The sequence below is a fragment of the Nothobranchius furzeri genome, chromosome 5 (assembly GCF_043380555.1).
Source record: "Nothobranchius furzeri strain GRZ-AD chromosome 5, NfurGRZ-RIMD1, whole genome shotgun sequence".
In the NCBI taxonomy this organism is placed as follows: Eukaryota; Metazoa; Chordata; class Actinopteri; order Cyprinodontiformes; family Nothobranchiidae; genus Nothobranchius; species Nothobranchius furzeri.
Window position 1 is genome coordinate 3,973,188 of NC_091745.1, and position 72,089 is coordinate 4,045,276.

At 41.1% G+C, this 72,089-nt stretch overlaps 4 protein-coding genes across 7 annotated transcripts; 1 reads left to right on the forward strand and 3 right to left on the reverse strand.

The window, feature by feature from the left end:
* The first annotated feature begins 6,296 nt into the window (after window positions 1–6,296).
* On the forward strand, window positions 6,297–8,654 carry igfals (insulin-like growth factor binding protein, acid labile subunit). Its single transcript, XM_015948587.3, has 2 exons — window positions 6,297–6,436; window positions 6,546–8,654. The coding sequence occupies exon 2, from the start codon at window positions 6,551–6,553 to the stop codon at window positions 8,294–8,296; it is 1,746 nt and encodes a 581-aa protein (XP_015804073.1). The 5' UTR covers window positions 6,297–6,436; window positions 6,546–6,550; the 3' UTR covers window positions 8,297–8,654.
* A 13,862-nt stretch (window positions 8,655–22,516) lies between these two features.
* Window positions 22,517–41,092, reverse strand: unkl (unk like zinc finger). Of its 3 annotated transcripts, none has more exons than XM_015948589.3 (16): window positions 40,798–41,092; window positions 39,968–40,177; window positions 36,388–36,564; window positions 36,057–36,190; window positions 35,816–35,951; window positions 35,621–35,738; window positions 32,463–32,547; window positions 32,207–32,373; window positions 31,832–32,020; window positions 30,543–30,593; window positions 29,414–29,591; window positions 29,250–29,330; window positions 28,903–29,139; window positions 28,542–28,729; window positions 28,180–28,437; window positions 22,517–28,010 (listed from the first exon to the last, which is right to left on the reverse strand). In XM_015948589.3, the coding sequence occupies exons 1-16, from the start codon at window positions 40,860–40,862 to the stop codon at window positions 27,855–27,857; spliced, it is 2,430 nt and encodes an 809-aa protein (XP_015804075.3). In that variant the 5' UTR covers window positions 40,863–41,092; the 3' UTR covers window positions 22,517–27,854. The 3 variants fall into 3 exon arrangements, with proteins under 3 accessions (XP_015804075.3, XP_015804074.3, XP_015804076.3); XM_015948588.3 differs by having other exon boundaries at window positions 29,241–29,330; XM_015948590.3 differs by lacking the exon at window positions 31,832–32,020 and having other exon boundaries at window positions 29,241–29,330.
* A 2,709-nt stretch (window positions 41,093–43,801) lies between these two features.
* Window positions 43,802–48,482, reverse strand: gper1 (G protein-coupled estrogen receptor 1). The gene is made up of 2 exons (XM_015948591.3): window positions 48,371–48,482; window positions 43,802–47,499 (listed from the first exon to the last, which is right to left on the reverse strand). The coding sequence occupies exon 2, from the start codon at window positions 47,208–47,210 to the stop codon at window positions 46,146–46,148; it is 1,065 nt and encodes a 354-aa protein (XP_015804077.3). The 5' UTR covers window positions 47,211–47,499; window positions 48,371–48,482; the 3' UTR covers window positions 43,802–46,145.
* Window positions 48,483–59,484: 11,002 nt separating this feature from the next.
* Window positions 59,485–71,796, reverse strand: gpr146 (G protein-coupled receptor 146). 2 transcript variants are annotated; one of them, XM_015948592.3, is made up of 2 exons: window positions 71,482–71,796; window positions 59,485–62,771 (listed from the first exon to the last, which is right to left on the reverse strand). In XM_015948592.3, exon 2 carries the CDS (start codon window positions 62,735–62,737, stop codon window positions 61,736–61,738), a length of 1,002 nt encoding a protein of 333 aa, XP_015804078.3. In that variant the 5' UTR covers window positions 62,738–62,771; window positions 71,482–71,796; the 3' UTR covers window positions 59,485–61,735. The 2 variants fall into 2 exon arrangements, with proteins under 2 accessions (XP_015804078.3, XP_070407802.1); XM_070551701.1 differs by lacking the exon at window positions 71,482–71,796 and adding an exon at window positions 62,992–64,044.
* Between the last annotated feature and the right edge of the window lie 293 nt (window positions 71,797–72,089).

Below are 72,089 nucleotides of genomic sequence, written 5' to 3' on the forward strand. Positions count from 1 at the left end.
CAAGGCACCTTTTTCACACAGGTTTTTGAAATTAATAATAACAGATAAGAGGATTCACCAGTGGATGGCAGCACCGACTGAGACCGAGGTAAGTCATCTCAAATAAGATGAAGCTCTTGTGAATGTTAAGGGGTTGTGTATTTTTCAAAAGGGGCAAATTAATCCACCTTATTCTTGCCTAGGCTCATGGAGAAACGATGATGAGAGCAACATCTGGTGGGATTCCGGAAGTAGCACAAATCCACTAGTTTGCATAGTGAGGTTTCATAGCTAGAGCAGACAAAAACATTTACCCTAGAAAAATGTACACGCGCAGCTCCGGAAGATGTTCAATTCAATTCAATTCAATTCAAGTTTATTTATAAAGCGCCAAATCACGAGAAGAGTTGTCTCAAGGCACTTCACATAATAAACATTCCAATTCAGGTCAGTTCATTAAGCCAATCAGTAAAAAGTTTCCTATGTAAGGAACCCAGCAAATTGCATCAAGTCACTGACTAGTGTCAGTGTCTTTACAGCAATCCTCACACTAAGCAAGCATTTGGCGACAGTGGAGAGGAAAACTCCCTTTTAACAGGAAGAAACCTCCAGAGGATCCTGGCTCAGTATAAGCAGCCATCCTCCACGACTCACTGGGGATCAAAAAGACAGAGCAAACACACACACACACACACACACACACACACACACGCTTGCACGCACGCACGCACGTACACACGCACGCACACACACACAAAACATCCAAGTATCCAAGTAGTGTTTCCATGGTTACATTGTGATTTGATAGTAAATATTCTATTTGGTGAAAGATAAACTTTATTGTATTTATCCTAATGAATCTATAATTAAACGGGTAAACTAGTAGTAGCACATTCAATGTCAAGGAAAGTAAAATGTTATTATCAGGAGAGGGAGAATGTTTAAGTGGTTAGCAGCAGTGTGCTAGCCAATGGCCCCCTCCATGAGGCCACCACAGCTCAGCAAAACATCATTGTAGCTTCTTCTGGGGAGAAAAACACTTAGAGAAAAAATAAAGTTAACAGCTGAAATAGCAGGAAATAATACAGTTAAAGAGCAGATTGTAGAAGAAAGTAGTCGAGTGTGGAAAGTGGTCAGTATGTCCTCCAGCAGTCTAAGCCTATAGAGCTCCGGGAGTTGACGTCACTTCTCCCGGCATGCAACAGTTCAAATCGAAACGGCGCCATATTGGCATGCAGAAGCCGGCAGCTGGACTATTTGTTATTGTCAGAAAACTCAATCAAACGAGAAATATGGTAGATTCCTGTTGTGCCCCAGGATGCAGAACAGACACGGACGACATAAGGAATGAGCCATCTGCAGGATTGCCCAAGATCCGGAGCGCCGCAAACGTTGGATCATTGTAATAAAACGAGCTAGTGACCGGGCGAAAATGAAGCTGTGGGATCCCGAGAGTAAAGGTTTTCACTTATGCTGCGACCGCTTCATATCAGGTACTTAAACCAACGTTTCCTCAACTGTGTGTGGTATTTATTTTAAATGTTTTTATTACGATTCTTAGTGGGCTTCCTAAACTTATTTTGGCGTGGCTTTTTCTGTCTCATTACTCATAGCAGCAAGGAAACATCATGTAAAACGTTGCCTCGTGAGTTCTGCGTGCTGCCGTTTACGTGTTTTATGATCACAGCAATTAACCGGCTAAGCTGTATTTAACTTTTAAGCAATGGTTGATCAATTGTCAGATCACACATAAAAAGCACTTTGGATTGCTATTATCTGTCTCACCGAGACGGATCTCAGACAGATCCTGAGACGCTCACATATTTATACATATTTGACATATTTATTTTATTCACGAAAAAAAAATCAAACTAGTGATTTCTCTTGGCGTTCAGTTTATACATTCAAACAGCACAGCACTCTATTTAAACTACTTACCTGTAAATCTGTTATTTGTCCATCCTTCCATCCATTTTCATCCGCTTATCCGGAGTCGGGTTACGGGGGCAGTAGCGTCGAGAGGCCCAGATTTCCCTCGCCCCAGCCACTTGGGCCAGCTCCTCCGGGGGAATCCCAAGGGGTTCCCCGGCCAGGTCCGGTAAGAAGTCCACTCCGACAGCTTCTGGCGTTTTTAAAAAGTATCCCAGGGGCACGGTAAGGGTCGGAGATGTTTAGTCTATTTAATTTCTGACTATATAAAACGATTACTTCAGTTTTAAAGTGTGAAGTAAACTCAGACGAAGTAAAATCCAAGCCGATCCTGTTCATGTTCATGTTTACGATCCGTATTTGTTTACCTTTTTTTCCTGCCAATATGGCGTCTACTAACTGAGAGTCACGTGGGGTCCGGAGCTCTATAGCAGCATAACTACAGAGATAACTCTGGATAACCTAGCCTTTTAGATGGAGGCATGTTGGAGGCAGGGCAAGGGAGAGCCGTCTTTACCGACTGTACACTCCATCTCCCTCTACTCCCCCACTTGTCCAGATTTAGGCTAACATCAGATTTTAACCATAGGCCCTATCAAATAAAAATGTTTTCAGCCTATTCTTAAAAGTAGACAAAGTGTCTGCCTCACGGACTAAAGCTGGGAGTTTGTTCCACAAGAGAGGAGCCTGATAGGTAAAAGATCTGCCTCCCATCCTATTTTTAGATATTCTGGGAACCACCAGTAAACCTGCAGTCTGAGAACAAAGTGCTCGGTTAGGAATGAATGGAACAATCAGGTCACTGATGTATGATGGAGCTTGATTATTAAGAGCTTTATATGTGAGAAGAAGGATCTTAAAATCTATTCTGAATTTAACAGGTAGCCAGTGTAGGGAAGCTAAGACAGGAGAGATATGAGCTCTCTTTTTAATTCTCATCAGAACTCTAGCTGCAGCATTTTGGACAAGCTGAAGACTTTTAACTACATTCTGTGGACTTCCTGAGAGTAATGAATTACAGTAATCCAGTCTTGATGTAATAAATGCATGAACTAGTTTTTCAGCATCACTCCTGGAAAGGATGCATCTAATCTTAGCAATATTCCGAAGGTGGAAAAAGGAAATCCTACAAACCTGTTTAAAGTGGGATTTGAATGGCATGTCCTGGTCAAAGATAATGCCAAGGTTCCTTACTTTGTTCTCGGAGACTAATGTAATGTCATTCAGGTCAGGTGATTGACTAAGCAGTTTCCTTTTCTGAATTTCAGGTCCAACGATGAGAACTTCAGTCTTGTCTTGTTATTTATTTATTAACATCTATAGATGTGGTAAATGACCTGTATTTGATATAGCGCCTTTCAGGGTTCTACAACCCCCCAAGGCGCTATCCAACAAAGCCTTTTACCCATACATACACACATTCCCACGCTGGTGTTGAGGAGCTACAATGAAGCCACAGCTGCCCTGGAGCATGCTGACGGGGGTGAGGATGCTGAACACTGGTGCCACTAATCCCTCTGACCACCACCATGTAATTCAATGAGGTGTAATAAAAATTGTTTGTGTCTTTCTGCTAAAATTGTAAACAAAACACTTTAGTCAGTAAAGTATTCTGAAACTAATTTCAAATTTACTAAAACTCCATTAATTAAATTCAGACAATGGTGTTTGAACTGAGTTTAACAGGCATTTAAAATCAAAGAAAGGAAACCAACCTGAAAAAGGTGATGCATCCTTCACTTGAAGGTAGACTTTTACATGAATATTTCAGTTCAATTTAAGATTTTATGCTGATCGGTTGTATACTTTGGAAAATTGTAGACCAGCAAATTCTTTTAAAATTGGTTTGTGAAACAGTTTGTTCCAACAGGAAATGGTTAATTGGTGGTAAAGGCCAATTATGTGCTAATTCCTCGATTCCTGCTTCATGAAAGAATTTGTGAGCATGCCTGTTAGTGTTTTATTTATAAAAGCCTTGGAGGTAATTATACAGAGTCTCAATGGGCTTCTCTGCAATGTTACCATTCCTAGTATATGTTATGGTGTAAAAGGGAGAGTACTCAGCTTTTCAGTTGTAATAAACAGGCATCCATCCAATTAAAATTGACATCATGCTTTTCAGTACTGCTTTCTGCTGCTGAGGAAGCATTACATTCATTCTGAATTTTGTAAAAAAAAATGTATTGTTTCTGAAGCAAGGCACAGACCGCTTAAAGCATGCAGCCTTGCCAGCGCAGCGGGGAATCCGGTGCAATACTCAGCCCTTGCTGAGGGAGCCTTCAGCCACCAACGAGCTGAACCCTTTGTTTATGATTGAGAGGCAGGAAATGAGCCAATTAGAGGTGTTTGAAAGAGGAGCAACAATCATGAAAGAGCTCACTATGGAGGCCATTTATCAAGTTCTGTTTTTCCATTTACAAGAAACACTGTTTAAAATACAGTCTTTCATTTATCTGCTAAAAATATAAAATTCAGTGCGTAAAACATGCATTTAGCAATATTTTTTCTTTTTAAATAGATGGGTTTAAAAGATTGATATTTACAAGAGAACCCTCTTTAAATAAAATAAAATAAAAACATATTGTTTTCAGTCTATGTTGAGATGTTAACATGCAGGAAAATAGCATGCAAGCATTTAAATAACATCATATTTTTTTCCCGGAACTGCGCTGCTCTGGGTGGCTGCATGTTGGAATAGCTCTGTTGACTATGTGTAAGTTTTGCCTTTTCTTGGGCATTTTTTTCTTCTAGTTTCTCAAGAAAAACTGTATTTTTTGGACACTTTACTTTCCTGTTTCTGGTGCTGTGAAGCTTGGAGATTTTTTACTGCTATTTTTTTTTAGCTTTTCTCACTTTTTGAGCATTTGTTGTGATGCGTAACCACGGCAACAAGCTGGTTTACAATCAGGAGCAGCTGATTAACATTGGAAAGGCTGAAATAATACCTCAACTGAAGCCACGAATCCCAAATCAGCTAAACTGCAAGAAACGTGGGTGCACAGCGGGAGCAAAACGGAGACAGGGAAAGAGGAAATTCAAACCATCTCTTCCATCGATCATAATGGGCAATGTGAGATCACTGGCTGACAAGATGGAGGAACTCCAAGCCCTTTCAAGGACTCAGCCAGAGTTTGGGAACCACTGGAGGAGATAATGCAAGGAAGGATTCTCCAGAGAATCAAGAAAATGATGGACAACCCTGAGCTTTCTCTTCACAAGACTGTCCGACAACGGAAGAGTGTCTTCAGTCAGAGGCTTCTTCAGTTTTGCTGCAACACTGACCGCTGCTGGAGATCCTTCCTGCCAACAGCCATTGTAATATACAACAACTCTATAATGACTTGATTATTATTAATATTATTCTGAGCTACTACAGCAATCAATTTCCCTCTGGTATTATTAAGTATTTTTGAATTTGAATCAGTGACACGTATGAATACCACAGGTTTAACCACATTTGTATGGATTTTAAACCAGTTTTTCACTCTAGTGTATTCTCATATTCAACAAAAAGCATTGCAAACATAGGGGAAAGTATTGGGAAAAAGCAACAATCAGACAAGAGTATCAGTAAATTTCCTCTGCGTAAGGCTGTGGTGTGAGTCACAAACCCTTCCTGCTTGTTAACATTTTGCTCACCTATTCACTCCAAACGCGGTTTAAATCAATAACATTCATCAGCAAGGACACCGTATTACCTAGATTTGCTTATTCGTCAGAGCACGACCAGTTCACGGCTGTCTAAAGAACCCTAATGCTAAGTCAAAGGTAAACAAAAAGTTAGTCATTACAGTCAATGAAGCGATTATGAAATTGACCTCTGGAACCTACATACCCCATCCTCTGAGCTCACGAGTAAACAAATCAATTCAGCATTCGGTTTTCTTCTCACACGTGATTGTTGTCATGCAGATAAGTGTGTTCTGCTTATTTAATTAAACTATGGATGGATGAACATCATCAGCATGTTAATACATAGATCTGCACTGCACTGAAAATTTGAGAAACTGCTTGAAATTAAAGATGTTTTCATGTAACATGCAGATAATTGTTGTTTTTTAAAATGAAAATGATAAATACATAATAATTTCTGCTGGGAGTTTTGATCACTAGGTTCATTTTATTTATTTAAAATGGTATATTGTTGCTACTCTTTGGCGAATGCACTCAGTGACAGGGCTCAGACTAAGTAAACACAGAGACCACGTAGGTAGAAACCTTCTCTGGTTTGATTAAATCAGAAAAAATGGAAACAACTAGGCTTCAAAGGTTTCTAATAATACTTCTTATTCTGTATAATTTTGAACTCATGCAAAGTTAATCAGAAACTATGAAGGGGAAAGTAAACACAAGATAAAGTGCAGCCAACTGGTGAGTCCAGTGATGAAGGGGTTAATGGTGCACATTCTGTGCAAGTGGCTTACAAAAGTTTGAGAGTTTGACGGCCTTTCCATTCCGCATTCGCGTTTTCACACGGATCAGAGGTTCACGGCGTGTCCATTTTAAATTAAGACCTGTTTGACTGAAGGTAGGAAATTAACTTTAGACATTTGAACAAGAACATTCAAAATTTGTTTAGAATTTGATATCCTGTAGAGATTCTCTTTTTAATTTTTTCATTGTTCTTCTACCGTTAGCTGGTATGCAAACCATTGCACTGGTGGTGGTGGTGGTACTGGGAGCATCACTGGTGTTGCCAGACCCAGACACAGGAGACAGGGTGGCTCCGGATCCCATTCCTTGCTCTAAGGGCTGCACATGTCTGCCTGATGACTTCACCTCAGAGCTCAACATGTACTGCAGTGTTCGAAACTTCACACGAATACCGACCGACATGCCGCCATCGACCCATTCCCTCTGGCTGGATGGAAACTTTTTCACCACCCTTCCACCTGCGTCTTTCAGAGAGCTTACCAATCTGGATTTTTTAAATCTCCAGAGCGGCCAGTTGACAACTCTTGACCCTCAGGCTTTCCGAAACCTCAGGTCATTGGCGCATATTCACCTTGAGCGGAATCGCATCAGAACGCTACCTGTTACACTCTTCCAGAACACGCCTAACCTCGCTTCACTCAGCCTGCACAATAATCTGATCAGCCGCATTGATGAAAGATTATTTTCTGGGCTCTCCCACATGTGGCTTCTTAATCTAGGGTGGAACTTGCTAACGGTCATACCACAAACAGCTTTTCAGGACCTCCAAGGTCTGCGGGAACTCATTCTTGCAGGAAACAGAATTGCTTACTTGCAGCCACAGCTCTTCCAAAACCTTGGTGAGCTTAAAGAACTGGACCTCAGTGGTAACTACCTCAAGGTGATTAAAGCCAACGTGTTTGTTAAACTCAGTAAGCTGCAAAAGCTGTACCTGGGCCAGAATCAGATTGTGACAGTGGTGCCCAGAGCATTTGTAGGCATGAAGTCACTCAGATGGTTGGATATTACAAACAACAAACTAAGTTCCCTCCATGAAGACACATTCATGGGTCTGCACAGTCTTCACGTCCTGCGTCTCTCCAACAACTCTCTCACCACCCTGGGGCCCAGGACTTTCCGTGATCTGCAGTACTTGGAAGAACTACGACTCAGTTACAACAAAATTCGAGCTCTCGGGGAAAGGGTCTTTGAGGGGCTTGGCCACCTGGAGGTCCTAGAGTTAGAACACAACCAGGTGCAGGAGGCACAGATGGGTAGTTTCACAGGTCTGTCTCATGTAGCTGTCATTAACCTGTCTGGAAGTTGCTTTCTGAGTCTGCCTGATCACATGTTCAAAGGTCTGTCCAAGCTTCACAGTCTCCACCTGGATAGAGGCTGCCTAACAAGGATCACAGCTCAAGCCTTCAGCGGCCTCTCTGGTTTACGGAGGCTTTTCCTTCAACACAACAACATATCCGTGGTGGAACATCAGAGCTTTGTGGATCTGGTTGGCCTTCTGGGACTGGACTTAAGCTTCAACAAGCTGGAGGTTCTTACAGCCAACACTTTCTCTGGCCTCAATAACTTGGAATATCTGCTGTTGTCCAACAATGAATGTCGACAGTTTTTGCAGAACGGGACAAAGCAGCTGCTTCCACATCTGCTTTATCTGGATTTGAGAGCTAATTTCTTCACAAGCATTGTGCCTAATTTCTCTGAGAGCACAGAGAAACTTCTGCTGTCTGGAAACCGTTGGAAATGTGACTGCAGCACGCTCCCCCTGAGAAACTACAGCCTAATGAAGCCACAGGTAGTACCTCGACAAGTAGAGACCCACGCAGAGGGTGAAGAACCTGACACTACGATCACCATTTATAACAACATCACATGCAGCAGCCCATCCCGTCTGGCTGGACAGGACCTCCGGGATGTGGACGCAGAACACTTCAGACATTGCAGAACAGACACAAACTGAATTACCAGAGAAACTGATATCAACCATCATCTTGAGCAGTTCAGAATTAAATGAGTTTGATTAAAACACAAAACATGATAGAAAAATTGGTTTAGCGTTTTATTTGTGGCTTTTGCATGCAGCTTTACTTAAAACATATATATCTGGGATTAAGAACTAGCTTCTTAAGTAAACGAGCAATATTTAATTTGGTTGAACTTTGAACTTGAACTTTGCTTGAAAAATTTTAATGTGCAATAAAATCCTTGCAGCAGTTTAGTTTTTGTTAATGTCAGAGAGTACGATGTAAAAACCTGTATTTATGTGCTCATTGGAATAAGTCTATTGGTGACGTGTAATTAAAATCTGTCCAATGGTTTGTGAGTTTGATTTCATAATATATCCGTTAAAGGTTATTAAATGTGTTGCAAAATGTTGCCATACTGCACAAGTAAGTGAAGTCATATATATATATATATATATATATATATATATATATATATATATATATATATATATATATATATATATATATATATATATATATATATATATATATATATATATATATATATATATGTATATATATATATATATATATATATGTATATATATATATATATGTATATATATATATATGTATGTATATATATATATATATATATATATATATACATATATATATATATGTATATATATATATATATGTATGTATATATATATATATATATATATATATATATATATATATATATATATATATATATATATATGTTACTCCTAGTTACATGTCCAGAGTGGGATCAAAAACATCATAGTCACGTTTCTCTACCTGATCTACATATGCTCATCCCCTCACATGCTCGCCTATCTGCAGCTGATGAAAATCAGGCAGAAAAAAGCTGATTCTTGTCTTCTCAGGCAACAAAGTCATACAAAACGTCATAAAAAACATAAAATAGCTCACAGGCTATTTTAAAGATTGTACACTATCTGATAAGAAAAGAGAAAGAAGGCATTAAAAAACAACACAAGTGAACTAGATGTTATTTCTGCTAGCACCTGAAGGCAACGCTTCAAAGCGATGCACACGAGCCTCAAAACCTAAGCATCTTGTTGCCTGGCAACCATTAACTCTTAGTAAGAGAGTGGCATCGTTAAAATACACTTGAAAACCATTAAAATGCTGGAAATGGATCTAAAGCTTCCTTGGTGAGCAGGTGAAACCTCACAGATCTTCCATGCTGGAGTAGGCTACCTTTCCGAACTGGTGAAACATTTAAGGTGAAGTTTACGATCACATGAATGTGATTTTTAATGTGTCCAATAAAAAATATATTGCCAGACCAGGTGGTTTTCTCTAAAGATTCCTGAAATTACTCTTAGGAGGAAGAGTTTAAACTAGACCTTTGTTATTTACAGCTTTAATCATTTTCATGGTATTTACTTGGTAAATACCGTTTACCAAGTGATGTGGACTACACCACATCTAGAGCTCCTCTTCTCTCCTTTCCAGTATGTTTGGAAAATATATTAGATAATTAGAGCAATTAAAACATAACTAAAATGTGTTCTAACACTTTTATACCATTATGGATTTCTATTCATAATTCTGAGACGGCCAATGGTGTATGGATGATGAGGACAAGCTGTACACGTTACAAAAAGCATCTTCAAAAACTGAGAAAATCCAATGCAAGTAAGTATTTCTAACTCATTTCAACACACATCCATCCTTTCCAGCCACTTATCTGAGGTCAAGTCACAGAGGCTCCAGCCTAAGCAGACAGTCCCTGACTTCCCTCTCCCCAGCCACTTGGACCAGCTCCTCCGGGGGAATCCCAAGGTCTTCTCTGGCCAGCTGAGAGACATAGTCCCTCCAGCATGTCCTGGGTCTTCCTTTAGGTGTCCCCTCGGTTGGACGTGCCTGGAAAACCTCACCACGGTGGCGTCCAGGAGGCATCCTAACTAGATGCCCGAGCCACCTCAACTGGCCCCTCTTGATGCAGAGGAGCAGCGGGTCTACTCCGAGCCCCTCCTAGATAACCAAGCTTCTCACCCTACCTCAAAGGGAGAGCCCAGCCAGCCCATGAAGATAACTAAATTTGGCTGCTTGTATTCGCAATCTCGTTCTTTCGGTCAAGCTTGTGACCATAGGTGAGGGTAGGAACGTAGATCAACCGGTAAATCGAGAGCTTCTAGTTCCAGCTCAGTTCTCTCTTCACCACAACAGACCATGCCGGCATGGCGCGTTTATAAGACACATCGTTGTGGTAATATTACGCTGATTGCCAGCACATGTGTGTCTTGTGAAGAGGGCTTTAAACCCCTCCACTTGAGGCAGGATCTCATAACTGACTTGGAGCAGGCCTTCTACCTTTTTCAACCTCAAGACCATAGTCTTGGATTTAGAGGAGCTGATTCTCAACCCAGCTGCTTCATACTCGGCAATGAATCACTCCGGCAAAAGCTGGAGATCAAGGTCTGAAGAAGCCAACAAGACCCCATCATCCGCAAAAAGCAGAGAGTCAATCCTGAGGCCACCAAAACAGATCCCTTCAACACCTTGGCTGCACCTAGAAATCCTGTCCATTAAAGTTATGAACAGAATCAGTGATTAAGGGCAGCATTGGTGGAGTCCAACTCTCACCGGAAACGAGCTCGACTTTTTGTCAGCAATGTGGGCCAAGCTCTTACACCAGTCATGCAGGGACCTAACAGCCTGTATCAATGGGCTTGATACCCCATGCTCTTGGACTACCCCCCACAGAGCCCCCCAAGGGACACGGTCAGATGCCTTCTCCAAATCCACAAAACACATGTAGATTGGTTGGGTGAACTCTAACACACCCTCTGGGATCCCCCCCAAGAGTATAGAGCTGGTCCAGTGTTCTACGGCCACCAACCTGGTCTGCCAGTCCAGTGGAACTTCCCCCGACGTCCACGCAATACTGCAGAGCCGTGCCAGCCAACACAACCCTACAACATCCAGAGCCTTTAGGAACTCCAGGAGGATCTCATCCACCAAGGAGCTTTTTGACCACCCCAGTGACCTAAGCACCAGAGATTGGAGAGCCCAACCCAAAGTCCCCAGACTCCACTTCTACACTGGAAAATGTGCCGTGGGATTGAGGGGCTCTTCAAAGTACTCTGCCCACCAATTCACAACATCCCCACTATAAACAATGTTGGTAGAGCACTGCTTTCCCCATGAGGCACTGGATAGTGGATCAGAATCTCCTCAAAGATGTATGAAAATCTTGCTCCATGGTCTCACCGAACTCCTCCCATGCCTGAATTTTTGCCTCCTCGACAGCCCGAGACTCATTCTGCTTGGCCTGCCGGCACCCATCAACTGCCTCTGGAGTAGGGTGATCATATTTCCATTTCCAAAAAAGAGGACAGGAGATCTGTACCTACCGATGCTGGGCGATATGGCCTAAAATCAATGTCACGATATATTGAAAATTTAACCTCAATAACAATAAATGGACGATAACTACAGATATGCACAGAAACAAAAGTTGTCCACTAGATGGGGCTGTTACATGTTTTACGTTGAGTCACATTTTTATGCGACTCAAGGTGGTACAGATTCTTAAAGGGACATGAATGTTGCCATCCTACACACATCTTTTCATTTTTTATTATCAAATTTATTGACATGGGGAAATTGATCTCAAGAGTCAGAAGTTTCGATAACGATGCATTTTCGCCTTATTGCCCAGCCCTAGACACACTATGGCAAAACCACTCAAACCACGATGGGATCCATTTTTTCCAAGTGAAGAGCTAAAATTATTATCAGATTCTGACAACAAAAAGGCTCTAAAACAATGTAAATATTTTGCATATTTATTGCTAAATCTCATTTTTCTGCTGCTTTAGTGCTGCGACAATGTTTTATTAATAAGAAATGATTATACCTTTTGTTTTTCTACAGCATCAGTAAGCTTCCTGTGTGCAGATTATTAAGGATGCTTGTTTCAGCTGTGAGATTAGACCAGGGGTGTCAAACATGCGGCCCACGGGCCGGATTCGGCCCGCAAGCGGGTTAAATCCGGCCCGCGAGATGGTTGTGTAAACTTTATTTTCATACTTTACAATGTAGAGTGAAAATAAACTTATCTTTGTGAGCAAGTTTTCTCTGTAATGAGTATAAATAAAACAAAGCTGCGCTCAAGACTCACACAAGAACTTGAATCACATCCTGAAGTTGGCCGTCACTCAGGATGTGACTTCTGATGTTGATGTGCTGGTGAAAGCTAAAAGATGTAAAGTAAAATGAGTCAAATATACTTTAAGTGAAACTGATCTTGCCATGTGATCTGTAAGCTCTTTGAATCACTAAGGAATGTTTTTTAATTTGTTGAGTTTTTTTTTTTTTTTTTCAAATTTTCAAGTACACTTCAGGTGTTGTACTTGTACTACTGTCCTCAGGCTCCAGCCTTGTTTTATATTGATTGTATTAAAACAAAGAAAACAATCTGAAGGTTTTTTTTTTTATTTACCGGTCCGGCCCACTTGGGACTAGATTTCCCTCAATGTGGCCCCTGAGCTAAAATGAGGTTGACACCCCTGGATTAGACGATAGGGTCAATGATAAAAAAAGTTTGTCATGGACTCCATGGAAACTTTCAGAGAATCCACAGATGTTGACTTTCAGATGGTTTTGTTTCTCACAGATGTTTGTGAGTTTAGAAAAGAAGCAGAATTCTTGCCATTTGTGAAAATTGTTCCCCTTCACAATTTGTAACTGGTAGCTGGCGTGTTGCAAGCTTTTCAAAAGTGTGAGGGATGTTGTCTGTGCCTAAAATAATTTCATGTTATTCATCTTGTTAGTGTAATTTCCATAATAGCTAAGCAGGTGCGAACTTTAGACGTGTCACGCATGTCTCCGTTTTAAACACGTTTAAAGTGTTCAGAATACAAATCCAGGCTCTGTCTCATTAGATTGGTGCGACTAAAGTTTGTACTCAGTGAAACTTTACATTAAACCATGTTGAAAAGATAAGAAAAGGATCCGATTAAATCGTTTCCCCTCATTTACAGTCAGTACAGCGCAGTGTGCATTGCTCTGGGGTTAATCAAGTTTAATTGTTTCTCTTTGCAACAATCTTCACAAGAAGGCAAAACAGTTAAATGGCAGGTTGCAGATATTTCCATTTGACTGTTTATTTTGACGGATGAACTCAAGGATGTTGGTTGTTTTGAAAGAATACCTCGGCCGACGCACACTGATGCGCACACAGATGAGCTGACATTTTAATCGTTACGCACATCGCGGAGGTAACTAAATAAATCAAGAAAAGATTCCCATCAGAACACCAGAGCTTTATACTGGACACTGTGCTCAGCGCAGCTCGCAGCGCACACGGGGGACAGTGGGCTGAAGAGCTGTAAAGGGGTTCGCAGCGCAGCGCAGAACCACAGTGATGCGGTAAGATTTCCTCCCACTGAAGCGGTCTGGAAACCCTGTCTCTCTGAGGGATCTGTCACTTGGAAAAATGTTCTCTGATGCTGAATAGCGCTTGTTCCCGTCTCCAATATGGAAACGCATGACGCACCCAGTCTGTCTGAGGCAGAATAGCCTCTTCAGCTCAGAAAGCACCTGTAGAGACATTTGATCACGCACGTTTATGTGGAGCAGAAGCGGTCGGGCCACGGCAGGTGAAATGTTCCTAGCCTACATGAAGTGAAACTGTTTAATTGTAACATTAATATGTTACTGGACACGCTCGTCTGGTTGGTTAGACCAGTGTTTGAAGTGGAAAACACACACACACACACACACACACACACACACACAAACGCACCAATTAAAATAATGGTGATAGCGTGGGATGGTTTGTGTATTTAAATGATGATCAGGCTGCTGTAAAATGTAATCTCCATCCACATCCAGACAGAATTATCCTCTATTCTTTCTCTATTTGCTCTGCTCTTGTCTGGGCTGACATAGCTGATGGTGCGGTACCCTTATGAATGGTGAGAGGTACATATAAGACGTGCAGGTAGAGTTAGAAAAATCCGCAGGGCCACAAGATGGACTGTAGACTATTTTTTAGCCCGAAAACGATCATGGTTCTATTTAGAGCTCTGATGTTCGTGCGCTCCAGACAGATGCGTCCTGAGAACGGCCATAGTAACATTCTCAAAGTGTCGCCACCTCAAAAACAACTGTAACACGCCATCGTTTATGTTGGCTCATATCCTTTTATGTTTTCTGTCTTTTATTTGTGCCTGATGTGTTTTACTGCTGCAGAGCGGATACGCTGTTTCGTCCTCCGGTGACTTCACCTCACCGGTGCCTGGTGCGCACTCCGCTATTTTTGCGGTCGGTAGATCTTTTTTAACTGCAGTTCAAAGGTAACTCATAAGGTGAATATAAATGAAGCCATGTAGCAGTTTTTCTTTAGGATTGAGAGGAGATGCAGGAAGATAATAAACAGACAGGACAGAAAAAATTGTCAAATAAAAACAAGTTAGTTTTTGTACCTGGTGGTTGCAACAAACAGACACCATTGAAGGTAATCAGAAGTGAGCAACAGAAAATTAAATGATTCTTTCAATGTTTAGAGCAGCAGGAACTCTGAGAGGCTGCAGGCGCATCAGTGAGTTTGCAGCGACTGCACAGGGGGAGGGGGGAGAGGGCTGAAGCAGGCAATAAAGATGCAAAAACCACTGTTGTTAAAAGAAATGTGTGTTGACTTAGAAAATGTGGGCACAATTTTAATTACTTCTCAACATTTTTCTCCAACATTAAGACTGCGGCACAAAAAAAATGAAAAAAGACTGCTGCTTGCGTGGGCCCCCTTGTGGCTGTGGGCCCCTGGGCCTGTGCCCAGTTTGCCCATCTGGCCTTGCCTGCCAACTTGTCCTGTTTGGGGTCCTCATGCCAGTTCAATGTTCGGGGCCTCAGTTGCTGTCATACATCCTGTGCTGCACAAGAATTCCTTCTGTCAACCTTGTGGTCTGCAAAAATCAAGAGGCTCCACTCGTCCACCGCCCTCGACTGACCCGTCGAGTCTCCAGGGAGCTGTGCTTTTGGTTTTCAGGGAGAGCACAGAATCACAACCAGCATCCGAACAGGTCTGCTGTCAAAATAACATCATAGAAAACAGTTTCAATACAATCTAATTTCATTTTCTTACACTTTTCTTTTCCAATCTTATCCATTATCAGAAATTTCCAGACAATAAGATTGATTTTAAGCACCTTGAGCAAATCATGTGCGTGTGTTGATATTTGAATTGAGCATTAAAGCCTGATTATGAAGTATTGTCTGCCTTGGTACTTGATAGAAATTGAAAATAAAACATTGAAAACATCGGAGCCTTGCTAAATCACATCTCTGGTACAAACAGCAAGCAGACACAAATCTTAGTGAAACCTGTTTGGATCCAAGAGGCTTTCTGAGTTAGAGATTGTTGTTAAAATCTTCACTTTTTCTTTAGAATTTCATCCATAAGTAACAAAAGGAGCCAGTTTCATTTGAGCAGCTATATTTTACAATTGAATGAACAAATTTTTTTCTGTGCATTGATGCTTTTAAATGTACGTGCCCAATCATCCTTCGTTTACTGCAAAGAAAACAGCTTCTTACTTTGCTGTAGCTGCAAACCTTTCTCAGCTCTCCACTTGCAGACTCGCTCCTTGTGGAGTTGCTTGCTTTGCCTCAACGTCGCTACGACCAGGTGTTGACCTGGGTTGCCTTCACTCCTGGTCTGATGAGGTTCCACCTGAACAAAGGCTGTATTTCTACACTGTTTCTAAGAGATGATCCTTGTTAATGTGTTATGCACACGTGGGCAGTTCCCAATCTGTCCCATCAGAGGTGTCCATCTCAGCCTGGTGAAGAGCAGGTGATGATTTTAAGCTTACATGTAAAGGACATAAGCCAAAATTTGGACTTGAGCTTTTTCAGGAAGCCACTCCTAACGGTGTCTGTCCTCCAGTCCCTGTGCAGCCTCTGGTGATCTGAGCTCCAGCTTGAATGGAGAGAAGCTCCTGGAGCTCTGCATCGCTCCAGTTGATCATCTCAGCTAGTTCTGCTAACAAAAGTGAAACTTACTGCACGTTTACTTCATTATGGTGATAGCGTGGGATGGTTTATGTATTTAAATGATGATCAGGCTGCTGTAAAATGAAAGCTCCATCCACATCCAGACAGAATTATCCTCTATTCTTTCTCTACAGCCGTTAGCTGTGTTGCTTTTGGAGACTCTGGCTCTGATATTGTATCCAGACTGTGCCTGTCCTCCTGCAGGGCAGCTCAAGCCTGGCAGCGCTGTGTGTGTGTGTGTGGGGGGGGGGGGGGGGTGCTCCTCAGACAGAGAGACCGCTTCAGGAAGAGGCGATGTTTACTCCTCAGTTTCTAGAATGATAATGAATCACGTATGCGGGAAGCCCCTGCTGGCTGATTCCAACCGCCAATCGGACGCTCCCTTAAAGGTAGGCATGCATTTGAGCTGGCCAATCAGTCGGCAGTAGGTGAGTTGGGGCAGTTTAGCCCGAGGCAGACCTCCTTGATAAGATGGCTGAAAAAATGACCGGTTGCGCACGAAAAAATACCAGGCTACCCGCATGTGAACACCTCCTACCATATGTGTGCAGAGTGGAGCCGGCCCTATGGAAGCGCTATAAGTGCAGCCTTGTTTCAAACACAACATAAATAAAGATATCTTCATTAAGTAATTTTGGTGATGAGCATCATTTTGGTTTCGAGTTGCTTGGCCTGAAGTTGCTGCCTGAGCTGACTCAACTTGAGGCATAGAAGTTTAGTCCTGAAGAGGTGGATGAGCAGCATAACTGCAGCAATGTAGACAATCTCATGTCTTCATCAGCTCTAGTGTCTGCTCTGTAGAGCTGAGTAAAATAATTTAATAATCAGTGCATCAAAGGGAATGAGATTATTAAGTCAGGGGAATTACTTAAGCTGGATTTATACTTCTTCGTCTGCGTCGGTGCGGAGACACGCAACGCCATCATGCGTTGGCACAAGGGCTTTCCATCAGGCTCGCAGAGGGTGACGGAGACATGCCCAAAATTTTAAACATCCGTCGAAAGTGATGAAGACCGCAAGCTTGTGATTGGTCAGGACGCCGCTTCCTGTACATTTGTCAACAGCTTCATTAAAAAGTAAACAGAGATTTAGCAGCAGACCCAGAACAGATTGAAGAGCGCATCATGGAAAAAGTCTGAAAATATGAATGTTGATTTATCCGTGACTGAAGGAGTACAAAATACGGAGCAAACATGGATGGAAAGACCGGGAAACGTGGGTTTAGATGTGGTGACCACATGAAGAGGTGGAGGAGAATGAAGGACTAATTTGTCCATGTTATAAAGTCTCTGAAATATATGAACACATTAGTAAATACACTATCGTGGGACTGGATACAAGAGTGTTATGGTAGCAGGATACCGCAGAAAATCGCTACGCCCTCTGTTGTCCTGGCGAGGAATTGCTTTGCAACGCTCTGCTGCCTGCGCAGAAGTTTGCTTGTGATAAGTCTGTGTACGTTTCAGTCCATTCAGAGCTGAAGTATTAATCAGGCTTTATTAATTTGGGGGATTGAGATAAAGTCAGGGGTGTGGCTTAACACGGGAGGAGAATGAGATCATTATGGCCACTATCTAGTATCGGGCAGGTTCCTCTAAAATTTCTTTAGGAATCTTCTAGCTATGGTGGATGGTAGGATATGATCCACCTCCAGCTAGTTTTACAATAATTATTATTATACAATAAGTAAAAGCACATGTGGGACATTTGTAACACGCATCACTACCTCTTAACTGTGACAGACAGACAGACAGACATAGATAGATAGATAGATAGATAGATAGATAGATAGATAGATAGATAGATAGATAGATAGATAGATAGATAGATAGATAGATAGATAGATAGATAGATAGATGATAGATAGATAGATGATAGATAGATAGATAGATAGATAGATAGATAGATAGATAGATAGATAGATAGATAGATAGATAGATAGATAGATAGATAGATAGATAGATAGACAGATAGATAGACAGATAGATAGACAGATAGATAGATAGATGATAGATAGATAGATAGATAGATAGATAGATAGATGATAGATAGATGATAGATAGATAGATAGATAGATAGATAGATAGATAGATAGATAGATAGATAGATAGATAGATAGATAGATAGATAGATAGATAGATAGATAGATAGATAGATAGATAGATGATAGATAGATAGATAGATAGATGATAGATAGATAGATAGATAGATAGATAGATAGATAGATAGATAGATAGATAGATAGATAGATAGATAGATAGATAGATAGATAGATAGATAGATAGATAGATGATAGATAGATAGATGATAGATAGATAGATGATAGATAGATAGATGATAGATAGATAGATAGATAGATAGATAGATAGATAGATAGATAGATAGATAGATAGATAGATAGATGATAGATAGATAGATGATAGATAGATAGATAGATAGATAGATAGATAGATAGATAGATAGATGATAGATAGATAGATAGATAGATAGATAGATAGATAGATAGATAGATAGATAGATAGATAGATAGATAGATAGATAGATAGATAGATAGATGATAGATAGATAGATAGATAGATAGATAGATGATAGATAGATAGATGATAGATAGATAGATAGATAGATAGATAGATAGATAGATAGATAGATGATAGATAGATAGATAGATAGATAGATAGATAGATAGATAGATAGATAGATAGATAGATAGATGATAGATAGATAGATAGATAGATAGATAGATAGATAGATGATAGATAGATAGATAGATGATAGATAGATAGATAGATAGATAGATAGATAGATAGATAGATAGATAGATAGATAGATAGATAGATAGATAGATAGATAGATAGATAGATAGATAGATAGATAGATAGATAGATGATAGATGATAGATAGATAGATAGATAGATAGATAGATAGATAGATGATAGATAGATAGATAGATAGATGATAGATAGATAGATAGATAGATAGATAGATAGATAGATAGATAGATAGATAGATAGATAGATAGATAGATAGATAGATAGATAGATAGATAGATAGATAGATAGATAGATAGATAGATAGATAGATAGATAGATAGATAGATAGATAGATAGATAGATAGATAGATAGATAGATAGATAGATAGATAGATAGATAGATAGATAGATAGATAGATAGATAGATAGATAGATAGATAGATGATAGATAGATAGATAGATAGATAGATAGATAGATGATAGATAGATAGATGATAGATAGATAGATAGATAGATAGATAGATAGATAGATAGATAGATGATAGATAGATAGATAGATAGATAGATAGATAGATAGATAGATAGATAGATAGATAGATAGATAGATAGATGATAGATAGATAGATAGATAGATAGATAGATAGATAGATAGATAGATAGATAGATAGATGATAGATAGATAGATAGATAGATAGATAGATAGATAGATAGATAGATAGATAGATAGATAGATAGATAGATAGATAGATAGATAGATAGATAGATAGATAGATAGATAGATAGATAGATAGATAGATAGATAGATAGATGGATGGGTGGATAGATGGATGGGTGGATAGATTTTATGTTTTAGTATTTTCTGCATTAAACAGAACTAGATTCGTGCACCAACATTTCGGAAATGAGACCGTTGGTTTGAAGCAAAACAAAGTAAGCCAACATTTCATTTTGTGTTACTCTTGTCTTAAGCTCTTGAACCGTGGCATAAATATTTGATTCTAAAGCTGCTCAAGACCTTAAAAGCTAATATGAACCCATTATGGATTTTATCAACAAAATGAAAGGCGAACACTTGACATGTCCTATATGTTTTCAGTATTTTTCAAGATTTTGTTAGCATTTGCAGAGCATGTTTTCCCCACAGCTTGAGATGTTGAATGAGGAAACAGATCCCAGAAGAGTCTAATGTTTCAGTCATTTTGGAAGGAAGGTCAAACTGAAACATACCTCATATCCAGCTGCTGGATTTCAGTTTTTCTCCTTTCAAAACGGGGGGGGGGGGCAAAACTGCTGTGGGGTTGACATGTCTCCTGCGAGCTAATGCTAATGCTGCAGCGCCATTTATTGTAATTTGACGACAGCTGGCAAAACGCCCCAGAGTTGTTAAAAGTTGTTGCAGTAACCACATTTTACCACAGGATGTCATTTTTACTTCATTTCTACATAATGCACCTTTAACTTTGTTCAGTCTTCTTAAATGCTGAACATGTTTTGCAACTTTACATTGTCCTGAGGGCCGGGGGATGGCATGGCGTGTCCGTCATGTTTTAGATTTTAAAAAGGCAAATATCTATCAATGAAAATGAATCCAAATGAAATGGTGATAGGGAAAGTTGACTTTTCCATGAAGAGGCTCTTGCAGCTCAGGAATCCTCCTGACCTCATCATTCTGATATCACCCACTCCTGAGGTGGCTCTCATTCAAGCCTCCCTCTTCAGCTTTGAGGAGAAACTAGTTCATATGTTTATTGTGCTGTGTAGAGACGTTAAATCCATGGAGGGGAGGTTTCACTCAAACACACTGTTGGTGATTCTTCTGAGATGAAATCTTTCTGTTCAGCTCGACAGGAGCTGTTCACTGTGCCTAAAACCAGGCCTGGAATCATGATCTGGCAAAAATAATCCACAAACTCCAGGAGAGCTGTTAGTGGGCCTGCGGGTAGTAACCCTCTGGCTCGCTGGCTGCTTTTGGGGGAAAAACGCTGTGAAGCAAGATCTGGATGTGCTATGCCAAGAGGATGCCTCCCTGTGGATGACCTGTTACGGTACGGTCTAGTTACAGCACCTGTCATCGCTGTCCTTCATATTGCATCCAAGTGGAAAAGAGTATTTAACAGGTTTTGCTTTCATAGGATCAAAATCATAAAAATAATCAGTTGAGTTGAGATGTTTCTGCTGTGCTGAGATCAGTCCGAGACGGGAACAGGGTGAGAGCGAAAACACAGGACTGATCAACTTCAAACTCAATTTTTTAGGCTAGAATCGATTATTAAACATTTTCTGTTGGTTTTTCTGGTACAGACTTTGTGTGCAGACTCCTTTGGCTCTGGGGAACACAAACAGAGCTATGGACCAAATGTTGCACCAGAGGGCTTGGCAGTTCTGGCAGCATCAGGACCAAATGAAGGTAGTGTGTGTGTGTGTGTGTGTGTGTGTGTGTAGGGGTGGGGGGGGGGGGGGTCACAGTGCATGAAAAGTTTTGTAAAATCATGCACATATCCTTGAATACAGTAACTTATTTAATTTGATAATTTAAGCCCTTTAAAAAGACATTTAAGAGCTTTTATAGGGTTCTCCTGGAAGTGATGTTGAAACCTGTTTCTGTTCCAGGCGACCTTTGTAACCTGTACACAAATGCAGCTTGCTTGTTTACTGGTAACAGAGTCCCTGATACATGGAGCCCTCGGGCAAACAGCCTCTCTGCTGATGCCCTTAAATTATCCACCGCTCTGCCAGCTGCCTTCTCAGCTGGAGATGCTGCAGCAGCTGCTGGGGTCACGCTGCCCTCTGGTGGCCGGTCGGATGAGCATACTGGACCATGAGCAGAGGAAATGCAGAAGTACTTACAGTTTCATCATCTGGGAAGGAAAAAGTAATGCCTGTGGTTTGTCAAGAGACTGGTTTAGTGTTTATTGGGGGACAAAATTATCTCTGGTTTTGTTTCCTCCCCATAGAGGAAAGCATAGAAAAGCGTTCCCTCCCTTTTTACTCTACACCAGTTTACAAGGAAAAGACCGTCCTCCAGAAAGTGGAACTGTTCATCTATCCAGAGCATGAGACAGCGATAAGATTAGATCCTCCTCTAAAAGCTTCTGCTTTGAACCCGTATGTAAAATGAGCAGAGAGCTGTTTTGATTAATATGAATAAGTCTGAACTGTTAGACATTCTTAGGTGAAGCAGCTGATACGTCACCTCTTTGCTGCCTCGTCTCAGGAGAACTGTGATCCTACAGAGTAACAAGTGCTTTTCTGGTTATGGAGCTTCTCTTTTTACTGCTACGTCTGCTTAAAAAAATTGTCACGGTCAAATGTTTTTTAAAAGACCAGCTTTGGATGATCTAACTATGCTTTTGAGTTGTTAAACTCTAATAAATGTTACTACTGTCTGTGTTCAAGACTGTTCTGAGACAAAAATATTCACACATGTCAGATGAAAAATTATTTTAATTCTCAAGATGATAAAAAATAATTAGTGAATGTTGTAAACCATTGCATAACTGCAGTGTAACAATTTAACAAACATTAACAAGCTATTAATACACTACTGTAAATGAGTGGTGCACAATGCTTAATGTAAAAGAGAAATCGCTAGTATTCTAAAACTTGCACCTGTCTGTGTGTTCACAACATAAAAAATGATCAGAGTAACTCCTACAAATACCAGTAGAGTTCCCCGTGTATCCACACGGCTTTCCATAAAATAAGGGGCATCTTTCTGTAAACTGACTCCAGACCCGTTAGCTAAATAACACCAGATGCAGCTTTCCCAGACTTAACACACTCAGATGACCCTGAAATGGAAAATCTTTCAAACAGAAACTTGAAAACTTGCATTTGTTTAAATTCTAATATATTTTATTGAATAGCAGTTCACAACTAAATGCTACATTGTAATCAATTAACTGCGCTTCATAATGTCTAGTGACCTATTAGTTGAATATCTGATTTAGAACAATACATTCAATATTTTAGGATTTTGATGTTAAAATAACATTTCTAGTGAAAATCTTTTGAGTACATTGATCAACCGGTTCCACACACTCATCACTTTGTACTAATATTTCCATTTAACTGAACAGCTCCAGACATCATTACTCAGACACGTACAAGATTGCATAAATCTTCTGGCTCCATTTTTATAAAGTTAAAAACAAAAAGGACACAACATCTAACAACAATGCAAAATAGATTCAACTATTCCAACGCAGAGCAGAGCTTAATGGTATTTACCCATATTCATTTACAAGAGTCCTCCTATTTGGTGCTTTTCCTGACAAAGAAAAAAAACAAAACAAAACATAGAAAAGGACATTTTGGTGCCAAATAACTAAATCCAAAGAAAATGAAATATTCAGTGGTTGTAGGTATTGCTGGGTTGTTTTTAGAACTGTATGGCAAATACAGACAAAGACAGACAGTTGTATTTAAATTATACATATTTGTTTTTATTCAAATTGGTAAGCAAATCTTATCGCGTTTGTTTTTCAGCTCATGGTCCAAATAAACGGGACCCTAAAGGTTGGTTTATGCTTGACGCGTCCGCGAGATCCGCACGGCGAAATTGCGTCATTTTAACAACCCCGCCCCTCCACCGCGCCTCCGCACGGCCCAAAATTTCCGCAACGCGCACCTAGGAAAATTTCTAACCACGCGAACGGTCGAACGCGGAAAAACATGGCGGACCGGCAAGAACTAGTACGGCAGAGGTTCGTAAATACAGACATTTGTATGATTCAGCTCTCAGAGACCACCGTGATCAACATGTTGATAATAATTCTTGGAGAGAAATAGCTCGCACTGTCGGAAAAGACGAGGACGCTGTTAAAAATGCTGAAATGCCATGTTGTAAACAGTAATTTCTACTTCTACTATGGTGTAGTGTTGGATGCATGCCGTAGAGCTCCATGCTGCCCCCTACAGTTTGGGAGAATATTGGCTCACCGCAGAGACGAGCCACATGAACCATAAACGCTGCGAGTTGTGAAGCGCGTTCCATCCGCGAGCCGCATCACCAAGCGGAAGGTGAATGCGTCAAGCATAAACCAAGCTTTAGTAGTCACACTGTGGTCCGCAGAACTATTGTAAGGCACTACAATTTTGATTCTGATTCACCAGGTTTTTATTTTTTTCTCTTCAGTCAATCAACATTATGCGATTATTAAAGGCACAGATTTAGTTGAAAGTAATTGGTCTGTTAAGTTCCAAAATAAAAGCAAAAGACAAACTAAAGAACTGATGAAATCTGTGTTCACCAAAATGGGGAACACTTTTTTTCTTTTTAGAAAGCTTGAAATTGGCCAAGAATGAGGATCCAAAGCAAGTCCTGTTGTAACTGTGTCTGTATCTGCCATTAATAATTCACAATCATTTTCTGCCCCAAGAAAAACTAACAAAATCATGATTTTGGACCCCGTCTGTAAGAAATAAGATTCAGACAAAAGCGAAGCACCTTACAGTCACCGTTGGGCTGCCATACAAACACAGAACACAAATGTACAGATTCTCTAATTATTTAGATGAAGCGAAGTGAACAAAAACTTTGCCAAAACAGTACTGTAGTGAAGTTTTATGGCCACTTCAGAAGCACAAATGTCACGTAACCAAGACATTCCTTCACTGGAGACAACAATGAAACGGGCATTGAATTCTGGCTTAAGGTCAGAGTGTGCTGGCAAGTTCTGCACAACCCGCCATGAAACGCCACAAATACACAGATGTAAGGATCAGACCCATGAAGTGTTGATCATCTGCATCTAAACTGATAACTTTAAATAGAAAAGAAATGCCGTCAATTATTTTCAATGATGTTTTTAATCTATTTAAGGTACTAGGTGATCTACTTATTTTCATCTGATCAATTTAGAGTTAAATGAAATGTAGTAGAAAAATGGTATAGGTCTTTGGTTAAACTGCAAAAAAAGGGCCAGTTAATCTATAAACGGTTTAAGCAGAAATCTAACTCCTAGTATGTTCAGATCCTACCAAATCAGAATAAAAATCTAATTAAAATACGAAATTAAGCTACTAAAAAAGATCGGAATTAATCAGTTAGAAGTGATGAATCTTTGTGCTCGACTGTCATTAATAGCTTCATAGACCAGAATGGCTAATCCAGTTAATACTTGAGCGTTATTTAAACTCTGTTTGAGTATAATTTCTTCTACAATACACATCTGGCAGCGACTAGAACACCACTTTGGTTTATTCTGACATTTTCACACTAGACATCTTTAGTTATGTTGGCTAGACCAAAAGACTGTGACGTAGCTGCACTATACACCGCTGTACAGTGTACAGGAGGACAGAAACACAACAAAACCAATTTCAAAATAGGAAAAAAATCCAAATCTACACAGAACCATGACATCATTTTAAGTGATTTACAAAAGTACTAAAACTTTGTCTTACATGATTTACAAATGCTGCGATGGACTGGCTCTGTCCAGGGTGTACCCCGCCTGATTGCCCATTGACCGCTGGAGATAGGCACCAGCCCCCCCCCCGCGACCCTACGTGGACAAGCGGGTTCAGACGATGGTTGGATGGATTTACAAATGAGCAATTTAAGAAAAAGTAAACGTAGATGCATAAGAGAATATTTTATACTTTATGAAATCTGAGCTGTGGATGTACAACATTCAAACATCTAAATGTTTTACGAGATACTACATTAATACCTTTTCCAGTAGCAGCGAAGCTTGCAGAAAGTATTAAGCCTTACCTACGCTATATTACAAGTATTCTGGCAGTGTGACACAGTGCAGACATTTTTTGTTTACTTTTTTTTTAAAATTGTGGTTACTATATCGCAAGCATGCAATACCAGAAGTGTTTAGCCTGCTGTATATGCTGTAATATAGTAATGAAAACGCTAAAACATCGTAGCGTTTTTATGACTTTCCTCTGAGTTGCTTAGAATTGTCATTTGTGAGAATGTAAACAATGCATTATCCCATATTTAGAAGTAGCAAAAAGTGGAAATACATAACGTTCTACTGAATTTAAAGCAAGAATATAAAGTTTTTTTTCTTTTTCCTTTTTTGTCTTTTACACAGTAGAAGGTCATTTCAAACAGAGCAACCTACACACAAATCCTATGCAAATTCCACCTTACAAATAAACTACGAATTCTTCATTTTCTGCAGAAATCTTTCAAGAAAAAAAAAAGACTAACTCAACTGTTGAAAACAAAAAGCATTTTACATTGCTGTACAAATTCCATTTGTCCTAAGTTTGCATACTCCCAAATGTAAAATTGAAATACCTAACCTCAAAAGGGTGAAGCTGCACCAAAAGAGCACCACAACCAAGGAATGAGCTGCTGGCTGGTAGGCTGGAGGGGGATCTGGACACAGGCACTGACAATTTCAGCCGTGACTTTTTTTCCTGCTCAAATACTTCATGAAGTTTGGCCAAATAAAAGGAAATCTATGCATTTATTGACATGTGTCGTCAAACATCTATTGATGCTTCTGCAAAGTTAAATACTCACAAACCCGTGCACAAGTTTGAACTACCTGTGTTTGCTGTGATGATTCTGTACATAACCTTTTCAACTAAGCCAAGGCACTTTAGAGTTAGAGGCCGATATGTTCTAGACAAAGTCCAGAGGCTAGATTCCTACAAAAATCACCGTTTTAGGCTCTTAGCAAATACAATCCTCTAATGAGTAGGCTATTGAAATTTCTACATACTGTAACAAAACGTACTGAGTGAAAATCAGCCCTAACGTGTAGGATGTGCCTTACTGATATTACAGCTGCTGGTTATGCCTACCACTTAGCTTACATTTGTAATTAATGGATTAAAATTTTATAAATCTAACTATAGTAGAAACTATTATGAAATCTTAATATGTAGAACCATGCTGCGATTTAACAAGAAATATCCAAACGTTTCACAGTACACACAGAAGCGTCAGACGTTAGCGTATGTAGAAAAACAAACCGTAGAAAACCTAAAACGAGACAATAGAGTGCCTACGAAGCAGCTTAAAGCAAATGTCTACATACCCATTAATAAAGCCCCAAGTCAACAAAGTGCTCTTAATTAAAACAACAAAAATAATAATCAAACTTCCTCGGGTACTTGGTCAAAAATATGGTTTGACTGGTTGCATAAGAAAAACAAACATTTAAAATAAAGAACTATGGGATTTACAAAAAGAACTTTATTCATTTAAAGAGGAATACTTTGTTTAAAGTTTCCTTGAATTATTTGATTACCTAGTACTTAGTTAGTAGTATACATTATTGGTTATTAAAGATGATTTACTACTTCAGAATATTTCCACCAAAGTAATATTTTTTTATTAAATACTCTCAACTTCCAGAATATATACTCATGTAAATTTATCATACTCGAGTAACAAAAAGGCTTCTAAACACTGGTGCTTTCTGGCATATTTAATCATTTGAAATGTGATTTTCTGTCACGATCAAGTGCTCAGATATCAACTTTCTCTATCGGTGTAATTTTATTAGTTTTTATTTACATTTATTCCTCTGCAGTTGAAGAAAACTGCTTTAGGTGTTAGCTCATTTTGTGTCACCACAATCCTTGTTTGCAGTTACTTAACAGGCGTTTATATAGAAAGCATTGGGTCTTCAAGCAACCTGATTAATAACAATATTTGCTTTGTAACTCAAACATCTTTTCATCCATCAAGGTAAGAAAAAAAGACATCGCTGATTAAAAATGTAATATCTATAAGTTGTTTTTTAAAAGAGCTAATTCTTTAAACAGTACCTGGAGTTGCAGTGCGTCACCACTTCAGTATCTTAGCTCTACAGTAAGGACATTCTGCTTTACTAGGTGCACAGGTCTCACATAGAGCATAATGTTGGCAAGGCTGCAGAACAATGCAACGGTCATGCTTTTGGCAAACTATACATTTCTTTGACTGAAGCTGATAAATTACCTGTTGGGGAAGAAAAGAACCGAAATCAGCTGCAACCTAGGAAAATACATTGCGTGCACGTTTTTTTTTTTCTTTTTCTTTCATAAGCATGCTTTGTTGACAAATACGAATGTGTTTAAGCCGTATGCAGATACTACAAATGAAAAGTGTGAGATCTGGGCTTTCTTACCCCATCTATAAGGTCTAGGTCATTACGTAGCTGACTCTGGATGGAGTGAAGCTTAGAGAGGGGGAGCTGGTCCAGCTCTCCATAGCTACGAAGAAGAGGTGTTCCAGACGTGCGACAAAGCAAATCAAAGTCTCCCTGCAGCTCTTTTAGCTTGCGATCCGTTTCTTCCCATTTCTGTTCTGCCAGCTGCCGCTCGGCCTCTGCAGTCTTTGCTTGCTCCTTTGCTTTGAGGGCATCCTTCTGGCACGCTTCACAGGCCTGCAGCAACAGGTTGACGTTGCATAACATTAAATGAAGACAATTTTCATAGGAAACTTTTTTTTTTAAATACACCATAATACGATGAGTTTTGTCTCACTGACTTGTTTGACTTGATGCCAGGCCTCCTCCCACTGTTTGATCTTCTTCTTGGCTTCATCCAGCTCTCTAAAAAGGCGTGCCAGGTCAGCACTGCTGGTCATGGAGGTCAGACTGCTGAAAACCGGAGATGGACTTGGGGAAAAGCTGCCGCTGACAAAGTCCCAAATGTTGCTAGCACCGCCGTTCAAGCCTGAGGGTCCAAATACAAGTCAAAAAAGTTCATTGTTAATCAGTTTATTAAGAACAATCTAGAATGTTGACGTACGATTTCTAAAACCTATATTTTGATCTTTAAGTTTTGGGAAAAATAATCTGATGCTCTGAAGCTAACTTGAAGCAGAACGTGCGACGCCATCAGCTTACCCAGAGAGTTCTGGGAAGAGGAGGTGGGTGTTCCCAGCAGGCTGTGCTCTTGCTTGGCAAGCATGTTCGAAGGATGGCTCTGTTGGGAAACTGCCGCAGACAGCAGGGACTGCGACAACGACTGGGAAAGGGAGCTTAGAGGGGAGGTGGAAAGTGAGGATGAGGAATTACAGGAGGAGGATCGAGCCAAGGAGCCTGGAATGTTAACAGGAGCAGATCCACCCAGCACCCTATGGCCTGAGACAAAAAAAAACAATTCAGACTTTAAAACGACAAAAGTAACTAAACAAAAACATTTCGCGAGCATTAATCCAGCTAATTATGAACAAGTCCCTTACTTGCCAGACCTAAACTGTTGTCCTGCTCTTCTAGTTCCTTATCAAGAGATGCAACGTTGATGTCACTGAACTTGAGGTCCAGTGCTGATCCTGGTGGGATAAATCAAACACTGACGACATGAAGCAGAGTGGGAGTCCAGGCTTTTCCCCATGTAGTTTTAACAGAAGCGTACCTATGACAGACTCCACTGTGTTGCTCCCTGGGTAGAATGGAGTTGCCTTTGCATTCATCGTTGATAAGGTGGTGGGTGAAGAACTATCCGAGCCAATGCTAGAGGCCAAACTCGATGTTATGCTGGACGTGAAGCTCGATGCCAAAGGGTTGACTGGAGAGAAGACGGTGTTTTGCGTCTGGAAGAAAAAGAAGATTATTGTTCTCTTCTAGTAGAATTCCTGTTTAACTGAAGCAGAAATCTGGAGCTTCCTCCCTTTTCAGGATTTTTGTGTGATTCTTTAACAGCCCGCAAACGCGATCGTTTAACCTAGTTCTGTGATGTAATGGAGGCAGTGCGGCAACTTTTTTATTTTGCTAAGCCCACCCCACGTCCTATAAAGCCCCCTTTAATTTGACTTGACTGCCGCACCGCATTAGACAAAGGCGTCAGACATGTGCTTACCTACAGAAGACAGAAAAAGGAAAGGAACAGCCCAGACTAAACTTGCCAAAAGAGCCTCAAAGACTTGCAAAGAATTTACGGTGGAAGGTTCTGCGCCTTCAACTCGAACTTTGAACAGATACAGATTTGGCATAACTTCTTAATGACAAGTCCTTAATATATAGGTCAAGCTCGACAAATTAGGATATGGTGGAAAAATTTATTTATTTCAGTAGTTCAACTTAACGGTGAAACTAATATATGAGACAGACTCATTACAGGTAAAGTCTGATATCTTTATTTGTTAGAACTGTGATGATTATGGCTGACAGCTTATGAAAACCCCACATTCAAACTCTCAGACAATTAGAATATTGTGAAAAGGTTCAATATTCTAGACTCAAAGCGTCACATTCTACCCAGCACCTAGGGAGCCTATGCCTCCTCCCCTTCCATACATTGTGAAACTGAGTTTCGGGTCTGTTGCTGGGCTGAAAAATGCACGTTCACAAATGGCAGGTGTTGCTTAGAAGAAGAAGAAAGAAGAAAATATCATTTCTATAGCGCCTCTCAAGATAAAAAACACGACAGAAGCAGGGAGGGGGGCTTAAAGGTGCAACACATTTTTTGCCTCTAGGTGGTGCCCTCTGAGAAAAAAATCGATTTTTTGCTTTAACCTGAAATGTGTCATGAAAAACACACAGACCTGTTTTTCCTGGTCCATCAATTTTTGATCCATCTGCCCTTTGCTCTTAATCTACAAATTGTAAAAGAACAACATTTTAGTGAAATTGCCTTTTGCTTTCACACTCACCCCTTCTTTCCACTGCACATAAGAGCGTCGCGAAACATACTGCGTGGCAATTAGCCGCCATTATAGTGGATGAGTTCCTCTCCACCGGCTGTAAAGTGTAACCTTTTGGACGCGTCCCAGAAGCGAGGGATGCCATCGTTACATTTTGAATTTATATTCTACGTGCTACACTTCCAAAACACGCCAAACTCCACAGCCACACCACACAGGAAGTCAATCACAAAAGCAGTGTAAAAAAATCTGGAAACTTTCAAAATAAAAGTCACATGCAAGTAAACATGTCATTCCCGTTAAACCCCCCGTAGCTCATGTAAACAGAAAATAACCCAGACCTTTTTTTATACATGCAGCCGTTTTTCTCTGTGCTTATGTGGAGTTGCAATTCTCCCATGATTTTGTGACATCATGGGATCAGCTGTGTGGAACGTTTTTGCTCCCGTTTAGCGTCAGAATTGCTCCCGGTTGGGCTTGCGCTAGCAGGTACAACGCCGCTATTATGCTACTCGACCACCCTCTCGGCCGGTGGAAAGAAAGGGTTAACCAGTATCAGATAAACAAGATCTTGTTAACGACCTTTAGCAAGTCATCCAAATAGCCAATGTGTTTAGGATTGCTCATAATACCTGGAGCATCTACTAGGGCTGGGGATAAAATCGTAAATGTATCGTTATCGAAATTTCTGACTGTTATCGAGAATTTTTTTCATGCCAATAAATTTGCTAATAAAAAATGAAAAGATGTGTGTAGGTTGGTAACTTTCATGTCCCTTTAAGAAGCTGTACCACCTTGAGTCTGTAAAAATGTGACTCAGCGTAATACATGTGACAGCACCATCTAGTGGACAACTTTTGTTTCTGCGCATACCCGTAGTTATCGTCCATTTATCGCTATCGAGAAGAAATCCTCAATATATCGCGATATTAATTTTAGGCCATATCGCCCAGCCCTAGCGTCTACAGTCTACATGGTTCAGAAAACTACTTCAAGAGTTTTTAAGAGGTGTCAGCAAATAATCTGTATTATTGCAGAAACACATCAAACATGATGAAATGGTTTGATGCATTAAATAGAAAAAAACATGGGAACTAAATGAAAAAAGAAGCCAAAAACATGAGCAAACGATTATCCCTCAGTTGCCAGGGTTTCGTTCTTTCTAGACCTAAAGAGTGCGGTCTGTGTACCTGATCCTCACGTTCAAAGCCCGGAGCTTTGGGATAGTTAGACATCAGAGACGAGACACTGGACGTGGTGGACTCTGAACATAAACTACTATTAATTAGTGACATGGGCCGGCTGATGGATCCCACTGGGGATAACAAACAGTCACTTCCTGAGCTGGGTGTTACTGCAGAGTTATTAGAACATGAGACCTGAGAAAGAGAAATGCACATGATCGCAACATAAACAAACATAAATAAATAAACTGGTCAAAAATAACTAAATAAATCCAAATAATGACAAATGCACAAATTAGGCAAACAGAAAAAGCATGAAAGTGTGCCTAATACAAAGAAGTATGAGGAAACGGATTGTTGATTTAAAAAACAAAAACGTACACTTCCTATTTGTCCGTTGCTACTGGTTGCGCTGGTGCTGGAGTTTCCTCCGCTGTTCCACTCACTGACTGGACACTCTGGAAACTGCTGAGAGCCCAGCTGGGACTGTGAACTCGACTGTATCGCTGTTAGCAACGAGTTCATGGTCTCCTCTGTTGAGGGAATTCCTGCAAGGATTCAAAAAATGAAATCATTTGTCGTTGACATCAGCATGAACTAACTCTGGAGACGGCCTCTTCCTCGCATTGTTACTTACTTTCTACGTGTGCAAATGCACAAAATGGTCCTCTGGGACAGTATCCTGTTTGTCGTTTATCGTTGCATTTTGTGGATTTGTAAATCTGAAATGAGGGGAAATGACACCACTAAATAAGAAAATGCTTAATAAATATTTCCCCAATCAGATGAGACAATCATCCACAGTGTAAGTCCAGCACAGTCCAATCAAACTAGATAAATCAGTAATTCACATTTCTTCAGCAATGTTGTAATAAAAATGAACTTGTCATCTGTTGTATAATTGCTTTATACAAGTTATTGATCACTACTGTTTGTCAATCACACTTATCATGAGGATGTAATCAAGGAGAGCCGAACATAATGTGATCATGAGGATGTAATCAAGGTAATCCTGGTGGAGGTGTGCAGCTTTGCACGCACATCAGGGAATGTATAAGGAGCAGAGCAGAGCTCAGAGCTGTTAGAGCTGTTTGAAGGATTCTACCTGACGAGGTTCTTGGATTACATGTGTTATCATGGATTACGTTTTCTAACTGGGGTGTTCAGCTCTCCACCCATAAGCAACGTTTTGTATGTATCCCATAGGCGGGTGTCTGAGTGACGGTGGTTGACTGGGTCCCCTTCCCCTACAAAAGGATTGAACCTTTGTCGAGGCGATGGATGGGCTCCGCGGACCTGGTGGTGTCGGATGTTTGGTCATCGTCCTCCATGTCCTCGCTGTCATCGCACTGAGGGCACATTTCTGTTGGGGGCTCACGGAAGGACAAGTGTTGGAAGAAGGGGTCATGGGCCATCTGGAATTGGTTAGCAGTATGTCCAACCGCACTCAAGGCACATTCACATGCAGAGCAAATGACGCTTGCTACTTGGGAAACCTAACATCTACCGGTAAGATGTACCGGTGCAGAGGATGTCTTAAAATCCGAGGAAGGGTGATCAGCCCAGGGGTGTTGGTTCAAGGATCAACAGTAACCTTTAATTCTGCAGCGTGCATCTGTGCATACCATCAGGGGAATGGTACTTGCATACAAAATGGCACAAATTGGAGTATGAAGGTTGATCGCGATTTCCGGATCAGGAATGGAACTGTAATCACAGGAGGATACGCCTATTTGTACATATTCTGGGTGCTGCCCGACACAGCTAGAGCTACGCAGACAGCTGTAGCTCCCCTGGTTCACACTTGTCAACAAATGGGACAAATAAGGGTAGCCGAATATGTGCGATGGACTGTGAAATTCCCTCCTATTCCGCCTTGCAACAGGAGGAGGCGAGCATGGTATGACACCGTGCTAGGAGGAACTGGAACTTTGTATGGTCTGGCTAACACAGCAAACAATGAGGTAACACGAACTATGCTGTCCAACACTGGAGAATACACCGCACAAGCTGTCACCAAGACTGCAAGATGGATGCCTTCGACTGTATCTAGTCAGCTAGAAGGAAGTGATGTGTGGAAAAGTGTATTTAAATGGAATCTAAAGCTTTGGAATGAAACTTATGATGCATTGCATAATTTGTCACACATAGGTAATTGGATAGTCTGTTCCTTGCAGACTATTCATGCTGAGACACAGAGAAATAGGTTTCAAATACAGGTAATGAGTAATAACTATCATGCATGGCGAACATTATGGAACATCAGTAGTTCATTATGGCTACAGCTACATGCAGAAATGACGATTTGTAATAAATCTATGTGTACTGGATACTGGGATCAGTATAATATGACATCAGTAATGACTGTGTGTAGATATCAGATACTGCCGGTGATAACCACTAAAGGGTTTTGGTATCTCCATGTTAGTGGAGAGTGGTGGGATGTTAAAACAAATCGAACATATGAAGTAAAACACTGTGATGAGACTGATAAGGGTTTAGCCTGCCCATTGGTAAAAGGACATAGCAATCCATGTTTCACTGATTCAAGGGTCGTACTCTGTGATTGGACGGTCACACCCCCAGAGGAACAGTTTTGGCAGGTGGGTCCTAACACCTTATGCGTGGCTACAATGACCAATTCCCCACAGGTACCTTCAGTTCCCTTTTCAGGTTGTCTCAAGGGTATACATATGTGGGAATGGAATAACGTGACCTATTGGTTGAGTAATTACACTGTATCTAGTCGGCTGACTAAGATACAATGGGAGGTTTTACACTCCCCTTGGACACTCTCACTGGAACGATTCAAATGCGCATTGGATGGTTCCACTGAAGTGGCAAAATTGATTGACTCTCATAGGTCCAACCTTTCCAGGCTCATGGTGTCTACTCTTGTGGCACAAGGGGAAATAAAACATGTTGCTACATTGATTGAACAGGCTTCCGCTCATCATTGGTGGGATATATTTACAGGCATGTCGAGTACCGCTAATAAAGTGCTAATTCCACCTATGATTGCAGCATTAATTATAATCAGCATTCTAACATTGTGTAATCTTATTATTTGTTGGTATGTTATTCGATTAAGAAGAGAAATAAATTGGGTAATAATGCAAAGACTACGATGAAAATTAAAGTGGAACTACAAGGTATGTTATAAATGACGTTGGTTTTGATGGGGAAATGGTGATGGATATGTTACATAAATTAGATGAAAAGTTCAAGAGTGGAATGTAATAAAAATGAACTTGTCATCTGTTGTATAATTGCTTTATACAAGTTATTGATCACTACTGTTTGTCAATCACACTTATCATGAGGATGTAATCAAGGAGAGCCGAACATAATGTGATCATGAGGATGTAATCAAGGTAATCCTGGTGGAGGTGTGCAGCTTTGCACGCACATCAGGGAATGTATAAGGAGCAGAGCAGAGCTCAGAGCTGTTAGAGCTGTTTGAAGGATTCTATTTGACGAGGTTCATGGATTACGTTTTCTAACTGGGGTGTTCAGCTCTCCACCCATAAGCAACGGTAAGAGAAATGTTTTGTTCATGATTGATAACTTGTATGAATGCTGGTTGAATAAAGCCTTGTTGTTCCTCTAATATTCAAGTTGTGTTTCATTGTTTCTGGCGTCGACTTGACAAACGATCCTGATTAAATAAATATAAAGTGTAAAAAGAGACTTTGAGTCTTTTAAGGTAATTAAAATAAAATAAAACATTTTATTTTAGAACAAATGTCAATCACAAACCTCTCGGGATGAGAAATAAACACATTTCTCCCTCACCTCTGGGTGGAACTGCTGTTCAGTGCGAGAGTGACAATACTGACAGCTGTCTCCACCGTCACACTTTGATGGCTCACCCCATTCATCACCATGTTTCACATTAGGACAAGGGGTCGACCTGCGCTCACACAGTCAGACACGTCAGCTTTCGCGTCATAAATCACACATCGTTGTGTTCACAGATAACCCACTTACCTGTACTTGTATTTTCGTGGGTTTCGCCTTCGATCCCTACTGTTGTGGTAGTGGGGACATGCATAGCCCTGTCTGCATAGTCTTGGTGGCTTAGTACACTGATCTGTTTTATAATTGGCTAAAACAAAATTCGTATCTGGAGAAAAAAAAAGTCTTAGTTACATCTTTTCCTCTGTGTGACCGTAGAAGCTGACTGATGATTAATGCAGCATTTTTCCATTTCAATCAGGGGACTACGGACCTTTCCACCGGGGATCTTCTGTCAGAGTTTTCTCAATCATAGCTTGACTAGCGAGTACACCCGGCTGCAAATCGGGAATACCTTCCCCAGATCCCAGCTGACCGTTCTGCAGGGCCTCTTGTGCTTGAATCTCTCTGTGAACACAAACTAATTATTAAAAAGCTACACTCCCTTAAAAACAAACCCCCTTCATTAAACTGTTTTTTTAATCTTGCTCGCTTTTGCAGCTAAAAAAAAAACATAACATGTCTTTTTTGTTCACTGCCTTGTGAAACCTGCATTCAGAGCCTTGGCTCACACAGGAAAGGTCATCATTTGCTTTGTGCATCACCTGATATCATAGACTGGAGGTCGGAGATCATGCGGGCCGTGAGCAAAAGCACAGTGAAGGCCATTCTTCACACAATGCCCTCGAGCATCCGTCTCATGGATACAAGTGCCAGTCTTGTAATACCGTAGGTGGTACTTGCGCTCTGTGTCACCAGTGGTCCGGTGTAGATACGGGCAGCTATGAGAACAAGCACACACTGAATGTCCAAAAATAAAAGACTCCCTAAATGAAACTTTTAGTATAAACACACATCCTTTATTCTCCTAAAATGCAACTCTAAAAGGTGTTATGGTTCACTTAAATGACCATTAAAACACAAAACAAGTTAACACAGGGCAAGTATTTTAAATGTGGCAACAGAAAAAAAGTGTTTACTCAGAAATCCCACAAGGACCCTAAATTATCATAAAGACAAGTTATTTTTACAGATGAGTACCAGAAACGGCTGTAGCGTGATGAATTGTCCATTTCTGACCTAAAGGCCATGCTCTATTTGCTCTGCCCAAGCAAAACCGTAAGTTTCTGACACAATCTACAAGATATGGGCCAAGGCCACACATGCTCGGTGCTCTTATCTAAACTGTTGCTTCCTCGGCCAGCACAAGAAATAAGAAAGAAGACAGAACTCTCTTTAAATAATAAATTAACTTTGTTAGTCCAAATAATCATGTGAAGCTAATGTTCAATCAATCTGTGAAATAGGAATATTAATTACTTGATATTATAATCCTATGATAGTATATAATAAGTAATATAACATTAAATATTGACACTAGACTGATCACACGTAATGTTATCACATGACACATTTCCTTTTTCTGATCCAATCAGAACCTTCCAGGTCTGACGCGAGGCGTGATTTTGTTGGTGTTTGTTAAATCCCCTTTTGTGGCAAATTCTGATTCGACAGTAAATCAAAACATCCAAATTATAAAACTATGCCCCACATCATCTTAACTTCAGTTCAAAGCGTTCTAGAAAAGTTATCGGAGTGGCCAATCCGTAACTTTCCTCTTAAAGCGGAAAGAACCTAACGACAAGCTGGATTAAACCTGTTGCATGTTCCACCTACTGCAACGGTTCCTTCAGAATAAAAGCTGACCCATCACGACCCCTTCAGGGTCTCGCTGATGCCAATAAACTGACGTGAACTGGGAGTAACTCAAGACTGGAAGGGTCGGCAACCGCTGCATATCTACAGGCGTCGGTTCCAAGCTGGACCCCCGACATTCCGGATCTAAACGGGAACTTCTGTTGGAGTACGTAGACGGACAGATGGCGTCTCAACGTGTGTTATAATCTCCAAACCAAAGCTTAGAGCGAAACACCCTTTCACTCCCATCAGAACTAATAGTCTCTCCGGATTTGCTGGTTCTGAACATATTTCTTTCACACACACACCATCCTCAGTATTACTCCACCTTAAGCCTGGTTTATGCTTCTCCGTCAGCTCCGCAAGGGACAGACACGCACGGATTGACGGAAGCGTTTTGCTCTTTTACTTCTCCGTCTCCTGGAGAGTGTTGCAAAGCAATTGCCCGGCAGGACAACAGAGGGCGTAGCGCTTTTCTGTGGTATCCTGTCATGTATCGGTCCAAGATCGTGTGTTTATATTGTGTTTTTTGTGTATATAAGAGAGTTTTAACACGGATATATTTGTCTCTCATTCTCCCACCTCTTCATGCGCTCCCCACCTCTAAACCCACGTTTCCTGTCATTTCCGTCCACTAATAAAACTCCTCCAGTCACGGGAGAACTAAACGTTCATATTTTTAGAGTTTTTTCGCGAGATATTCTTCAAGCTTCTCCGTGTCTGCCGCTAGTTATCCTCGGCTCTCTTTGCAATGGCGGCGCTGTAAACAACAGCGGCATCCTGACCAATCACAAGCTTGCGTAATCCGTCTCGTTCGACGGATGTTTAAAAAAGTGGGCTCGACTCCGTACGTCCTTGCGTGCCCTACGCAAGGACGGATAATGGCGTTGCGTGTCTCCGCACTGACGCAGACGGAGAAGCATAAATCAGGCTTTAGTTACATCATACACCTGGTGTTTAAAGTTAGTCTTCTTTAAATTGTTTAGAAATAAATCTTCTTTAACTTTAAAACTCGACTCTCTCTCTCGTCTCTGGGTTAATACGAAGTGTTCCCTAATCCCTGCAATAAAAAGTTCCGATCTTCTGGTTAAAGTAATATTCAAAGATCCACCAAATTGATTTAATATTTCCTATGGAATCTCACATTTTATGGGTCATTACTTAAGATGTAACAAATCATTACATACAATTTCACACAAGCTGCGGAGCTGAAACCAAATGCTTCAAGAAACGTATGAATAGTAAGCTGACAATTTTCCTTTCTTGAGCAACAGTTGTTATAGCAACACAAAAATAGCTTTGTAGCAGAGGAGCAATTGTGAGGGCTGCAGTTTACTGCTGCTCAACTGTTAGTTTAATATTTCATTCTAGGTCATCCCCTTGCACCCAATTAAATGAGATTTTATTTTCAATACCCCGTCACGCCCTTAAAAATCTTAAGGATATGTTTTACATGATGGTGCCACAAATAAACAGAAAAGAAACATAAAAAAGAAAAGTACAGTGATTGTAAATGTTGAGAAAAACAAAGGAAATACTGAGAGGAAAACAAAACATAATTGAAATAAATGATGCCTCCAAGAAAAATGTCTGCTATATCATTCTGTAGCTGTAGTCCAAGCATGGCAAGCAATGAGTGTAAAACATATATGCTAAAAAAAGAAAAACAGTTAATCAGTGAAAAGGATATTTGAATAAACTGCTAAACGTCAGCATGTGTCCTCACTTTTAAATAATGTCTCTGCTGAAAATGCAACACAGTCCAGGCAATTATTCAAAATAACCGTCTCCTGTAACAGCTTCCATTGCTGTGTCATACTAGCATCAACGTGTTTTTATTGTTGATGTTTTTGCTTCTCAGATCATCACTTTTCAAGTTAATCAGAATGAACAATAAAGTATTTTGTTAATTATACTTGTTCAAGTCTATCCAAACGGGCTAAAGTTGGTAGCTGAACAAAAACTGGGAATCACCATCAGCTTTCAAAACCAGAATGAATGTGTGTCTAACCTTTATTATACATTTAAAACTATTTTATAAACGTCTCTAGATTTGTTAGATTTGTGTGGAACATGTCTACACAACAATATCTTATCAATTGCAGCAAATCAAAACCACACATACTGACTATTTGGCCCATTTTACAAATAAAAAAAAGCAGCGACAAAATCATGACCATTGTTTTTTTTTTACTTTTTTAATCCACTGCCTCAAATGAAAAAGTTATCTTCTGTACTACGTCAATTTAAAAAAGTGATAAATTAATAAATTCACCAGATTTTCACCCCTAATAAAATAAATCCACTTTCATCAATCAAATAAAGTTTAACTAAGTTTATTTAGGTCATGATCTAAATCTCTAAACCTTTTTACGTTTAAACACAAGTTAACCACTGACGAGTATGTGAGCAGAAACGATGCATGACTGATTATTTATGTCCTCCAGCTGCCTAATGTGGATCACGTCTACTGTAACGGGGACTTACTCATCTCCATCCGGGCAAATGCCCGTGGTCTCGTCGTATTTGGTGCAGTAGACATCGGGGCTGTAGTTAAAGGTCCCGTCTCTCCTTCTGATCGGTCGCCTTCGTCGCTGGTTGAGAAAATGCCAATGAAAGCAAGTAAAGGGTCTGTGCTGCGTACACTTGTGCTGGAGGAACAACGGGCACTGCTCTGTCCTGAACTCCTTCAAGTATCTGAAAAAGCGAAAAAGAATAAAAATAAGACAAGCTTGGGTCACGCGGTGAGGTTAAAATAGCTTTAAGCTAAGAGGTGTCGTGTTCCGCTGCTGTTTGGTTTCCTTCTATATATTTTGGGTCACTGACGTTGGTGTGCTATTCTGAACGCAAACTATGCACACTTACTCGCGTAACGGTAAGTGCAAAGCTTTGGGCGTACGTCCATAAACGTGCGTAGAAAGAAGGAACTTAAAGAAGGCCGAGCTATTTACAAGCAGCAGGCTGTTAGCGAGTTCCTGGCTAATCATTTAGCAGACAAAGAAAACGGCATAACATTAAATACACGATTAGAAACCGTCCTCCAACCTACTCAAACAAACACAACGACTCCGACTGCATATTATTTAGCAGTTAAATGAATTAACGAGTTCGTATTTCCTGCCTCAGCTCTGGTGTTGTTAGCAGTCGTTGTTAACGTAAGGTAGTCACAAAGCCAGGAAAAGCACCATATTTTTAACGCACACACACACACACGAGAGTTGAGGAATGCTACAAATGCTAACGCACAGAAGCGCGCGTGCAGCTCGCATTTTCTGCAACGAGAGCTTTTGTTGTTTGTGTGCAGCAGCATTACTCACGTATAGTGGGTAGGTTTCTCGGTTTGAGGAGACGCATTGGCCGCCGTTTTCGAAACCGACGGCATTTTCAGTCAAAACAATGAATTGCGCATGCGCACGGGTGTACATAACAGCACCACAGAGCTCACACACGGATGTTGGGGGGCGTCGAACACATCAAGACTTTAGACTTTAAAACTCTCTATATTGTTTTGGACAGGAAATTCCATCCCAAATACTGCGACACGCTGGTGTTCTACTTGATTTTGAGATACACATTTCTGTAATATCTGAGTTTTTTTATAGTGGTTCATGCAAAAGGCACTTTCATAAAAGCGGTTACTTTGGAGGAAATATGAAATGTCCCAAGCTGCTATGCTAAGTTCTGCTAATTCCTGCATAGACTACAGAAGATGTAGTAATTAGCTGTATAAATCAAAAACTGGGTGTACACCAGTGCTTCAAATTTTTACCTCTCAGCATTCCAGGACTTTTTTTTTACTAGCGTAAAGTGAGTACCATATTCTATCTGGACATTTATCAGTCGAAATCTTCAAAATGACAGAAATTTGTTTGTCTGCAGGCTAGCAAACAATGTGTGTGAACTCATTTCAAATCACCATAACACAATAAAATGCCTACATGCAAGTTGTCCAGCCCAAAAAATGTCACCACCCACTAAAAGGTCACTAATATTTTGTTGGACAGCTTTGATTACGGCACACATTCACTGTGGCAGTGTTTCAGTAAGCTTCTGCAATGTCACAAGATTTGTTATTATCCAGTGTTGCATTAATGTTTCACCAAGATCTTGCATTGATGATAGTAGAGTCTGACTGCTGCACAATATCTTCTCCAGCATCCCAAAGATTATCAGTGGGGTGAAAGGCGCAGTGTGTAAGAATATATTGAGAATTTTACAGTGAGAAAACCCCAAAAGAGTCTAATGTTTCAGTCATTGCAAAAAGCTCCAGAGTTGTTTAAAGTGGTTGCAGTAACCAAATTTTACCACAGGATGTAATTTTTACTTCATTTCTACATAATGCACCTCTAAGGTCTGGACTCAGGTGGCCAATCCATGTGTGAAATATATGTCTCATACTCCCTGAACCACTCTTTCACTATTTGAGCCCAATGAGTCTTGGCATTGTCATCTTGGAATATACCCGTGTCATCAGGGAAGACCAAATCCATTGATGGAATAATCTGGTCATTCAGTACATTCAGGTAGTCAGCTGACCTCATTCTCGGAGCACATCCTGTTGCTGAACCTAGACCTGACCAACTGCAGCAACCCCTGATCATAACACTGCCCCCACAGGCACTAGGCATGGTGGGTGCATCACTTCATCTGCCTCTCTTCTTACCCTGATGCTCCATCACTCTGGAACAGGGTCAATCTGGCCTCATCAGACCAGTTTTTAATAATGCGTTGGACAGTTCTTAACCCCGTTTTAGTCATTTCTACAATCTCCTTAGGTGATTTCTCTGCTTGATGCCAACGATCTGACCCTTCTCACACAGGCTAACATCTTTTCCCACAGCCACCAGATGTGTCTTTCCACATGGTTGTTTAAGAAAGGAGAAGCAACTCATTGCACCAGTTGGGGTAACTTGTTGCCAGCTTAAAGATAACCACTCATGCATTAATTATCCAATAGGAGGTTTATATCTATCTGCTTAGTTAAATACAAGTGGTGAGTGTTTTTGGTCAGGGGCAGTATATACATTTTTATTGATGGACAACAACTGACATCTGAAGTAGAAACTCTGTATTTCACGTTTGTTCCACAGACAGTTATTGCATTTTTAACCAATAGATGGAAACATGCAGGGATTCTTATTTGGTCCTGTCTTTCTTCCCAACTGTAACATGCTTGTCATTTATTCAGTTTTTGATTAATACACTCACATGCAGGTAACAATCTTAATACATGGATGTTCTAGCCTGGCAAGCCGTCCTGTATATCTGAACATGTAGTCCATTGACAGCCCTCAGTCGTGGGGCGGGATCTACGGTTGTCTTTCAAACTGTGCCTGCTATTGGACAACAAACAACGCGATGTACTCACCACTACAGATGCCGGGCATCAGGGCAGTCTGCCATTCTGTCAAAGAAGATGCAAATACGTCATTTTTCTAAACGAACCTAAGTACCTCTATCTGCTCTTTTAAGTAAAAAACAAAAAAAAAAACAAAAAAAAAAGTACAAATATTCTAAACTGTTAACTGGAATTCAGAAAATGGTAGAAATGGCTTTTTAGGTGATTTTCAGTAAAATTTTAAATAGATCTGTAGAGCAATAAGTGGTAAAGTAAAATAGATTAGATTTCTTTGAACTTCTAGTATTTACTAAGACATCACAATATAACTATAGACACATTACTTGTGTGTGTGTGTGTGTGTGTGTGTGTGTGTGTGTGTGTGTGTGTGTGTGTGTGTGTGTTTGTGTGCGTGTGCTCTCCGTCTTCTCCATCCCCAGTGAGTCGTGGAGGATGGCTGCTTATACTGAGCCAGGATCCTCTGGAGGTTTCTTCCTGTTAAAAGGGAGTTTTCCTCTCCACTGTCGCTGCATGCTTGCTTAGTATGAGGATTGCTGTAAAGTCACTGACACTAGTCAGTGACTTGATGCAATTTGCTGGGTTCCTTATATAGGAAACATTATTTCTGATTGGCTTAATGAACTGTGAATTGGAATGTTTATTATGTGAAGTGCCTTGAGACGACTCTTGTCGTGATTTGGCGCTATATAAATAAACTTGAATTGAATTGAAATTCATTACAATGCCAAATCCAACATTTTTGCTCCGCAAGTAAAGATCTGACCTTCAGAAACACAAAAGTGTAAATGATGTTTGCATTAAATCCTTCCTCCACCTACCTAACCTGTCACACTTTACCAATGTTTTCACAGCAACACACACACACACACACACACACACACACACACACACACACACACACACACACACACACACACACACACACACACACACACACACACACACACACTCTCTCTCTCTCTCTCTCTCTCTCTCTCTCCCTCTCTCTCTCTCTCTCTCCCTCTCTGTGCCATGGTTTTTATTAACTTTTTTTAATAAATGAAATGTAATATGAATTTTAAAATGGCCTAGAATAAAGAATTTTGATCTAATTTTCTTTTGCACTAGGCCATTTGAAGCATCTATTTCATTATTGCAGTTAAACCTTCAGTCGTCTCTTTTTCCCCTCTGAATCTGGAGAGTTAATCTGTTCCACTCAGCACCCCTTTTTGTTAGGGCTGTAAATATACAAATGCAATTATATGTCTAATCCATTGTTCAGAGGCTGAAATCCACCAAGGGCACAGTCTAATGATTACACATAATCCCTGGCTCTTCCAGTTATAATTGCTTTGACATGTCCCGCCCATGCTCTGTTTACAGTTAGACGACGTCCAGCTCGGCTTTACCAAAGACAGAGTCTTAGTAAACAGTTTCATTAGCTTCATTTTAGAACCGGAGTTATCGAACAAAGTAGGGATTTCTAAAGGTTTTGGGTCACAACTAAAAACTATGTTGAAAGCTGTATCTGAGATGTTGCTGATCCCATGTGTGTGCGTGAATGAAACCACAACCATTTCTCTTCAGAACATCTCTTCCTTTTGACTTTAGGCCAAAAGCATCTTTGTGATGTTGAACAAAACACATCACATCTTAACATTTGATGACTATTTTACTGATGTAGACTTAAAGCAGGCGTTCCTTTTTATTTTAATGCAACTTGATCTTTAAAAATATGTTTGTGTCTTTCCTCTTGCTGGATAAAACAACGAATTATTTCCTTTGGCAGAGACAGAATTGTATTTTTTAATTTAACCAAATACATTTTTGGTCTGAAACTCATTTTATTTCTGTTTACACCAAACCGTTCGGAAGAATCCTGAGTATGGTGACGGGAGAAGAGTCGCTGTGTGTTTTCCTTCTGTGACGTCCTCCGCTGCAAACCCTTAACCTTCTCGGTCGTCTCAGCTGGTCGCACAGTTGACAGTCAGACTCTTCTCACAGGCTGTCGGATCGGTGTGTTTTTATGGCTGATGTAAAGGTGGCGTGGCTCTTGTTTGAGTCATCGTGTTTGGATGTGACAGCACACATTGCATTAGTGAACTGTCCTATTTGTGTCCCCTCTGTGGCACTGAGCGATGCGCCATTTACAAGTTATTGCACAGCCTTGCATGCATGACCAAAATAAACAAACGGACTCTTCCTTTGACAATGGCAAGACAAACAACCACAAGATCTTCCTGCACTTTTGAAGGAAAAGATCAAAAACGTCATGAAAACAACAATAATAAGACCCTTTTGTATGGTGCACTGCAGCAAGTTTAGCAGCTCTCTAATAAACAATCGCTGTAAGACTCCTGAGCACTGCTTTCCCAGAACGGTTACAGCTGGAATAACAAGATGTTCGGACCCTTGTTTCTTCCCATCACGTCATAATCTCTGGCACAGAGAAAACAAAAATAACAAATATTTCTCATATGTTGTGACCAAAATGCTTAAAACAGACACCCGACACAGAAAGCAGAGTAGTTTATCATTAGCAGAAATTATTATTGTTTTTTATCAATATGATAAACTATTTGACAGATTAAGGCCAAATAATAAGCAACAAATACATCTATAATGTTAACACGTTCACTCTCCTTCCAGAAATGAGTGCTACACAATTCAACTCATTAGAAAACATGAATGTGACCCAGATTTTATTAGAATATATTTCATGCCTATAAATAAAGTTGTATTGATTATTTATTTATTGGAATAAAATGGAGTTCTGAATGTTCATTTTCAGTATTTTTTTTTTGTCCACAGAACAAAAAGAAAAAACGAATTAAAAGGTAAACAAATGTATGGGATAGCCTCAGACAAAAGAGAAAAGACTGTTTACTGTTCTGCACTAGTTAGTTCAAATGAATTCACGTCGTTGTTTTGTTGGTGTGAGCTGTTTGATGCTTTTCATTCTTACTTTTCAAACTGTTGTGTTTGATTAAGGACTAAAATCACTTTTCTCCTGGAACCCAGACAAACATCCTGATTAGATGCAACGTGACAAAGCATTTACTTCACTGCAGCTTTGAAGCAGCTGATATTCTTCTGCAGGTGCTCAGACATTAACCTCTGACTTTGTTTCACGGCAGGAATGATGCGACATTTTTAAAAGACTCATTTCCTGGCTTTGCTTCTTCCATGTTTTTATTTGTTTCATGGAAGGAGCAGGTAAAACACGGCTGCAGCTGCTGGAAGAGACAAAGCTGAATATTAGTGAAAGAGAAATGATTTAGAACTTTGAAACAGTGAAAATTTATGGCGTTTATTTTCTTAATGCAGTCAGACCTCTGACACTTTACTCCTGACAGGGAGGTGTAAATCAAGGCCGTGGTGGCAGAAGCGGTTTACCACAGACCAGCTGGCCTTCTGCTTTGCAAACAGTCTCAGCTTGTCCCGAAAGGTTTCCCCTAGAAAGCTGTAGATGATGGGGTTCAGGCAGCTGTTGGAGAAGGCTGCCAGATTAACAATGTGGCCTGTGAGGGGATAGTCATGCCACAGGGCACTAGCAGTCCTCCGGGATGGGTTCGCTGCGCCCTGCAGCAGCTGGATGCTAATGAAGACGTTCTCCGGCAGCCAGCAGATGAAGAACACCAAAACAACCACAACGATCATGCGCAAGGCTTTCTGCCGCCTCGGCCACAAGCCACGATGCTTCTGGGCTTTCATGAGGATTCGGACAATCAGAGAGTAGCACAGACCAATGATGGAGAAGGGCACCAAAAATCCAATGGTCACCTCCAGCCACTGGATCTCAAAGACATTTGCAAAGCAGAAGTGAACCTCACCCCTGTGCTGAGTCTGTACGATGGTGAAGGGGAACAGGGTGGCCAGGATGGAGGCCATCCAGATCAGGCCACAGCTCACCTTGGCGTGCTGCATAGTCCTCAGTGGGCTGCTGCTCATGGAGCTAGCTAAGGCTACGTATCTATCAAAGCTCATCCACGTGAGGAAGAAGATGCTGCTGTACATGTTGATCTGCAGGAAGAGGGACATGAAGGTGCACAGGACAGCGTAGTCGTAGTACTTCTCGCTCAGGTTGAACACCTCGATGAGGGAATCTGCCACCAGGATGAGGTCCGCGACTGCCAAGTTAACAAAGTAGAGATCTGGGATGGTCATCTTCTCTCTGTGGTTCAGGTTTACCACCAGGATCAGGATGTTCCCGATAAATCCAATGGGGAAAAGGAGGATGGTGTACAAGCAGGACAAGAAGAGGCCGATGATGTAAGACTGGTGCTTTTCAGAGTTTTCGCTTAAACCGGAGAGGTTGTATTTGAGTGAGGTGTTCAGCTCTTCTGCTGTCCTGTTAAGTATCCAGACCAAAGCAGTTGACTGCCCTTCCATACTGTATTGACATGCTGACGGACGTCAGGTGAGTGGAGGTAAGCTTTCATTGGATGTTTGACTCCATCAGGTTTCATCTGCCAGTAAGCTGCTACTGCAAAACACAACTCCCATGACTTAAGAAGGCTCAGGCCTCTGCCTTTGAAGAGCCACACATTTCTGACTCTTCAGTCTGAGGTTCAGTTCTTTCTTCAGTCTTCTGACTGGAGTGCTGGTTTATCTCCACGAGTACGTGAGGATCTTTATTCGGCGAGCCCTGGAGGGAGATGTTGCTGCTCTGACACCTGAGCTGTGGAGTACACGGGGAAAAAATCACTACAAGAAATATATTAACAATGAAAAATGTGCGAGAAAGCAGCGTGTGGCGGTTGTTTTACGACACAAACCACAGAACTGATCACAGAAAAAGTTTTTTAACATCTAAAATAAACCAGATGACAGCTTTAAGTGGCCACGTGAGCACATTAACATTCATGTTTCACACTTAAACAGATGCATTGAAATCCCGTTTTCAAAATCCACAAGCCTCCTCTAACCAGTTTGTCCAGACCTGATGACTATTAAGTAGTGAAATAAAAACGCCATTAATCTTAATAATCCTCCATGTGTGATGGCATCACACATGTTGCTTTTTAAAGTATGTAGCACAGAATCTGTGGTTTTTATTCAAAACAGCCTAAATAATTTCCAGGCCCGAAAGTCTCTTCCCGTAAAACCATCGTCCGTTTGGTAAACACGCGCTTTATGAAATTACTTCTGGATTAAATGTTCAACAACAAACTGAAACATTCATGTTTTCTCAATAAAAGTCCTCTCGGCAGTAAGTCATGCCCTGAACCTTACACAAATGCACACATAGACTAGGTAATGTCAATGTCAAATACTTTTATTCAATGATATGTTGGATTGTTGATAGAAAGCTTCATAGTTTTATGCAAAATACTTATTTTCTGTTTTTTATTCTAGTCCAAACAATGAAAAATTCCCTGAGGTAAGAAAACGAATAATCACAGTCAAACATCTATTATTAGAACGTTATTTACCTATTTCCAGAAAAATCTGTGAAAAGGGAATTTCTCAGGTCTGAAACTTTAGTTTGATTATTCAGCCTACCAGAATTCACAAATAAATCTAAAGATGTGTTCAACAGCTCTACTTACTTTGAATTTGGGATTTATTGCTCCTCCACGTGTGTCCAGTACAGACTTTGAAACCCGGAGATGTGTAAATCAAATGTGCAGACTTCTTCACGGCACCACCTACTGTTTGGCCCATCCCTGTCCCTGGATAACAAGAGGGGGGGGGGGGGGGGGGGGGGGGTGCAGAGAGGCAAGGGATGGTCAGACATCCGTGTTTCCAAACAGTCTGTTGCTCTTTTAACTGTTTATTTCAGATATTTGTGATTTAGATCCAAGCCCAACTTGGTGAGTGCTGATCACAACAATAACAACACAAAGTCTGAACGATAAACAAGTGCACAAGGGGAGTTAGCCTTGCTGAGGCTGTGTTGCCATGGAAACAACTTCTTTTCACACTATTTGATCTACTGGGTTTTCCAGCTTTCAGTGTTAAGGGCCCTGTAAACATATGCCTCGTGAACGTGTTTTTGCTGTCGTATTTAAGCATAATGAATCCAGCATATTGGTCCAAAAAAAAACTGTAAACACACTTTTAAATTTTTAATCACCAATGTAATTTAATCTAGGTAAAGCCAAATCTGTTAGCCTTCACTGTCAATAAGATGAAAACAGAGCAGGCTCTTTGCTCCTGGGCCAGGACCAACGCCATCATCATTTTAACTATGTTATTGTGACCATGGAAACCAATTTGACATGGCATTGGCACATAACAGCTGGGATGGATGAGGAGTGGCTGGGAGAAGGGGTTGCAGGCGTACAGTAGGTATCTACTAAAACAGAGATTGTGTCTCCTGAGGGAAATATTTTAAAGTATAATTAAAGAATTTTTAGAAAATAGCTTTAGCCTCATTGACTTGCATTCACTTTTCTTCTTATTTCCAGTCCACTATAGCCAAAAAATGAATGGGGGTCTAATTCCTAACCCGTTTGATGTGTGTCATGGATTTAACATAGGATGTCCATGAAATCAAAGACACATTCTGATGCCAAGAAAGGGCTTTTTTTTTTCAATAGTGGCTAAAGTTACTTTAGGTTTTGTGTGAAAAGACATAAAGAACTACAAATGTTCTTCTCACAACATTTACATCATCAAACAACACCGGGAGAGGAGAAACGGCTGTGAGTTTAGCAAGCTTCCAATCCTTCCAGGATGAAAGAAGGAGCATCAAACGTGGAGAAAACCACTATAAATCTGGACGTGTGAGAGCTCCGCTGAGGGGGGAGGAGATTCTGCGCTGATGTCATATGTGCAGCTTGTAATTTATAATCTATTCAATTACAGCTTTTTTACAAGCAAATAAATCTCAGAGTATGTGACGGATGTAGTCGAAAGACACATAATTATTTATCATTTAAATTGAAGTAGAGCATATATGTGATTCGGGGCGTAAGCAAACCAGAAAGTAACACCACCTCGTTCACTTACATTCATTTTTCTTTTGGGTCAGCAGACCCGTGAGCTGACCGGCAGAGGAGGAGACTTGATTGATTGATTAATTGATTGACTGATAGAACTTTATTAATCCCTCCGGGAGGTTCCTCTGGGAAATTAGTTTTTCCAGCAGCAGGCTTTGGTTGGTTTAGGTTGTACAAGAACATAGTGCCTGGTTAGTTTTTACTCTTTTGTTTGCTTCTGATGGCTTTGTATATGAAATACTCAGCTTGGTGCTGCAGATTCAATTCAATTTTATTTATATAGCGCCAAATCACGACGAGTCGTCTCAAGGCACTTCACATAATAAACATCCCAATACAGGTCAGTTCATTAAGCCAATCAGTAAAAAGTTTCCTATGTAAGGAACCCAGCAAATTGCATCAAGTCACTGACTCGTGTTAGTGACTTTACAGCAATCCTCATACTAAGCAGGCATGCAGCGACAGTGGAGAGGAAAACTCCCTTTTAACAGGAAGAAACCTCCAGAGGATCCTGGCTCAGTACAGGTGCTGGCCAGTAAATTAGAATATCATCAAAAGGTTGAAAATATTTCAGTAATTCCATTCAAAACGTGAAACTTGTACATTATATTCATGCAATGCACACAGACCAATGTATTTCCAATGTTCATTACATTTAAATTTGATATTCATAAGTGACAACTAATGAAAACTCCAAATTTGGTATCTCAAAAAATTAGAATATTCTGAAAAGGCTGAATATAGAAGACACCTGCTGCCACTCTAATCAGCTGATTTACTCAAAACACCTGCAAAGGCCTTTAAAAGGTCCCTCAGTCTTGTTTTGAAGGCACCACAATCATGGGGAAGACTTCTGACTTAACAGCTGTCCAAAAGACAATCATTGACACCTTGCACAAGGAGGGCAAGACACAAAAGGTGATTGCTAAAGAAGCTGGCTGTTCGCAGAGCTCTGTGTCCAAGCACATTAACAGACAGGCGAAGGGACGGAAAAAATGTGGTAGAAAAAAGTGTACAAGCTCTAGGGATAACCGCACCCTGCAGAGAATTGTGACGACAAACCCATTCAAAAATGTGGGGGAGATCCACAAAGAGTGGACTGCAGCTGGAGTCAGCGCTTCAAGAACCACCACGAGGAGACTCATGAAAGACATGGGATTCAGGTGTCGCATTCCGTGTGTCAAGCCACTCCTGAACAAGAAACAGCGCAAGAAGCGTCTCGCCTGGGCCAAGGACAAAAAGGACTGGACTGATGCTGAGTGGTCCAAAGTTATGTTTTCTGATGAAAGCAAGCTCTGCATTTCCTTTGGAAATCAAGGACCCAGAGTCTGGAGGAAGAGCGGAGAAGCACAGAATCCACGTTGCATGAGGTCCAGTGTAAAGTTTCCACCGTCAGTGATGGTGTGGGGTGCCATGTCATCTGCCGGTGTTGGCCCACTCTGTTTCCTGAGGTCCAGGGTCAATGCAGCCGTCTACCAGGAAGTTTTAGAGCACTTCATGCTTCCTGCTGCTGACCAACTTTATGGGGATGCAGACTTCACCTTTCAACAGGACTTGGCACCTGCACACAGTGCCAAAACCACCAGCACCTGGTTCAAGGACCATGGTATCCCTGTCCTTGATTGGCCAGCAAACTCGCCTGACCTTAACCCCAAAGAAAATCTATGGGGTATTGTGAAGCGGAGGATGCAATACGCTAGACCCAACAATGCAGAGGAGCTGAAGACGACTATCAGAGCAACCTGGGCTCTCATAACACCTGAGCAGTGCCACAGACTGATCGAGTCCATGCCACGCCGCATTACTGCAGTTATTGAGGCAAAAGGAGCCCCGACTAAGTATTGAGTGCTATACATGCACATTCTTTTCATGTTCATTCTTTTCAGTTGGCCAACATTAGAGAAACAAACATTTTTTCATTGGCCTTTAGAATATTCTAATTTTCTGAGATACCAGATTTGATGTTTTCATTGGTTGTCACCTATAAATATCAAAATTAAACGTAATAAACATCGGAAATACATTGGTCTGTGTGCATTGCATGAATATAATGTACAAGTTTCACGTTTTGAATGGAATTACTGAAATATTTTCAACCTTTTGATGATATTCTAATTTACTGGCCAGCACCTGTATAAGCAGCCATCCTCCACGACTCACTGGGGATCGAGAAGACAGAGTAGAGACACACACACACACACACACACACACACACACACACACACGCGCGCACACACGCACACACGCACGCACGCACGCACACACACACACACACACACACACCAAGCAATGTGTCTATGGTTACATTGTGATTGCTTAGTAAATATTCTATTTGGCGAGAGATAAACTTTATTATATTTATCCTAGTGAATCTATAGTTAAACGGGTAAACTAGCAGTAGCACATCCAGATGAGCTGGGAGTCACAGGCAGGGCTTCTACTCCACCGTCTTATTTTAATGGTGGCTTGTTTGTGACTATGTGGCACTATGGCCAAACCCAGAAAGTGAAAGATTAACATTTTAAGCCGGGCGGACACTGTGCGACTTTTTCACTCGTAGCACTCAGCTTCAGCTCAAACTGTACGACTTCCTCGCAGGGCAGATCTCACGAGTCATGCGCTCACACTGCACGACCCAGTTCTCGCATGCGACCTGACTGCTCACACTGTACGTCTGGTAGCAACACGTCGTCCCTAAAAATATGCTAAAAATAGCCGTTTTTACTCAACACACCAGACTTTTTTGTCTTGTTTTGCCTGTTGTCCTTCGGGAGTGCTGCAGGAGGACACACAGGGATTTATGGGGGTTGGATGAACGAAATAAAGAAAGTAAATCTGTGTTTTGTGATCAGTTTAATTTGACATGAACACGACAAACACGCTTTATTGACAATCTTTGTGAGTAAAAAAAACGTGTAGAAACAAAAACGAACAATGTGTGTTATTAGGGAAATAGCGGGGAGCGGTGTTGATGCAGTATTGCGCATGCGCCGTGAGCGGTTCTGGTACATTTTGGGTCGCAGCTGCTCGCTGCGCCGCTTCAACAGTGCGATACCCTCACGAGGGACGAGCAAAATTTTAAACACGCCATAAGTCCGTGCGACCTCACGTCTGCTGATCGGCAGCTGGTCATCATGTGAATTCCTCTTTACGTGTGGCATTAGATGTTGTTGCCCCTTTAAAAAAGAAGGTAATTAGGGACAGGAAGTTGGCTCCCTGGTTTAACTCTCATCTACGAGCCTTAAAACAAAACTCTAGGAAATTGGAGAGAACATGGCGCTCTACGCACCATGAGGAGGCCTACCTGTCCTGGAAAAATAGTCTTTTGCTTTATAAAAATAAGCTTCGACAAACTAGGACTGCTTATTTTTCAGCATTAATTGAGGAGAATAAGCATAATCCTAAATTTCTTTTCAGTACAGTTGCTAAACTTACACAGAATTGTAGCTCTGAGCCCTCAGCAGCAATGACTTCATGAGATTTTTTACAAGTAAAATTAATTCTATTAGAAACAAAATCTTTAGCATCCTCCCTAATGCGATTTCTTCTTCCTCAGTAAGTGAGGCAGCTTCAGAGGTAACTGTAGAACCTCATCTGTGCTTGAACCGTTTTGATCCAGTTGAGCTTTCAGAGTTATCAAAAATATTAGCTTCATCTAAACCTTCAACTTGCATTTTGGATCCAATCCCAACCAAATTATTTAAAGATGCATTTCCTTTGGTTACTGCCCCCATTCTAGATATAATCAATCTATCCTTAGTAAATGGGTATGTACCACAAGATTTTAAGGTTGCTGTAATCAAACCTTCACTTAAGAAGCCTTCTCTGGATCCAGATGACCCAATGAATTACAGACCAATATCTAACCTTCCATTTTTATCCAAAGTCCTGGAGAAAATAGTGGCCATCCAAGTATGTGAACATTTAAACACTAATGATCTGTTTGAGGAATTTCAGTCTGGTTTTAGAGTATCACAGCACTGAAACTGCATTAGTGAGAGTTACAAATGATATTCTCATGGCCTCAGATAAGAATCTTGTGTCTGTTCTAGTCTTGTTAGATCTCAGTGCTGCCTTTGACACAGTTGATCACAATGTTCTTTTAGAAAGACTTGAACATGTTGTAGGGATCAAAGGAGCAGCGTTAGGCTGGTTTAAATCCTACCTGTCTGATAGATTTCATTTTGTAAATGTACATGACAAATCTTCTTCATACTCCAGGGTTACTTGTGGAGTACCACAGGGTTCAGTGCTTGGACCAATTCTTTTTACTATGTATATGCTCCTAATTGGTAAAATCATTAGACAGCATGGGATAAACTTCCACTGTTATGCTGACGATACTCAGTTATATTTATCCATTAACCCTGATGAACCTAATCAGCTAGCTAGATTACAGGCTTGTCTTGAGGACATAAAAAATTGGATGACTCTAAACTTTTTGCTTTTAAATCAAGACAAGACGGAAGTTCTCATCTTTGGACCAGAAATCCAGAAAAGGAAATTGCTTAGCCAATCGCCTGACCTTAATGGCATTACATTAATCTCCGAGAACAAAGTAAGGAACCTTGGTGTTATCTTTGACCAGGACATGTCATTCAAATCCCAGGTTTCACAAGTTTGTCGGATTTCCTTTTTCCACCTTCGGAATATTGCTAAGATTAGAAGCATACTTTCCAGGAGTGATGCTGAAAAACTAGTTCATGCATTTATTACATCAACACTGGATTACTGTAATTCATTACTCTCAGGAAGTCCACAGAATGTAGTTAAAAGTCTTCAGCTTGTCCAAAATGCTGCAGCTAGAGTTCTGATGAGAATTAAAAAGAGAGATCATATCTCTCCTGTCTTAGCTTCCCTACATTGGCTACCTGTTAAATTCAGAATAGGTTTTAAGATCCTTCTTCTCACATACAAAGCTCTTAATAATCAAGGTCCATCATACATCAGTAATCTGATTGTTCCATATGTTCCTAACCGAGCACTTCGCTCTCAGACTGCAGGTCTACTGGTGGTTCCAAGAATATCTAAACTTAGGATGGGAGGCAGATCTTTTAGTTATCAGGCTCCTCTCCTGTGGAACCAGCTCCCAGCTTTAGTCCGTGAGGCAGACACTTTGTCTACTTTTAAGAATAGGCTTAAAACATTTTTATTTGATAGGGCCTATGGTTAAAATCTGATGTTAGCCTAAATCTGGACAAGTGGGGGATTACAGAGAGGTGGAGTGTACAGTCGGTTAAGACGGCTCTCCCTTGCCCTGACTCCAACATGCCTCCATCTAAATAGGATAGATTATCCAGAGTTATCTCTGTAGTTATGCTGCTATAGGCTTAGACTGCTGGAGGACACACTGACCACTTTTCACACTCTACTGCTTTCTTCTACAGTCTGCTCTTTAACTGTACTATTTTGTGCAATTTCAGCTGTTAACTTTATTTTCTCTGTAAGTGTTTTTCTCCCCAGAAGAAGCTACAACGATGTTCTGCTGAGCTGTGGTGGCCTCATGGAGGGGGCCATCGTCTAGCACACTGCTGCTAACCACTAAAACATTCTCCCTCTCCTGATAATAACTTTTTGTTTTCATTGACTTTTGATGTGCTACTACTAGTTTATCAGTTTAATTATAGATCCACTAGGATAAATACAATAAAGTTTATCTTTCACCAAATACAATATTTACTAAGACATCACAATATAACTATAGACACATTACTTGTGTGTGTGTGTCTGTGCGTGCGTGTGTGTGTGTGTGTGTGTGTGTGTGTGTGTGTGTGTGTGTGTGTGTGTGTGTGTGTGTGTGTGTGTGTGTGCCTGCTCTGTCTTCTCCATCCCCAGTGAGTCGTGGAGGATGGCTGCTTATACTGAGCCAGGATTCTCTGGAGGTTTCTTCCTGTTAAAAGGGAGTTTTCCTCTCCACTGTCGCTGCATGCTTGCTTAGTATGAGGATTGCTGTATAGTCACTGACACTAGTCAGTGACTTGATGCAATTTGCTGGGTTCCTTATATAGGAAACATTATTTCTGATTGGCTTAATGAACTGTGAATTGGAATGTTTATTATGTGAAGTGCCTTGAGACGACTCTTGTCGTGATTTGGCGCTATATAAATAAACTTGAATTGAATTGAATTGGTCACGTGGTGTTAATCGCCTCTCGTAACCCCCTGTACACTACACGACTGCTCGGCGCAAAACTCGCCCCGATGTCGTGGATTCTCGCACGAATGGAAAATCGGCTCAAAAAAGTGAAAAAGTCGCACAGTGTACGCCCGGCTTTAGTCTAAAGCATAAGAAGCAGAATAAATATTGTTTTCACCTGCTTCAAGATTTGTTATAAAAAGCTGTTGTTAGTTCTTTTGGTGACGCCTCCTCTGGCCTGCAGGCCACATCTGCCCATGAATGCTTCAGTCAAGGACAGCATGGGAGAGAAGTCAAGGCCAGGCTTTAAATATCACCTGGAGGTTTGAGGGTTAGAACAAACTCCCAAGATTTATAAATGGCCATCCTTATATCACATTTTCACCACATTTTACTGAAGGTCTGCTGAAATCATTCAGACAAGCTGCATCACTTGGTTTGGAAGCTGCAGTGTTACTGAGAACCATTCGGCAGCCCTCCGTGACAATGGCTAAGAGGGTCACCAGGGTCAGACCGTCCTCAGGGGCCATTTTCTGCAAGAGATACGAGAGGTGAGCACTCCCTCTCACCCTGCCCTCAAGCTGGTTAACACGCTGCCAACCAGGAGGATGTTTTCACTTCCTCTGATCAAGAAAAACCTGAATGTGTAACTGTTTCATTCCTCAGGCACTAAGGTGGCTGTTTCCAGTAGCACTCGTCTAGATGCGTGTGTGCATGCGTGTGTGTGTGTGTGTGTGTGTGGGTGTGTGTGTGTGTGTGTGTGTGTGTGTGTGTGTGTGTGTGCGTGTGCAGACAGCACCTGTCTCAGAGAAGCTGATGTTGTAGTCAGGGCAGACATGCACTGTCGGTGCAACAGAGACTCTGCTAACATAAACAAGTTTGAGTTTTTGACAACAGGAGGAGGACAACAGAAACCAGACTCAGCCTGTAAAAAAATAAGGTTTTTCAGTGTCTTAGTAGCTGAGGTGGAAAATGAACAGAATAAAATGTCGGAGGCTACGTGAACAGCAGCTAGGAATGTAGCAATCGTTCAAGTGGAAAGGTGTCAACGCGGAGGCAGGAGAGAAAGAAATGAAAGAAAACATTTCTGTTTACTACAAAGGAACGCACCCTTCAGTCACAGGAATGCTAACCCGTTACACTTATTTGCTCAAAATTGATGAGATTTGGGTTTTTTTTTTCAGTTGGAGGTAAATCTAACAGTATGAAGCATGGATCTGCTGTGAAGTGTCTGCACTAACCTCTTAAAACTGACATTCACTGCAACAACAATTATTTGCATGTTTTATAGCTCGGTGTCTCCTACAAGGAGGATAAATAATATTAAAAGCACACCATAATCCTACTTCCGGATCATAAATGTGCATGGCAGCTGCGTTTCCGGTTTGTGTCCACAAGGTGGCCCGCTGGTATAAAGCGTAAGTTCCTTCTGGACAAAGAACGTGTGCTGTGATGTCACTGGCTCAGGAGACCATCAACATTCAGAGTAATGGCTGATGTATTTGGGAGGATCTGGTGAAATAAGGGATTGTTTCTCATTTTAAGGTGTAGGATTAAAGCCAAAATCACACCAGAAAGTGGGAGGTCTAGAGGAGGGTGGGTAGGAACACCGTCATCTGCCTCCACTTACCAGTCTGGTGTTCTGGCTCTATCCAGCATCTCGACCACAAACTCAGAAGCAAACTTCCTGCCAAGTCCGGCTCCGCTGCACTGCTTCCAGGGCCGCGTTTGATATTTAGCTGATGCTGGGATTTTATTGTCAGCCTCATCTTTTTTTTCAGCTCTTGATTCTACAGAAAAGGAACAAACGCTGTTGTCAACAGAGGAAGGGCGGGCTGTTTTCCCAACATCTGCCCTGGTCCACTGGTTTTCCCATGAGATGGAGAGACGTGGAGGGTCAAAGATGAACACTCTGCTCTGAGAGATTTAGTTTCATTCACCAGTGGAAGGTTTTCAGCGTAGGACCAGGACCAGTGTTAACCTAATGTAGTGACCTCTGTGTCTCTGTTTAAAAACACACATGCTTCATCATTTGGATGTTTATTTACTCCCTAAAACAGAAGCTGTCTTCATGTATCAGAAATGCTTCCAGCAGTAATATCCGTGAACGTATGGAGAAACAGATCTGATAGCATGACGGTGCTTCCTGGTGGAGACTGGCTCAGATGTTGGAGTGTTTGAGGTAATGGTGAGTTCACGGACCGGCTAATTACGCTCATTATCTGAGCAGATTCTGATCTCCAGAGAATGTTTGATCTTTTTCTAAAATAACACAGATTTGATTCACAACACGGAGAACACACACTTAGAACAAATTTACCGGTTGATTATTTCAGCTTGTTCTGTGTGGAGACGAAGCTCCACTGAGAGATGTTTGGAGGGTGGTTGCTGCTCCAGTCTAGACTATGAACATCTTTATCTGTACTTTCAGATCCACATGCTCATTTACAGTGCGCTCTTATCTTTTCTGCTCTGAATACATTCCTGAATTCTTTTTTCCCACTTTATCCAAAATCTAACCATACCCTGCTCCGTCTTGTCCTTTAACTTCAGTCTGATTTTTCCTGTTGGGAGGGAGGAATACAGCATGGGTCTGAGGTTTTGTGTGAAAGGTGCATGACAGCCAAACAAAACACATGAAGCTGAGTGTTCTGTCTTCTTTGGTGGTCTGAAGCTGTTTAAGGCTAAAGTTGACCCGTAGTTCTGGCTGAATTCTCTGAGAAAAGGAAATAATAATTAAAAAAAACATGAATGATGCGATTTTTCAGTACTATTTCATTTCTGCAGCAGAGCTCGAGAAGTTTTTTACAACGTGAGGAAAAATAAGACACTTATTTAGAAAGGAGTCGCATGAAAACTAAGATTCACAGAAATATTTAAATATTCAGCTAGATCAGCTCAAACAGGCTGGCCATTGTTTATCTTGGTAAGTGAATAAGTTACCAAGCATCATTCACCTTTTATTAGCTGACTATTACTAGAACATACTCAGCATCAGCCCTAAAACTAAAATCTGTGATACTCCAAAAATAAGTAATAGTTACTTTTTTATGACTCAATGATAGAAAAAATAAATTAAATCATTTGTCATTACTTTACCATCAATCCACCTCAAAAATAAAGTGCTAACAAGACATTTATCATTTGTGAGACTCCAGTCCCAAGAGGGGAGAAACATATTTCTTTTTACTGAGTCATGTTATGGCCCCTAAGAGAGAGGAGCTGAATCATGGTAAGTAACAGGCCGTTTCACCTCCTTCCCTATTATCTCAATCTCATACACTTCGCATGTAACCGATTGGAACGTCATCACCTGAATCCTGCACATCCCGTTACAACCTTGTGATGTCACCAACACGTTTTTGTCGCTGAGAATGGCAGCAGTTTGGGACGGTCATGCCCACAGAGGACGGAACCAGTCCCAGAATGTGAGGAATGCTGGTATTTTCCTGTCTGTGGTTAAAGGGCCCTTCCGTCAACAGTGGCACTGATGTTGCAGCCGCATCTCAGAGGATGGAAACGACCTGCGAGCACCAGGTTAGCTAGCAGAAGGGTCCGTTGGGTGTCAAAGAAGAAAATACGATCGAGTCATGTTAGTTTATTGTTTAATCAGTCTTTGACTCAGCTAACAGTAAGAGTGCTTACAGAATCTAAATATATCTCTGAGAAAATAATACTGTGATTTCGATAAAGCATGGTATCTTTCAACATTTACACACATTTATACATTTACATTATTCACACAGTCAAATAAGGGTATTATTATTGAAAGAGCCCAAGGAAACAGCTGAGGTTTTGCTCTCCAAATACCTAACATACATCACACACACACACACACACGCTTTGTGGGTGAGCTCACGTGTCTGTTTTAACCACTAAGTGAAGTGGGTGCTTGTGATTTCTGGTGTGAGATGGAAGCACCCCTCTGAAATAATAAACTGCTCTCAGACCGGAGCAGACGTTGTCGTTGGGCGTGATTTCAGAGGTGTTCGCTAGCTTTATTTTCCACTTCTCATCCATCATGCACCGTCCATTTGCTAATTGCTAATTATTGATCTTGACAGTTGGATTTGCAAGATAGCTTCCAAATCACACTAATGACATTTTGGTGATGGTGGAAAGAACCTGATCAGATCTTGGGTGTTTTAAAAGTCACACCCTCCATGTGTTATTAGAAAACTCAGCTGAAACATGTCATCTCCAGAAAGGTTTAGGAAAAGGTGGTTTTGCAGCAGCGTCTTGCAGTTTAACAATTGCTCCTGCAAAAATTGTGACCTTGATTGTTGTTTCCCTCGTGCAGTTCTGATCCAAGACTAATTCTGGAGTTCTGAACTGTTCCAGTATCAGCGCAGCACATGCTGAGGGTCACGTTTGGATTTGATAAATACCATTTGAACAAGTTGCCCTCTGATTTTCACACAAGTGCTCACTAGTTTCCCATTTCGGACCATACTGTAAGAATTTTACGGAGCTGGAATAGTGATAAACGGTGCGTTATTTCTACAGGCCAACACAAACTGCAGCTCCAAATGTAAACAGTCTAAACTGAGAGTTTTCTCACAGCCTGACAGCAGGCGCCATGGTGTCATGCTGCAAAAATTAAATGTCCGAACCGATTTACTCAGCAACTGTAGGTGTGGTGCTTTCAAATATACGGGATTCAAATATGAGAAGCACGAATCTCAATCATGAAAGATACATCAAGTCACTGTCATTTAAAGTTCACGGTAAAAGGCAAGCCAGTGGAAACTCTTCAGAGGTTTTTACAGCAAATGCCCCATTTGGATGATGCATCTGCTCACAGGATGGTGCACAGGAAAACTGGCCATGTTTGGTTAAAAGCAAGTAAAAACCAGAATGTTGTATTGCAGCAAACACTGTGCAATAAGGAACTGCCAATACTAGAAGAGGTCTGGCACCGAAGCAGCGTGGATTTGTTGTGTTAATAAACCAAACTGGTGAGCTGGAGCCAGAGAACAGGTCTAAAACCCAGAGGGTGTACATGGTGTCCCGGCTTAGCCGAGGTTGGGCTGTCTGCTCAGGTTAACGAGCCGATCCGAACTGCCGGAGATTAACAGGTAATCTGATTACAGTAGAGACTAAGAGGTATACCGGTTATGGTTAAAACCCTGAATACAAACTTTCTACTAGCATTGCTACAAGCTAGCTGTGGTTTAAAGGGTCTAGCAGATTAGCACGCTTCTTGAACACTTGATGTAAGAATGCCAACACATTTAAGACAGCAAAAGTGTTAAGTCACCTGCAGAGTTACGCGTTAGGACACACCTAGTTTGTATCAATGCAGAGGTTTTGTTTAGAGCTAAAGTGACTTGGGTTACCTTTAGCAGAGGTTTAGAGCGTATTGGTTGTTAGAGGAAGCTCCCGCTTTCACATTAAATCACAGCATCTTGACACTTAACGGTGAACTGCAGGCAGCCCATACAACAAACCCACATCCAGAAGACTAGCTGGAGAAACCGTTGCACTGTTGGAAAGTGAAGCCCTCAGAGAACGCCGAACTCCGATTGGATGATTGTACTAACTTTAGCAGCCCTGAATCAGAAACCCGAGTGTCCTGGTGACGAGCTTCACTCGGTGACAAAAAAGCAGCACTTTGTGTTTTTTTTTTTTCTTGGTTTGTCCTGTTGCTGTGGAAAAGAAAGGATGGATCAGACAGAGTTCTGGAAAGGGACAGGAAATTCCACTCAGCCGTGTCGCTCCTCACACGGTCCACAGCGGTGAGGAAGCTCGGTCTGACACTGGCTCTGAGCGGGTGGGGTGGCTGGGAGGGGAAGTAAGTGCTGCTGGGCCAAGGGGTGGAGGGGCAGCTGACTTCACGTCACCACTTGCTGCACTGTTGAGCGTTCATGAGGGCAGGAGCGGTCCCTGCAGTGCAGCCTTCTGAGCAGCCGCTGGAGCTTGCTGGAGAAGTTTTTGTTCATCTGTCTGTACATGAGAGGCATTGCAAAGCTGCTGGAGAAGGCCAGCAGCTTAGACACACACTTCAGGAAATTATACGTAGGGATGTTATGAGCAATGCTAATATAACCCGGTGTGCCAGAGATGGTGTGCACCAAAAGGGTCATGTAGTACGGGGTCCACAGGACGAACTGCACACACACCGAGGCCAGCAGCAGCCGGTGTATGGACGGATCCAAGCGAGCCGAATCCTGATCCAGAGGTGTAGACTCCTTCCTGATGCGTAAAATCAGCACAAAGGCGTAAAGCACCGCCACCGCTGGAACTGCGTAACCAATGAACATCATGATGGCATCTGCAGCCTCCTTGTTCTGCATTTTGGAGCACTCCACCATCTTGGTGGAGATGTGGTTGCACACATAAAAGAGCAGTGAAGAGAAGCTGGTCAGCACCGCGCCGCCCCAAATGAACCCACACACGTGTTTTGTGTTGTACACGCTGGACATGTATGTGCGAGGCAGCGCCCGCTCTATGTAGTAGTCCAGACTCAGCAGCGTGGTGGAATACATGATGACCAGAGAGGAGATGTTGAAAAGGATGAGGAGGGTGATGTGGACCTCGTCGTTGTATTCCCATGCGTTCCAGCGTGTGAACGTGGCATCTAGGAGCTCCATCGGCACCACCAGATTCAGCACAAGGCCCGCAATGGCCATGTTGACAAAGTAGACGTCTGGCATGGTCATGGACACCTTGTTGGACAGGTTCACCACCACCAGCAGCACATTGTAGCACAGCCCCAAAGGGAAGCACACGAGGAGGTAGATGAGGGAGACGACTGATAGGATGAGGCCCAAGTCCTGGCAGAGCTGGAAGTCCACGCTGGCGTCCGTCTCATTGTGAATCAAGCAGATCCACATCGCTGGGCTCTGACAAGCTATCTCAGCAGATCCACTGCAACAGACAAACAAAAGTTAGCATAATACGGTTTGGATAGTATAAAACATGAACAGAAAGATTTGAAGTTGAGCTCCAGTTTCACATTACTGATACATTTCAGCAGACCCAGCCCATTCTGTTGGTGCTTCAGCAGAAGGGCCTTGACACAAAAACACATCAGCAGCAACTGAGCTATTGTGCCCTGGGTAACACTGTTAATTTCACTTCACCGCACCTGACTGGCTGAATACAAACGCCTCACAATATGTTTGGAGCTCAGCCTCCAAATCCCACCATTCCTCCTCAGTGGCCCGAGCAAACGAAGCCCTTGTTCTGCTGGAAGAATACAGAAATGCATTTGTGGGACATCTTGGCTTATTTTTTTCACCATCTCTCGGCACCACACTCACACATCACAAGCTTATGCAGGCTCTTAGTATGGTCAAGGCCTGAGAGAAGGTGAAACACTTGAGCTGCTGCTGTGAGGTGACCACACGCCCCTTCTCTTCCGTTCAGGTTGCTGCCAAGAGGACTGGGCTGGGAATGTGGTGATGGGTGGATTTATAGAGTGAAATGTGAGGCAGGTTGTGTCAAAAGGTCAGTAGAGAACAAGTTGTAGGCTGGAGTTCAGGGAAAGGTTGAAAGAATGGGAAGAAGCGGAATGAAGGACTTAGAATTACAGCTGACGAGACTGCAAACATTTAAAAATGCTTTTAAAATCCTCTCTTGTATACTTTTGTGTAATTCTGGGTAAATTATTCAGCGAGGGCTGTTCGAGGAAAAGAGGAAATAACATGCAGGCACAGAAAAGACACCAGTGACTGCTGGGTGAGCTTATTTTGGGTGTAATTGAGCAGTTTTGTTCCTCATGAACAACTCAACTCCAAAAACGAGCCAATAAAAAGAATGAGTCAGAGGGTGTGAAATATTGTTTACAATAAACTACACACACCGATCTGCACAGAATTCTCTGGAAACCTCTGCTGTGAACAAAGAGCAGAGAAGGGAGTTTGCTTTCGGGACGATGAGTAACAAAAGGGAAACATTCTTCTGTACACTTATGTAACAACACTACAGAGGGGCTGCTTTGGCCTTCAGCCTCAGACAAAAGGCTCACTCCCTGTGCCACACACACACAGCTCCACTTGGCTGTAGTGACACCAAAGAGGCTGGAGCTCAGAGGTAAACTAGAGCTGGATCAGAGCGATGTTACGTTTCCCCAAAACAGAAACATCAACTCAGAAAGGACTCCAGTGAACAATAACTCGCTTCAACCAGCAGCCTGGTGGCTCACACACACACACACACACAAGCACACATTCAGCTATGGTCACCCTGCGTTGGTTTAGTGCTGTTTTTTTAACGTGTAGCACTAACTGCAGGTTGTTTACCCTTTAAAACCCCTCCATTACTTGAGGGGAAAATGACTTGAGGGGAAGTTAGTGATTATTAAAGAGGGCAGCTTGCTGCAGTGCGGCTGGCTGTCCCCATTCATTAGCACCTGCTGTATACAGACGCTTGTGCCCCTCTTTCATTAGCACATGGGCTCACGCGCTAGAGTCCAACTGCTGCTGGCTGATTCTACTAAAAAGATGCAAGTCCTACAGAAACCTCTCAGTTCTGAGTCGGACTAAAATGTGCTCGTCTCAGACGTTATGATTTCACACAGCACACTGAAAGAACACTGTGTACATTTAGACCATGTGATTGTGATGTCACGGTTTCATTCAGAAGAGAGGAAAAAGTGAAGCTGCATAAAAAATAAAACAAATAAAAAAGCCAAAAAGAGCAGATCTACATACACAAGGATACATAGACAAGTACTGGTAAAAAGTTTTACTTCCTAAACTCTTCTTAGAAGCCTGGCTTGATTGGATCCTTTTTTAAAGTCTTCCCAAATATTTCTTTGGATTTCAGCTGCATTTCCCCTCATGTTCTGCCCAGTTCTTACACCAAAAATATAAGAGCATATAGGACAGTCTGTCATGAAAACACAGGAAGTGGAAGAGAAGAAGGAAAAAGCAGGAGTCTAAAAGCCTGTTTGTAGCAGATGAACATTTTCTGAAAGTCCTTTCTAAGAAAAGAGACACATTCGTGAAAAACCAGACCTGAGAACATCACTCTTCAGTTAATCCTAGGGCTGGGCGATATGGACCAAAACTTGTATCTCGATATCTTTTAGCTGAATATACGATATATATATATCTCAATATTTTTCCTCCTGTAAAATATTTACAAGTTAACTCACTTCAAGCTGTCTTGAGAAATTATATACATAAATCAGTAGATTAAATGCATAAAAATGTTTTTATTCTTGTCTAACTTTAACTTTAGTGCCTATTCTCTACCAGAGCTTTAGAAACACTGGTAACGGTTTCTGTTAACACACACACACACACACACACACACACACACACACACACACACACACACACACACACACACACACACACACACACACACACACACACACACACACACACACACACACACACACACACACACACACACACAGTTGAGAGCTAGAGATGTATCAAATGTCCCACAGGCACTTTTAAATTATATATTTATAATTAATGTAAAATTATATAAATTTCATCTAGAGGTGGCCATACCGTTTATTTCTTTTCCAGAGAAAAAAAATCTATCATGTTATCCTAAATTTATGATGATGTAATTGAATCTACTGAAGATCACATGGGTCATGCACCGTGGAGTTATTAGTTATCAGGGCAAACATGGCTGGAGTGTAACAGTGTTGGCTCATATCAGCGATTAAGCTGTAATGACTCAGAGTCTCTGGTTGCACTTTTATTAGTGTTATTTTCGGGCTTATGTCGTCGAAGTAACCCACACCTTACAAACTCTTAACTCTTTCAACAGAATCGCTCGTAACGAAGTATTTACTAGCATAGCAAGCCAGAGCAGAAAAAAACGGAACCGGAACAACATTTCTCACCTGTTGAGCTAGCCTTCAAAATAAACCCCTATAGTTTACTATTCAAACCCATGTAACGTCATGAAATGGCCTGATTTTGAGATCCCACAGGTCAAATGCACAGCCAGGTCAACTTACCCTGGCTATCAAACATCCTACGTATACTTTCCCCTAACTGGAGACTCAAAGTCTGCATGTAGTGCCTTTAATCAGAGCCTGCTTCCTCACACCAGCTGCACTGCAGAGATAATAAATGATAAACAATAACAATTTTCTCCTCCAAGGTCCATCACAGAGGATCTCTCTTAAATAAACTCTGTTATTCCCGGATGGAAGAAGAAAAGAAGATTCTATAATTAAAAATAATCATTGAATGAACATTTGTTATATGATTAGTATGTTTACTTGACGAGGTCATAACATTTGCACTCAGAGTAAAGTTAAGTTAATGCATGACACATAAGTAATCTTTTGCCTAGATTCGGAGTCTCCATCACAGAGGGTGTGTTCTGCGATGCTTGGTAACATCCTCAACGTGCCAACTTCTGGTTGGCTATTCAAGATAACATCAATCCATTAAAACTAGTTTTACTCTGGTTTTTCCCTGAGTTCAACTTCAGACAAAACAGTTCGAACAGCTCAACTGTTCGAGAGTTCGAGAGCAAGCTTTAGACCGGCAATCTTTAGCAGACCTCTTTAACTCATTCACTGCCATTGACGACTAAAGTCGTCATTTTAGATCCAACCGTTCACTGCCAATGACGTCTAAAGTTGTCATTTGCATTTTTTAACTGTTTGAGCATCGGAACGAGCCCCCGCGCTGAGAGAACAAACATCTCAGCCCTGAAGCCGATCTTCATCCGCATACGTCACAGATCACATGATCAGGAAGCAACACATCCATGTGTTTGGAGATCGTTTTGGGCCGTTCCTGTAAAACAAGTGAGGCGCGAACCGGAAAAGTATCTGCCGATCACATTTCGACAACGGATTATGAAAGAACGGATAACGCTCGAAACACGCGGCTTCTTCCTGATGTAAGAGGCGAGTCTCCTCTTTGTTTTGGTTGTTTTGGCATCGACATCATGCTAGCGCGCAACGTTCTGTGACTCTTAAAAAAAACTGTAAAACGGTGAGAAACGCTGGCAGCGAAGGCCGTTAGTGATCAGGAAACGGCTGGCAGTGAATGAGTTAACCAAGGATTTTGACACATTGTCAAAACCTTAAACCTTTTTCGCACCTGCGAAGCTGAGAACAAGAAGATAGTTTTCCTGCAGAACAAAGCTGACTCAAAACCCCTTCAGAGTTATTTTTAAGACGCTCGGTTTCATCTATCGTTGTGACCCGGAGACATCTGAGGACTGATTTGGTCGCATCGAGGTTTCTCTACGAACCAGGTGCAGTGGGGTAGTCAGCTCCAGGACATCTCAGATCCAAACGGGGTCACCAAACGGGTGAGGCAGAGCACAGTGAGAAAGCGTCTGCATGTGGTTTTGATAATAACAACTTATAGCTTAATGCAAACCAAATTATTTTATATCCAGAACTCAGCTCTGAGCACGGAGATTCTGAATACATTATATTCACACACAGGTTCCAGACTATCCTTTAGTTCACATCCACTCACAGTAAATAATAGTTTAAACAATGTGTCAAGTCTTAAGTGTTTGTAAATAAATTCTTACTTTGTTTATAAACCTGACTGTTTCTTGAATCAAAGCGAAGTGTGTTCGATCCCGTAATGAATAAAAGAATCATAGAATCTTCTGACTAAACCAATAAGACCATGCAGGAGGCATTCTCGTTAAATAGAGTATCACCACTTATTGGTCACAAGTAGTGGTAACAATATAAATAGCTTTTCAAGCTATTTACTTAACCCAATTTACCCTCTATTATCATTACACCCACACAATACTTTTGAGGTCATTTGGCGACTCCGGCTATCCGTAGATGTTTCCCAATTACACAGGGGAGGGAGGGATTTGACTCGTCTCTCCGGTTCTGCACAAGTAGGATGGAAAAACAGAACTCCGTTGGCATTCAACGTGCCCAAATAATTAAAAAACAGGATGCCAAATGCAAAATTTAGAGCAACACATTTACCCAGAGGCTCTCAGATTGAGCAAACTTGTGAGAATGCATGTAATAACTGCTTAGAGACGGAGCAACATGTCGCTAGCATAGCGGCTAATCTCTAGCATAGCAGTTTGACCAGTTATATCGATATAAAGATATAAAGTCTTCTTGTATCTTGTTTAAAAATTATATCGATATTTTAAAAATATTGATATTTCGCCCAGCCCTAGTTAATCATATGCTAAAATCCTCTGATATCATCTTTCAAAAAGATCAATTTGTGTATTTGTCAAAAGACCTTATCCATCTTGACTCAAGGCTGTTGTTGGTTTAACGTCCGGGAAACAGTAGCGCATGCCTTGGCTAGTAAGCATTAGCAACTCCACCACATAGCAGAACTCCTTCAGGCTTGAGTTATTTGTGGAGATAAAACATAAACGTTGCAGAGCACATGGAGTCAGTTGTAGTCGTGTTGCTGTTAGCCAACCAGAGGCTAGATGTCTAAATATCTAGAAATAAGACTCCAAATGCTGTAGTCTGAAGCTACTTTCTCATGAAAATGTTGTGGTACACAAAGTCAACACAAATAAGTTATAAAGCAGTAAAAGTCCACAGAAAAGTTTTGAAAGAGCTTATAATAAATAAGAAAGTCTGGATCATAAAAGCAAAACTAAAGAAATGAGGGATGACTCAGGACTTTTGCACAATTCAGTAGATTTGCACCACACATTTTGTGTTTTCATCAAAGGGTGGGTAGATGTGAGTTAATACATGCTTTAAAGAGCAAGTCACCCCCAAATCCATTTCTTCTTCTTCTTCTGATAAACTATATACAGTAAATGTGTGTCTAATCGTGCTGCAGACATGTGTAGTCAATAGTTTAGCACTTTAGTGCATTTTAGTTAAAATTTACATTTTCTGCCTAAAACTGTCAGTGTTGTGCCGTTGTCAGGTAAAAACTCTGCACTGCATTTGAATTTAAATCTGCCATCGCTATTGGCTATGAGGTACCCTAGAACGTTAGCTGATACCATATGATGTCACAATGTCGTTGTAGGCCTGTGTGTGTGTGTGTGTGTGTGTGTGTGTGTGTGTGTGTGTGTGTGTGTTTGTTAGCAGCTCCGCCCTCTCGGTCTGCTAGGCAACAACATTTGTTACATTTGACGTGAATTTGTTGCAGGAAGTGGGAGTGGAGTAATACTCTGGTAGGGGGTGACTTGCTCTTTAAAAAAATTAACTTTGTAGTCTTTATTCAACTATTTATTGCCTGAGATTTTAAACACAAGCCTTACCACACAGAGAGAAAATAATATAGATCATAAACTAATAATAATAATAATAATAAAAGAAAATACTAATCCAGACTGTTTTAAACAGTTGTCTACACCACAGAACATGTCAAAATACTGAATCTGTACCATCATCCCCAAAAAAACTTAGTTCTATTGGTTAATGTTATTTTTTCTGTCTCTTTTAGGCAAATAAATAAATAAAAATAGAAATAATACATGATGGAGACCGTCCTGTCTGGAAAAGCCTGGTCTCTTCTGATTGGTCGGCTACAGTGACCTGTTCAAGAAACCACCAATCATGTGTAAGCTATACTGATATCCAAGAATTTTAGTTAATTTGATTCAATTGAACAAAAACTTTGCATAAAAATTCATAATTGAATAAACAGACGACTCTCATGTGAATTCTAATAATGCCACTATCTGTCACAAATGAGCTACATATTATAGAGAACCCCTGCATTTATGGTAATAGCAAGAAAAGTAGTGATTAAATACTAAATTATGTTCTAAATTGATGCTGCTAAAATGTGTTGTTGCTCTTGATGAGCTGTATGAGCTGCACTGCAGAGAATTTCAGCTCTGCACATTTTGCCAGCAGCTCCTGATAATGAGGGCATTTTGCACCACTCAGCTGTGAGAAAAACAAGTGAAACGCAAGTTCACACTGTATGAACTGGGTCTGCTTTAATCCGCAGCCATGAGAACTCTCTGTTCACTTTTGAATCTGTCAGAACAGGAGGTGATGATGCTAGCACTGACAAAGTGTCAAAGGTCAAATTAGAGAAAAACAATCACAAACCGCAACTAATGTTATCAGGTACTTCTTCGGAAAAGTTGTTAGTGCAAATGTCCCCAAATTACCATTTGAATGGAAAATGTATATAACAGTATAGTACGCACATCACTTTTCATTGTTTACTTAGCCATGATGTAGTTGGGTGTTTTCAGAATCCCTAATGAGATCGAAGCTCAACTGAAGGAACAAACCAAGCCAAAGCTTCTGAAGCTCTAACTAAAAAGCGTGCGTCTCCTCAGACATGACTTTACAGTGCAGCTGTGGACTTGGTTAAGCCTCGTCTGAACTCTGAATGATTCCACGTCAAAATTGGTTAAGCTAAATATTCCCAGAGGGTGAGGCCCTGCTTCAGCATGCTCTAGCCCCACCAAACATGATCTCCCAACAGTGACGCTTGCGTGCCTGACATCACGGCGCTTTTTTGAAGCCAGATCTCACAGGCTGATGGGAGCAGTTGGAGGAACTCAGCCCCGCACTGCTCATGTATCCGAACAGGAACCCACAAGCCCTTCTCAGAAAGCACAGAGAGATGTCACGTGATTTCCTACTCACTTATGCAGATGAGTGGTAACCAAATACAAGATAAGGAAACTGGACTCAGTTTCACACATGGTATTTGACCACGTCAGAGGTGGAACATAGATCGTGTCTGATCTGACTCCAGCAAATGTTGAGCAACACATTATATTTGAACAAAAACCACAATAGACTGCAGTCAAAAACAGGTCAGTTAGCTTCCTCTGGTTCTTTCTGGCAACACTTTTGACTGTGACGGGCATCAACAAAGTCAGAGTTCAATGGTCAGCACAAAGTAGGCTTACTGCCTCTAAGCTAGGCCCCTAGCATGCCCAAATGCCCACTGTGGTCACATGGATAGGGCTGAGGGCAAGTGCAATGATCTATCCATAAAAAACATCATTTGTTGAACATTAATATGTCAAATGCAAAAACTAGAACAGTGTTGCCATCAGGTTTCCTAGAAATACACCTGAAAATTCAAACGCTTTCACAAAGATCTGCTATCAGATGACAGATATCCACACGTGAGAATAAAATTGACTTTACATCCTAGTAGTAGTCTGAGATGTAATGAAATGTTTAATTTCCCTATCATTTTGTAAAAGCTGACTTTATCTTGCAGCCCACTCCACTCTGGTAAACTAAACAGATTCTATGTTCAACGAAGATGTGCCATTTAAACATGCGAGTTGAGGAGAATCGGTATTAAAACGGAACTTTGTGTGGGTTAAGGGTGAGAATTTGAACTGAGGCGATTCACAAACTGCTTCAACCTTGCACTTGAGAAAGCGGATCCCGTGAGAAACATCTCCAGGTGTTGTTTTCAAACAAGGTCGGAGCTTTTGCAGAACAAAGCTTCAAAGACAACGACAATTCGCCGCTTCTTTTACATATGCCACCATATTTGACTATGTAAATAAATGGAGCAGACGGATGTCACCTTTTACTCTACTACTTTAGCCAAATAAAGCCACTTTTTCCTCTCATGTAAACATCCTCAGTGGGGCTAGTTCACCTTTACTTACATTTAGGAGATAAAGCAGAGAGGCTAGCGTCTCAGTTAGCACAATAAGATGATAAAAACGACACAAAACTCACCACAAACGTATAGGTTTGGATCGGCGACAAACCTACGGGGGCATTGGATTTGGATGTAGCATTTCCACTGACATTTCTCAATTGCTTCATTTGGAAATAGACGCGGATAAATCTCTTCCGGTTGTCTCCAAACCCATGAAGCGTGAAAGCGACAAGGTGAGCGAACACAAACCGTTTAGTCGGATTTCCGTTAAGACCCGCGTCACCTATCAACTTTTCGTACGAGGCTCGGTGTGAAAGGGGGCCGACCGTTACAGACTTTACTACTACTGCTGGAGCGCTGCTGCTGAGCCCTGCAGTGTGTACACACGTGACCCTCCCCCTACCGCCTGCTCGCGCTGCTCTCTGCCTCGAGCCCGTTTCGTCCGCTCTGATTGGACAAAGCGCAGGGGGGTGGGGTTTAGTGGAACTCAGTCAAAGAAATTCAAAACAGACTTTTAAAAAATGGACACTACATAATAAACAAAGAGATTTATATCTAGTAAGGCACATTAAAGTTATTCGGTCCATTTTTAGACATTCGCTCCTGTCTTACAATTCAAAACTGTTCAACACCTTTGACTTGAAACCCACTTATAAAACTGAAATATAGCGTAAGTGGTTTAGAG

Bases quoted from the DNA above. Each gene is read 5' to 3' on its own strand.
- igfals (XM_015948587.3), top strand. From the start codon at position 6,551: ATGCAAACCATTGCACTGGTGGTGGTGGTGGTACTGGGAGCATCACTG.
- unkl (XM_015948588.3), bottom strand. From the start codon at position 40,862: ATGCCGTCGGTTTCGAAAACGGCGGCCAATGCGTCTCCTCAAACCGAG. The intron at 32,548-35,620 runs GTGAGGGAGAAA...CCCTCATTTCAG, and splicing joins AACAGCAGTTCCACCCAGAG to ATTTACAAATCCACAAAATG. The intron at 28,730-28,902 runs GTAAGCTGATGG...TTGGACCCTCAG, and splicing joins CTCTTCCCAGAACTCTCTGG to GCTTGAACGGCGGTGCTAGC.
- gper1 (XM_015948591.3), bottom strand. From the start codon at position 47,210: ATGGAAGGGCAGTCAACTGCTTTGGTCTGGATACTTAACAGGACAGCA.
- gpr146 (XM_015948592.3), bottom strand. From the start codon at position 62,737: ATGTGGATCTGCTTGATTCACAATGAGACGGACGCCAGCGTGGACTTC.